The sequence below is a fragment of the Mytilus galloprovincialis genome, chromosome 14 (assembly GCF_965363235.1).
Source record: "Mytilus galloprovincialis chromosome 14, xbMytGall1.hap1.1, whole genome shotgun sequence".
Classification (NCBI taxonomy): domain Eukaryota; kingdom Metazoa; phylum Mollusca; class Bivalvia; order Mytilida; family Mytilidae; genus Mytilus; species Mytilus galloprovincialis.
In genome coordinates, this window is record NC_134851.1 from 43,159,502 (window position 1) to 43,231,590 (window position 72,089).

Sequence of the window (72,089 nt, forward strand, 5' to 3'; positions counted from 1 at the left end):
GATGCTGTGTTTGATTATTTTTTGTCGTTGGGTTGCTCTCTCAGAAGACGTTAAACATATTTGGAAAATCAAAATGATTTGAAAAAGCCAACTTGATGATGAATGTTATACGTTTGTATAATTTCCTTATAGAGCCAATTTAAAGGAGAGGCAGAACATACAAAAATAATAGTTTCATGACACTTATCATTTATATATTATCACCTCACCTGCGCCCCGCCCAACCTTCATGTTTCAGAAGAAAAATAATAGCAATTTGCTGATCTTATACAATTTATGTTTATCCTTTCGTAATTTTCTTTTTGTCTGAGCCAAACATAGCTGAAAATACACATAATGTTATGCAACTATCCTGAGATGGTATGCCCCAATAAGTAAATCAATAATCTTCGACCAGTCCATCTATAGACGGTGTTTAGGGATAAACTTTTCTATGGAAGAGTCCAGTTATGATCATTGATCCGGTTAAAATATCAAAGCACTATATTTGATTTCTCAAAGTATATAATACGATAGAGTCGCTGATTTTGCTTAAACTTAAGACGGAAGTTACAAAAGATGCATTTGTCGTTATTATATAACGTTTTTATATACTAAAGTACTGGTTTTCTGCCCTTGAACTAAAAGTAAGTTTTATGGGAAAAGGGGGACACATGGATAGTTGCAAATGGTACTACGACCTTATTGATTTCCTTCATTTTTAATAAATTTATAAACTATGTTATTCATCCCTTGTCATACAATCAGATGTTTTATATAGATATAGGAAGATGTGGTGTGAGTGTCAATGATACAACTCACCGTCCAAATAACAATTTAAAAAAAAAAAGTAAACCATTATAGGTCAATGTACGGCCTTCAACACGGAGCCTTGGCTCATACCGAACAACAAGCTATACAGGGCCCCAAAATTACTAGTGTAAAACCATTCAAACGGGAAACCAACGGTCTAATCTATATATATAAAAAAATATGCACAGATATGTAAATACATATAATTCAGCTGATCTGTTAAAATTTCATCTTCCTGCTTTATATATCATGTACTGTGTTAGGATGCTAGATAAAAACTGACGAGGAAAGGTAACACCCGGCCACCGAAAACTTTATTATTGTAGAGCCTAAGTGGTCGAGTGGAATAGCGCGTCATGATATAGGGCAATATCTCAGTAGCATGAGTTCGAATTCCGACGGGGAATCATCCTTATCACACACATCTTTAAACAGAATGTCCTTATGAACATAAAAAAGCAAACTCCTCTTCATCAAGTGAAAAAAACCCATTGGTAATAACAAGCGATTACGAAGTGTAAAAGTAAAAAGATCTCACGTCGATAATGTTTTACTATAACCTGGATTAGGACACAGTCATGTATTTATCAAAGTTGAGCATACAGGTGTTTTTTTAATTTATGTTATCAATCACTTTGAGTGTATGTCTTTATAGTGGTCATCTATTGGCGTTTATATTAAATAAACAGGTTTTTGTTTTAATTATATGATATTTCTGATTGCTCAATATTTCTCACATTGCGTTGATATTTTGAGTATGATATTTTGTAAATAAAAAGGTTATTTTGAAGCGGGAATAGTTTTCTTGTTAAAAAAAGTTAAGAAATGTTGTCATTTGAAGCTCGTTTACAGTTCAGTGGAGATGACGAGGTTCTTCCCCTCCCCAGATGAATGTTTGTATTTTTGTAATGTTTGTACGCAAAAATATATATTTTGTACAGGTATGACATTGTTTTGTTGATCTTATAGATCTTTATATATGTATATGTTACAGGCATTTTTAAATTTAGGCATTTTGTAAAAAGGACTGAATTTTTTAGACATTTTTTAAAATGCCTAAAGTTGACATGCATTATATAAAATGCCTAAGTAAACATAGTTATTTTATTCAATGACTGAAATTTTTTGTGAAATTTCCAAAATTCCCTGGTCTGTTTCAGGCAAATTGTGTATATATGAAATACATGAAATAGAAGAAAAAAATATATTGTAAAGCTACAAAAAAGGGTTGAGTAATTTTAAACTTAAAAAAAGTAGCCTTCAGGTTAAGTTTTTATGTTTTACTAGTTTTGATGTCCATACTTAGAAACTCCATAGAGCAACAACTTTGAGTAAGTACTCACTTTGTATTTCATTAATGATCTTCTTTTCATTACGAACGAAATATGGTCACTTGGTCTTCTACCGATCGGCAGTAAAACGCTTTCCGAAATAGGGCGTCCGTTAGGCTGTGCGGGATGTATCAAATTCGAAGTCACGTCCGGTCAGAATTGGAACGTTAATTCCGATGCTTCGTATAAAGAGGATGCCACGCTCTTTGTACGTTAAGAACCCGTGCAACAACTCTTTAAGGGGTCTGTAGGCGGCGTGTTGTTTGGCAAAATTTCTGTCCCTATCCAACATACCCTTTTTTTCCAGTGGCAGTCCAAATTTCCCCGACCATCATACCAAATGACCTCAATTATGACAAGAACTACCTATTGTATTTATTGTTAACTTGTTCTCATCCTGATGTATGCAATATTTGCCACTGGACGTTAAGAAACCAACAATCAATCAATATTTTCATTATGGCAATAGGGCATGTTGTTCTTAAACCAGAACAAAGTTTTACAAACCAATTATTTGAAAATGCTGATTCTAATCAGAAAAGTGTTATATGGAACCGAGAAAAATAAGAAACTATTTAAACTAAGATTCTTTGTGTGATGGTCAGGGTTACACAACATGTGGCTGTAGTGCTAGTTGTAAACTAGATTAAACACTTGACGTTGTCTTTGCAAAAAGTAAGGACAAATGTGTAACAGTCACGAACATTGCATGTAGCAAACAAATAATTGTCATCTTGGGTGTTAATGTAAATGATTCAATAACAATTATAAAACTGTAACTGTTTGAATTGCATTCCATATTTAATGATAACATACAATTATCTATTTGATCTTTCCAATCGTTTAATTTTAAGTACATTCCATTCAGTAAAATGACTTACATTTTTTTAGGCGTTTTATAAATTGCCTGAAAAAAAATTGTTCAATTTGTAAAATGCCTAAATCCTGAAAGCATTTTAGAAATTTTCAGTCATTTTACAATATGCCTTAATTTAGAAAATGCATGTAGCATATATATATATATATACAATATATATAAAACGTCTGAATAATAGTCAACGATTTTCCTACGTTGGTGCTTGATCGTTACGAGTAACGATATACATGTACACAATAAATAAATTATGCGAAAGCCCCAAAAGTGTACAAAACAACACTAATAACATGTATATATTTTTTATATGATTTCTCACTTTGATTTTCTTTGTTTTGTACTATGCTGTATGAAGCGGTGTTGACGTATCATGATAGCATCAGGACTTATTTATTTTGTTCAAACAGAATGATCAAAGTACATGTAAACTGCACATGATGGCGAGCTATTCCTATGAAACAAATGTTTGTTTTTATTATATAAATACTTTTTATTCGTTTGAGGTAAAATGTTAGAATATAAACAGGATCAATAAAATACTAAAAGGAAGAAATGAACATGAGTGGTGAACACAATTGCATTGAAACACGCAAAATTTTAAAGATATCATGAATATTAATCAATGTATGAAAGTTATCAACAACTCAAATAATTTCTTTTGACATATTTACAAAAATATGTTTATCTTACGGATCAATATGGTTGTTGACAATCTATAACCATTCAAATATAATTGAACAGGCAGAGTTTAACAAACAGTGTATGTTAAATACTCTTCAATAGAGAAAATAAAAAGATCAAACTACCAATTTAAAGGTTATGATTCTAATTGAAAGTTTATTATACTTGATACAAGGGAACCTTGATAATTGCACGATTTTTAAAATAAAGAATAGTAGCCCTTATTTTGGAACATTCAACGACAATTCGATGAATATCATTGCAATAATACTATTCTTTAACTTTGTTTCCAGTTGTCTCTCATTTTCCAACTGCATTCCTTGAAAGAATAGCAGTATATACATATAATACTAAGAATAGCGTTAGGCCCATGTAACTCAATATTGGAATCGTTTGAAGTCAATATTTATCTTGAGATATCGTAAAGTTATCTGTAAATCAAAAACGTATCATTAGTATGAAATATTAAAAATCAATAACCTGACCATACCCTCTTTTTTATTTACATACTCATTTATTAAGTGTCACAAAACTATAGAATTTTTCGTGTTGGTGGTGGTGGTTGAGGAGCATGGGATAACAAAATTCTTGTCTGGTCTATAACATGAAACAAATAAACATACTTACTAGCAACAAATAACAATTAATAACAAAGCCACAGAAGAACCCCATCCACTGTTACATTTGTATTAATTGGTCGTCCACTAGTGATCTTATAGCGAAATTCAGTAACTTCCAGAATTATTCCACTCATATAATATCAAAAACACCAAAAACATAGATAAAAACCAAATACAGATTAAAATAAATCGTGGATCAGTCTGGAATTCACAAGAGTTGCGCTTTTCAAAGGGTTAAAGTAATCAGACAACACAATACATATATATATACTATATATTATATCACATGCCATGCCTATTGTGACAGTTTAAGTCAGTCTTGATTTTTCTGCATGGCAGACCGTGTCAATACAGCAGTGTACCCTGTGTTACCTCCAATATTTTACATCGCATTTCCACATTATCTGTTTGGAGTATACCTTGTTTTGGCTGTTGAATCAGAGTGGATTAATAGAAGAACACTATTTTAGACTTACACAACCCAATGAAACCATCTTTTTATTCACACGCGTAGGGTAACTACAGTCCGAATATGAATTATTATGTATAATGTGTTAAGACTGATTTAAGTCTTATTATTATATCAACTGGGGCAAACGAATGGGTGCAACTAGTAAAGCAGAAACTGACTACTCCAGCTATTTGAAAATCGTCATTAGGTCAGCCTCGGTTTTTGATACGGTTTGTGTTGCTCAGTGTTAAGTTCACTAGAGTGATGATTGGTAAATCGTTATCTAGGGAACCATTTTGATAGCTTTGTTACACACATATGCTGGCCAAAATGTTTGATTGAATATAAACATGAATCATGACACTTCCAGTAAATATAATAAAACAAAAGTTATCTCTAACACTTTGATAAATCTGACTGCAGATCTAATCTCTAGTCCTGTTCTTTAAACTGGGAACTACGGAACTGTTCATCATTTTCTTTTCTTGTTGATAACATCGGACGCTATCTTAAGTTGATTGACCGTTATGGAATAATCGTTTCACAAATGATATCGGATATGTTCCTTACGTCGTACTACAATCCCCTTCTCTTTCCTGAATGTAACCTACCGGATTTACCGGATTTGATATCACGTTTTAAAGCAACACGACAGGTGCCACATGAGGAGCAGGATCTGTTTATCTTTCCGGAGCGCCTGAAATCACCCCTAATTTTCGGTGGGGTTCGTGTTGTTTATTCTGTAGCTTTCTATGTTGTGTCATGTGTACTATTGTTTGTCTGTTTGCCTTTTTCATTTTAAGCCATGGCATTGTCAGTTTATTTTAGATTTATGAGTTTGACTGTCCCTTTGGTATTTTTCGTCCCTCTTTTTTTTTATATATATCTTTCGGCAATGCATGTTGTAGTCCTAAGAACGCCTTTGATTTCAAGATTCGCATTTTTGTTTAACTCTTCTTCCAAGTTTCACAAAAGAAAATTTAAACAAATATAATACAAATAGCTAATTTTGTCTTTTCGTAGATTTGGATTTCTCAGTTTAGCTCAATAAAAAATATACAAAATCTCATGACAAAAGGGTCGATTTTTCAATTTCTTACCTTAAATGTCTTTATTAAAGGGGGATGAACTCTTCTTACAGGTGTGTATATTTTACAATGTATGCTTCATGCAACTGTCTATAGTGTCATTTTAGATGTTTATGCACGCTTTTTTGTAAACTGATTTTGTCTTGAGTTTCGTTGTACCATGGTTGACCAAATATGCTTTTACTAAATATTAAGAAAATGAATATTGCAAAAAAAATAAATGAAAAAATATACGCACCGTTGAAGAAATTTATAACCACATAAACAATAGAGATAATTGAAAAATAAAAACAGGGTTATAAATTAATAATTAAATAATATTCCATGATAAGATATGAATGAAATCATTATACTTTCCAGTATAGTATAAACAACTATTATTTTAGACAATCTAGTGAGTAATGGCTAAAATATATTTTCTTTTCTCTATTTTGTTTTTCATGAACACAATAGAAACCAATGCTTACAAAAAATGGCACTCTATCTAACTCATATAAAAAAAGAAGATTTGATATAGTTGCCAATGAGGCAACTCTCCACAAGCGATCAAAATGACACAGAAATTAACAACTATTGGTCACCGCACGGCCTGTAACAATGAGCAAGGCCCATACCGCATAGTCAGCTAATAAAGGCCCCAAAATAACAATGGAAAACAATTCAAACGAGAAAATTAACAGCCTGATTGTAAAAATAGATAAAATGTCAAGTTTTTAAAAGTACAAGTAAGCATAATTTAAGGTGCGCCACAAAAAAGATTAAACATTTTACTGCTTGACAATTATTAACAAATTAAAAAAAAACCAACATTATATGACAACAAGCCAACACTCCTATAAACATTGAAGTTATGGAGTAAGTTATCAGACATCTGCCATCAGTTATAATGTTCACCTATAGAATAAGGGAGTAAACATCTTAAAGATGTTCCTTAATAAATGGCTTAAGCATTTGACAATGTTTAACTTTTATTTTTTGTTTTCGGGTAAGAGAATTACAATTATGACAAGGGTTAGCTTTTATAACTGTGTTTAAATAAATTCTTGTCATCGCACAGTATATATAACTATAAGGTTAAAGTATTGATAAACTTTGATATCGTATGTTTCTTTCTTTTTCTTTGGAAACCATCTGTTGACAGGAAGAATGTTTACAATAGTAAAATGTCAATTTTGTAATACAAAGTTTCACTTTAACCGTTTTAACAAAGTAAAGAATTATAACATCAAAATATCGATGATGAGTTTATTTGCTTACGTAATTAAAACTTAGAAAGAGGATTATAAAAATGTAAAAATATAATTTCGACAGCATCAGCAGCAGATGGAAGATACATGAAAATTCCCAGATTATAAAATAAAAAAAACCCCCATAATTGATGAACAATAAGATTTTTTCCCTGAAAATAGTTCCCTTTGATATCTTCCTGCTCTCTTATAACTATATACATAAATAAAAACAAATTCTTTATCCCGAAAAAAAAAGGAAGTTAAATAATTGGGCTCTTCCAAAAAAAAAATCACGAAACCCAAAGGCATTGAATCATTGAACATACAATTGAAAACTTTTTTAACTGTGTATCTTTTTGAAAGTTTCATTCATTTCTACAGGTTCAGACAAGATTTCCTTATTTAAGACATTTAAAACATGTAAAAACTCAACAGTAATCGCCCACAAAATAGTTTATCGAATATTTTTTTTTATAAGAAATAAGTGTTAAATACGTATTAGCATAACACTCTAAAATGGAAAGCTTTTTGATCAAATTAAAAAAGAACTATGTAGTATACATAAAAAGAATGTACACTGAGATGTTATGATGATATGTGACAAATAATAAAAAAATAAGTCATAAATGATATTATACAATTATAATCTTTGTAGGATAAAACATTGTATTGACCTCAATCAAGACTTTATCATCAATAAACAACTTTTGCACGAATAATGAAAATTGTGAAATTTCTAGAGTGTATATTTGGTAACATTCTGTATGTTCTTTTCAATATGTTCTTTTTGTACTGCAAAAACCTAACGACAGCAAGGCTTGAAACTGAATCAATACAAATGTACATGTGACCAAGCTGAAACGGATGGCATACCCTTAAATATATTATGCATTATCAAAAAAGGAAATAATTATACCTAATATTGGTTATATCTTTCGCTTAATATTGCAATTTTATAGAATACTTGACACATTTCCGATATCCTCTTAACATAATTTATTTATAAATGCTTTATTTGTCTGAATTGAAACAGACCATCAACAATTATGAAACTAATTACATCCTTGATATTAATTGTAAAATGGTTAGAAAATACCGGTAAGACTTACTAGTAATATGAAATTTTGTTATTCGACTTAAAGTCTTCACGTATACTATATAAAATGTATTTATATAACGCGTTCAAGAGACAAAATTTCGTTTTTAGTTGCTATGATTGGTTATTTTATTTTTGACAGATTCAAGATCAGTTTCAAAGTATACTGCAGTTGTAGGAGATGCAGTAACGCTTAATTGCCCAGAAAATTCAAAGAATTCAGTTACATGGCATGGGCCTGAAGACTACTTTCCATATAGTGAAGATGACAAGATTAACCCTGTACTTATCAGCAAAAATATTGATATAGTTGGGAATCATAGCAAGGGAGAATTTTATTTAGAAATTCTCAATGTATCGTACGAAAATCAAGGGAATTACCGATGTAGAGTATTAAACAACAGAGCAGTTGAATATGAGATATCGCTGGTTGTCAAAGGTAGTACTAACATTCAAGTCGTCCTTTAAGTCTTTATTTATACGAGTTGTCATCAAAATGGAATCTGATTTAAGGGGTAGTTTTTCAGTTAAGGTCAAACATAAAATAATTGATACCGTTAAAGGTGTGACCAAAATCTTTGTATTGTCTTCATAAATGTTAAAAAGCAACAATATATAGATTGTTCTAAAATATTGTTTAGGCTTCATAATATAAAAATGTATAGAAGCTCACTACTATAAGATGTGCGTTATTAAAGATTTTGTCATTATATCTAAATGCAAGATAAGTTGATTAATACCTTTTTCTTTGCATTTTCCTCAATACTATGGAAAACGGATTGATTAACATATGTGTACTGTTTACTTGACATCTGGCTTTAGATACGTAACATACATTAGAATGTTGAAAAATAAAAAGGAAAGATCACCTTCGTTAATTGAAAACAGCTTTGCTACCACACTATCTAGATAGGCGATATTTTTTATTTTTTATTATTAAAAACCATCTTGGTTGCAGCCATCAAAGTCAAAGTGCTGATATTTGCAAAAATTAAAGAGGTATCATATAATATAGGATAATGTCTCTAACATGTCTAATGACGATGCAAAAGTTGCTAATTCTGCATATACCAACGCATTTTAAAGATATCTGTGATGACTCTGATACCGAGGTGTTTTACCCACCTCCATTATTGAACTGTCACTGTTAACCATCTAATGTTTATGATTTGTCATTTTTTAGAGTAACTTTTTTGTCAAGTGAAAATACTAACTTCCGGCTCTGATCTATATGTTTTTTCAATAATGAACAAAAAAATCAAATAAATCCTTCGTTGCATAATCCATCTCTATTTTTCGTAAATGCTGCATTGTCATATACATGAAATATTTATTAAAAAGTGTGACTAGAACAATTATAAAACCTTTTATGTACTATACTTTGTTACAAATTCCGGAGACATATCAGTTTGCTTATATATCTAAGAATATTTTATTTCCACTAAAAATACTAGTACTTATTTGGAACGTCTGTTACTATTCGATGGTAATGGTGGAATTATTTGACCTACGAGATAATGACGAGAAACGTTCTTGGTTGTCTCATGTTTTAAATGATTGTTTAGTATTAAGCAATATTGTCCTGACCAAATAAGCTCTTATTACAATAATAATTATTTAACAATTTAGTACTCTGTTTTAAAGATTCAACCAGTAAAAAAACATGCACCTATAGTTGTTAATGTTTGTGTCATTTTAGTCTTTTGTGGATAGTTGTCTCATTGGCAATCATACCACATCTTCTTTTTATATAACACACGTTTTAATCTATTGACTGGCACTTCTTATCTCATAGTTTTGAATCTGCCAAAAAATATTATGTATTTACCATCTTTATTAAATTTGAAAGATGCCTATATAACGTCTTAAGCATTTAAAGGACAGGAGATAACATCGAGCAATTTTAGTAAAGTTAAAACTTACAAGATCATGACAAACAAAATTAACAAAAAAAGGACTGGCAAGCACAAAACTGAACGAGAGATTTCATATTGCTTACAATCTTTAATATATGTCACAGAAACGTTACGTTTATATTCTTTGTTGTCATTGACATATCTGGTGGTATGAGATCAAATAACAATTACAAATATATATTTTTACACTTATCGATTCTATTTTCCGTTTCATATAAGCCTTGTGTAGGCAAATATTAGATTAGAAAACATTAAACAGATTTATTTACGATAAGTTATGACTTCTGTAATAGATAAACCATCAACAGATAAAGAACTAATGGCCAATGATGAACCAACAGGAACACATGAGGTAACCAACTATCCTGACAATCCCCTCCAAAATACCAAAGCTCAGACTGACTACAGTTTCAACAATTTAAACGTCAGCATTCAAAATAAAGGTAAGCTAATGCGTTTTAAATTATCGTTTTAAGTGTAAAAAATGAAATAATGAGGAGTTTTCAAATGACATATTAATATTGATTTCTTTTGGAATTCAATCACGTTTATTAAATTGCTAGATTACGTCCTTATAAAAAGAAATTTGAAATGGTCTTGCATATCAAAAATGTTGTGTGCACTTTGTATTTGAAATGAGTTCATGCATCGAAAAAGAGAGGCGAAAGATACCAAAGGGACATTCAAACGCATAAGTAAAAATCAACTAATAGAGAGATGACAATGCAAAATGAAAAAGATCAAATAAAAAGAAAACAGTATACATAAAACAATGAAAACGGAAGACTGAGAAACCACGAACCTCGTAAAAACTGGGTTAATTTCAGGTGGTAAGGATCCTGCTCTACACGAGTCACGCGTCATACTGCTTATATATGTATGTACAAATCTAATGATAAGTCTGACTCAGTTGGTCACCTTAGGGGGATCAGGAGGAAGGCATAGTGGTTATGATAATTGGAACGTATCCATCTATTAAAGGGGTTTCCATAACAGTGATTTAAACCCAATCACTTGGAGCTCTTGGTTAAATAGATTTGAATGATCGAAGTGTTTTATTTGACTAGGTTATAATTTGAATTTTTCATTTTTACTGAATCATCACAATTACAGTAACTGGTTTCGTGACACTTTATTATTTGATTCGTCCAGAAAATTATTGGTCAAGAATGTCGATTTTTTTTTATATCATTTAACAGAGACTTCATCATGTTCATTATGATCAAATCTTTTATAATTAGGATTTTATGTTCTTTTTTAAAGGTTTTATACTTTGTATATCTATCATGTCTATATTAATTTTTTCAGATCTGTAATTAAATGCATTCAAGATAATAATGTTGTTTTGTATCTTATTTTAATGGATATTATTCTTATCTCATTAATAACTTTTTTCTATTTTACTTCAGGCTGTACAAACGAATTTCAATTCATTATCGTATGCATAGCCTCTTCAGTTGCAGTTGTGATTGTCATCGTTACTTTACTTGGTATTGTATTATCACAATATTACAAGATAAAATACAGAAAACAAGATCTTCCAGAAATCGAAATTACGAATGATTACGAAGAAATCGATAGCACGAATAGTGACGTAACACACGACGCACACATCATTATCAACCCAAGACAGGAGAGTCATATCTCAACAATCAGAATAGAAGAAATAAACAGGCCATCAGATGCCATAGTTATTGACAAAAATGCTTCAAAATGTCTAACACAATCTACGGATGAATATAGTGTTGATTCAACCCATTGGCAAAGTGCGATAGATTACGAAAACGATACTTTTACTTGCTATACTGATGAAAAGAATCAAGACGATTACCTTCATCCGTATGTCGGACTAGGACCACAGGACTACTTAAGTCCATATCAGCCACTGCAGTTACAACAAAGTTATACAGATAAATAAGATCAGTGCTAATATATTTGGTACACATGTACCCGGATAGCATAATCACTTAATAAATATCTATATATATCTATATTATGAATAAGTATATTTCATCTACTATGATTCGTTCAGGAATAGTCAAATATTAAACTGTATGTTCAAAGGTCGAATAAAAACGGCGGATAGAAAAGTGACATTCCACGGTTATTTTTAGAATATATAAAAACCGATATACTATATGACGTCATCTTATTTCTTTCCTGATATTGTTAAAAAACAATTTAAAGGGTTTATCTATGGAAAAAAATATTTAAATTCATAAAAGATGTACACAAACATATGAAAATAACTGAAATAACAACTTATAGGTTTGTTATTGTCAAAGAGACAATATCGAATCTATAAAATTCCAACAAAATCAAATGATCGAAAATTAAGCATAATATTATAAACTAACGATTTTGCTACAAATCATATAGAAAATTCATAATATGACAATTACAGCCCTTGTTGTATAAGGTCAATACAGGATATATCGACTCAAAGAAGAATATCGACCCCGGAATCGACCTCAGTCCAAACACTTCTTTCTTGTCAATATGTCCTTGTATCGACCACATACAAGTTAAATAAAACAATAAAAGAAGGGATACCGAAGTACAAGTTTCATAATTGACTACACTTGGCCTAATTTGGTTCCCCATTGATTTTTAGATTTATGCTCCCTTAAATTATAGATAATTCTTGTTTTAAAAATGATTACTGAGATGTACCTTAAATATTTAAACGTAAATGAGGGACATATGCCAATGACAATACAAACGTTTACAATGCTGATACTAGTAGTTATTTTTTACTTATTCTAACCATGAATATTTGAAAAAAATGAAATGATATTATAAGTATTACTACATTCTTTACAAAAATGTCTTTAAGAATGTGATTTCTCAGATAATTGTAATTGACAAAGTTATGGCATTTTACAAGCCATATTAATCTTTCTGGTCTTTAAAAGACGTATGTGATGTAAATGTTGAAATGAAACTTCGGATTTTATTTAAATTTGATGGTTTATTGCATTGCAAAATTTTTCTGCAAGGTATTACGTGTATAATAATGAATTATTTTAGAGCAATTTTTTTTTATCAAATATATTCAATCAAATGAGATGTAGCTTTTGTTTTCTGAGTGGTCATTGGTCGGTGTTGACACCTAACGTCATCAATGTTAATTTTTATTGGTCAATGCGACCTATAGTTTTGTAAACACTATTTATTTCAGTGTTTTAGAAAAGACCCTATGTCTGCTCCTTGTGTTGCAAGTGTTATATATTGATTGATCATTTTTAATTTGGTCGTAGTGAGTGTTTTTTTCTTATTGATGCTTGTGTTAAATGTGCTATACTTTGTGTTATGTATATACTTTGTTCCTAAGCCAATATATTGTTTGACGTTTTACATGTTATTTGTAGTTTTTATGTTTTCTTTCGTTAATATCTTACTGTTTACATATAGTTTTCAATGTGAACAGTCTGTTCTGTAAATAGATACAAATGTTATACATGATATAATAAGCTTTTATGTTTTCGTTCTAAGTATTTATATGTATGCAATTATCTTAGATTTCAATAATATGCATTTGTAAATCTCCCGGAGATATGTTTCAGTTGAAGAAGGAAAGAATAAAGATAACGACACTTTGCAGATACAGTTGAGTCCAAGGTGTCCGCTAGGCAATGATGTCGTGATTAGCTGCTTTCGTCATATCCGCAATTTAACAAAAAAAGGAACGTTCTTGTTATTGTTTTAGTATTCTGAAGGGAAAGAAATGAAAAAAAAATAATGAGTTAAGGGGTTCCTTTATAATCAAAATCCCATGATTTTTCATATATATAGCCAATTTACATTAATCAATTACACCGTCAGGTAAAATTTGTTTCATTTAAGTCAAATTTAGATAATCTTGAAATAAATTTTTCTCTGCATCCTTGGAAGTATGTTAGGTTCAAATTCAACCACATATTTTATTAAAACTTTTGTAAAATTCTTCCTAAAATACAGAGATTTAATTAGTAAAAGGAAGTTTGGCTCTACCTGTAGAGTTCTTATTCAAAACGCGATGATATCACATCATAAAATGTACATTGATAATTTTTATAATCAATAAAATTAGATTTATCCGTTTACATTCACTGATCATTAGAGTAAAGTTGATCCAGAGGTGATCAATGTAACACCGCAGTGAATTTTGAGTTGTTATTATTGGTTCCAATATAAATTTTGTTTTTGCTGAATTAAAACATAACTTAACTTTTATATTGCTAAATTTGTACAGTTACTCACGATCATACATCCTGCTGATACTTGTTTTGTATATTTTTGCATTTCACAAGGTCAGACGGTTTATAGCGTCACTAGAATAAATTCGTTGGATGTGTGTTAACTGATACTTCAATAAGGAAAAGGACCGATTAATTCATTAGTTGTAATAGGCTTAATGTCAGTACACAGATTTTGCTGTTGTTACATGTATGAACACTGTTTAATTTGTGCTTCGTACAAATTTGTTTGTGTTAAGCAGTTGGTACTTGATTTTTACAGCTGGTCTTATGTTGTGCTGCAACAACACTGTTGGTGTTTGTCGTTTGTTTCTCTCCGTCATTAGAATATAATAATAAGTTGGCCGGTAGTTTTCTCGTTTGGCTTGTGTAATATTTCATATCGAAGCCTTTTCATGCTTTTATAACTGATTTTACGGTATTGGTTCTTCTCATTGTCAAAGAATTTTGGCTACGCAGAGTATCATAGACTCAGTATAAATGCGTCGGTACAAACATGATTCTAAACATATAATTATTAAAAAATTCTCGTTCGTAGTGACGAAACGAAGTATTACCGCAAATAAAGATAAAAGGAGCTCTCCTTTTATCTTTATTTGCGATAATACTTCGTGTTATAGTTATATAGTGTAGTTGTTAGCGCAATTGATTACAAGCATACTGGTTCCTTGTTCAATCCCCATTCCGGGTAGAAAATTTCAGGGACCTAATTTTCGGTTCTCCCTTGACACCAATTGCGAGTATAGTCTTGAAAACGATGATAGTCCGTCGGAAGGAGACGATAAAAAAAAAAGAACCCGATAGCATTATCTCTTGCACGTAAAAGATACCATTATGTGTTTCGATATAGAGCAGACAAATTGAGGAGTAATGTTTCTACAAGGCAGCACTAGCACCCACAAAGTAAATGTGGATTAATATAAGTTCTAATAACTTGCTTCCCGATCCACTTTAAAAAAAAAAATGTTTTAACTAAAGGTAAATAGATAAAGAGGAAGACAATACAAACTTTCAACACAAATGTAAGGCTATACAAACCGACGATTCTTACCGACATTTTTGATTTATTTCTTACTTGGCAAAGGCGTTTTCCAGAAGAAAATGTTGGGTTTAACTTAGCATGCTTAGCCTCCCATGCCAGTTGTTTAAAGTTCCTTTATATTGACATTTTTTTTTGGATAAGCATGCTAAATAGAAATATCAGATTAATATAAAAGAAATCGGAATCCATCCTCCAAACTGTGTAAACATTTATCACAGACAAAGGCGCACGAGTACAGATTTTTGATATTTTTTTTTATTATTTGCACAGAATTTACAACCTTCTATTTTATTCAACATATTAAACACTACTATGCTAAGATTGCCTTAATTTATTTTGGATAAATTTATCTACTCTGCAAATATCTTTCATTCAATTATCCGTAATTAAAATCAACAAAGCACATTTCTCGATGCATAAATAGTTGGTTTGTATTACAAAAAACTGCCTATAGTTACTGCAATAATAGTCATTGATTATAAATATAACTAGACATCATTGAGATGGAATCCATCTCTTAGGATCCCGCTGTGAATAATGTGTGATAACAAAATTGTGTTTTTACTATTGGACATGGGTTGTCAACTTTAAACAAAAGTTTCTGACCTTGATCTTTAACCTGGGAAGTGGCACACACATTATGACAAAATTATTTTTTACAATAACTAATGAATAACTTGATTCAATTGTAGGTTTTTCCATGAGACATAAGACATATTTTGAGTAATTATGCCTTATAGACAAATTTATATCATACGTGAACATCTGGATTCAGACAAAAAAAGATTTTTATTTGGTGTTAGGGTTGTTGTGACATGTGTTCTGATGATATACACATGTATTATTTTATTTCATCCTTAACTTATATCACATGTATTTATAACAGGAGAAACAAAAATAATGACAAAATCCAGAAAAAGTCATAAGGCATGTAAGTGTCTGGTTCTGAATTTGTTTTGAGAAATTCAATATCATTCTTCAAAAAAAAAAATAAAATAAAAAAAAAACAAAAAAAAAATAAACTTCATCATTTGAATCATATTGCAAAAACGGTAATCTAAACATGTCACAACAACCTTAACACCAACAAGTTTAATCCCACCGCATTTTTGAGCCTGTCCCAAGTCAGAAGCCTCTGGCCTTTGTTAGGCTTGTATCATTTTTAATTTTAGTTTCTTGTGTATGATTTGTAGTTTAGTATGGCGTTCATTATCACTGAACTAGTATATATATATTTGTTGAGGGGTCAGCTGAAGAACGCCTCCAGGTGCGGGTATTTCTCGTTGCATTTCCGACCTATTGGTGACCTTCTGCTGTTGTCTGCTCTATGGTCGGGTTGTTGTCTCTTTGACACATTCCCATTCCCATTCTCAATTTTATTTTATCAGTCGAAAATTGAAATTCATAGTAATCAAATTTAATAAACATGCATAATAAACTAAAAAAAAAAACCAACAACAAAATACCCTGCAATGACCGATTCCTATAATATAAAAACTATTAGAATTTTATCAATATAGATATCCACTTTCTAAAGTATATAAACTGATATAAAATTCTAATGGGAATATCAGACAGTTATACAACAAACCTCTTAAGAAACCATTGAAATATTTTTGACTAAAAACATTTTAATACATTATATTATAGGTCAATATTGGATACGACTTGTATATACAATACGGAACATTTTCAATTTCTTGAATCATATTTTGCTGCAAAGTAACTCCAGGAGACGATGTAGTTAAGATATCAATAATACCAAACCCAGTTTATAATGTCATCTATCCATTTAAAAAGAATCACGATACCATGTTTAAAAATCGTGTATCTTATGTTTGATCATCGATTCTACTATCGTCAGTTTATAAAATGGACAATCTTGATAACCTTTACAAATATCTAAAGGGAATGTTATTATTAAATTATCCTTGGGTTTGGTCATGAGGTGATATATTTCTAGTAAGTTTAGTTTCATTTGAAAAGTAGCTGCAAATCAAAGATATGAATATACTAGTAGTAGAGATAAATATTCGATACATACGGTATTTAGAAAAAGATATTTTTCTAAATAACTGTTTTTGCTTAAAAAATAAATAAAACAGCAACTTGAAATCAAATAAGTTTCAGATATTTTTATCAATAAACGAGTAACACTGCTTTTACATTCTTATCGTCACTTATTTTCTGTAAAATGATTGTGTGTTTTATTGTTTATTGCTTAACGTCAAGGGTCAAATACTTGCTGCATGTTCAGAATATTTAATATTAGATATGCCAAATGATAAAAGCATCATTAATGGACAAAATTATGTGATCTACTTTAAACTCAGTTCAATTAGGAAATCTGTTCCGACATAAAATTTGACTCTTATTTCTGTATGAATCACTGCAAACTAAGCTACACCAATCAATATAGTCAGTGTGAAGATGTATTCATGATCATCTCTGTCTTATCAAAAACACTGACGTTTTCTTTTTCTTCATGTATGCACTGCGGCTAAACATAAACTAATCTATAAAAGGAAAAGGATAATAGGAGAACAGTCAAACTCATATATTGAAAATAAACTGACATGGCTTAAAATGAAAAAAAAGTATACTATTCAAGATTCTTTTGTTTTTTGTTTTTAATAAATTAGGCCCTGAATATGATTGCTATTGGCTATCATATTAATGCAATTGATTGTTGGTCAAGTGAAGAGTCACGTTTTCCGTTTTAGTTTATTTCAATTTAACAATATAAAAAAAGCAATCAGATATTTCCTGTTACTCATCATATCGTTTGTTAACTTTGATAATTGGTTAAACAGTTTGTAAAAATGGCTCAAGCTGACACAGGAGAAAAAAATCAACCGAGATGAAAACATGCCAACGACAAAGTTATCGATTTATTAGTATTCATCAACTTTATTGCCTTTAAAAGTACGTTGAGAGACATTTGATAAAGTAAACGAAAATGTTAAAATTAGAAAGCAAGAATTCTTAAGTTAATAAAACAGTTCTTATGCTATATGAACATAAATCGAATATAAGTTATCTAACTTTGATTTATTACAGGAAATCATTCTCATAACATCTTTAAAAAAAATAAAAAGAGATCCATCACATAAACAGGTCAAGTGACACAAAGTCTTGAATTCAAGCGATGTTTTCAGGTTATGCAAATAAATAAAAACATCACAGATACTAGGAATAAAAATTTGTGCACCAAAGTACGATCCTGAAATACATTTTTTTTCTGTTTCTGTAATGAATTTCAAATAAAGAATGACGAATGAAATACAATAAATAGTTCAATTAACTGATATGCTTGTATGCGATGAGGGCGGAGTTTTATCGCGCCTACATCCATCCAGGTAACATTTTTGTAAATACAGATAATGCAATTTCCCATTTGAACTCACTTGCAGCTGAAAGATATTAACAATCAAAACCAAGGCGTAATCAAAGACTAACCAAAGGACATTTACATCAACAGTTATAAATAATAAATATGAAACAACACGAACTCCACTAAAAACCGGTAGTGAAATCAGGTACTCCGGAAGGGTACTGTGTCACTTTTACTATGAAGTTTCATAAAAAAAATACACCCTATTATGGAAAGCTGAGATGTACTTCTATTTTATTCAAAGGTCAAAACATATACTTGTGTGGCATATTTTTCAATATTTGACATGCCCTGAACTTGTTAGAGTTACTTATACTAAAATTCATTCACTTTTTCCCAACTTCAAAATTCAATTTTCATCGCAACAGTATGTGTTACTACTGCTAACAGTTCCAGGTTATGTCTCATATAGAGTTCAAATCCCTGAACCAGCACGTAATCGAATCAAGTAAACTATGAATAGTATATATCTACCCAAAGAGACTTGGTTTGAGAGACAGCTGCATACACATAGTTCAACCTAAACTAACATTTATTCATATTTCATATACTGAGACCCCAACACACACAATTATAGCTTAAAAGAAATCACTGCATATACACTAAGTATTCTTTTACAGTACACTTGATATTCCTTTCTAACAGACTTTGATTATTCATGTTTATTTCCAGCTTATATATACCCTTTGTGTATGTTATATGGCATGAAATGTCTAGAATCTGTTTGAAACTGATCTGATAACAAATTGAAAGCATTTCAGAATACTATTAATGTTTATTATTAATTATTTCAACATTCAAAATTGCATAAAACAATCAGTGCCGCCTCTGTCTCAAGTCCACATCATACTGTATGACTTTTAAATGTTTACACTTTCTGCCTCAAATAGTCAGTTTAGAAATCTTACCATATATTTAACATAAGTGAGTTAATACATGAATTAGAAGTGTTTTATGTCGCATATAATCTTGACCTTCCTATGACATTGCTCCCAACATGAAAGTCCTGGATGTTCCGGATTTTTCTTTAAAATTAGAATTTCGGAACTGTGCGTTGAAAATGGATACACGTTTCACACTTAACTCCGAAATAAATAAATGAAACAACATGGGGAAAAAATAAAATAAAAAAAATATAATTAATTACAACCCTAACAAAGGTTCCAGAACTTGCAGCATGGTTAAACATGTGAGTGAGATCTCTGCTATCCCCACACCTCTAGCCACTACAGAATAAATACGCACAATTCAACTCGGTTTGAGAGAACTTCCGAGTCATGAAATCAGAAAAGATAACTGATGAAACTAAGAAAAATGACAATGATCCACAGATTTACAAAGGACTTCTGGCAGTAACTGATATACAAGCCTCGGATCTTAAGTAAACTGATTGAAAGATTATGTCTGCATCATATGAAAATCAAGCACAACCCTCCCATTATGTGTTTATTATCATACCATCCTAATAGATGTAGGAAGAACACAACCCGTAGCATGCAAACAATTGGTTTTAGAATAAATGTTGTTATTTCCGATGAAAAAACCCTATGAGTGAATCAATATTAATTCCAAAAGATGTTATTTAACAAGAGTTTCATATATATGATTTGAAAGTTGTTAACCAGTCTGATTATGTGAATGAAGATGTACTTTTAGGTGATATTGATTTTACTGAGGCAAAACTGGAGAACTGGAGAAAGTACAACCTACTTGTCACAATGAAGACCTTTTTATATATTATAATGATCACAGTTAACAATTCAGTAGTAAACTCGAAAGGGCTTTTAATTTTTTTTTAAATAAGTAAGGGTCATTTACGGTCAAATAGTGTAAGAATGAGTATATCGAGCTGGCACGACTAAGGGTCTTGGAAGAAGTAATAAGGTGGGAACAAAGAAATATATTAGGATAAATCTTGGACACAAGTTTAAAGGAGTCGTCATCATTGGATTTGCCAACCGTGATTACGATTTAAAGATTTTGACTCTTATCATTAAACTGTTAATTGCTCCGAATTTGATTTTTATCCAATGTTCGTGTGTAGCTTATAGTTTAACTGAATTGTAACTGATATGGAAATGTTGCAATTCTAGGCTACAAGGCTCTATTGAAAAAAGTTATGATATAAACTTCTTTATGAATGTATAGAGATAGGGGGATGTTCGAGGTTTTTTCTTGTACAACCCAAGCAGAATTTTCATAATTTTTCACTATGTTTTGTAGAGGTGAGAAAACAAGTCAGATCAGTGGGTAGCTGAATAGCGTCAAAGGAGTCTGCATGAAGGTTAATGGGGGATTATTGCAGTCAGCCCGTGTTATTAGCCTGAGTAGTTTCATTTGCAAGTTAAGATAATTCGCTTGGTAACTATGGCATCTCCTCCATTTCAGTTTATAGTGGAGAGGCATACACCTCACAACAGTTAGGGCACTTTGAAATTGAACATCGGTCATACGAGTTGTTTTCCTTGTCACACCTCGTGGTAGTATGTGGTGATTTACTACCAAGGATGATATCACATGTCAACACAGGTCAGCTGCATTGGCAGATCCAGAAAGTTCATAAGAGGTGGCCCACTGATTGCCTAAGAAGAGGCCCGCTCCGGTCATGCTTCAGTGATTCCCTGTATAATCAACATTTTTTATCAAATCTAAAGTCAAACTAGTGCCACCCAGAAATTTAATCACATTCAAGCAACAATCCAGGATTTAACAAATCAGAGCACACAATTAACCTTTATTTGTTGTTCTTCATATTATGAAACTCAATGTATATTGATGCATGGTGCATTGAGTATTTCATTATTTTGTTTGAAGTTTATTAAATCTTTATGAACATTGCAAAATATGTTCAATTAAGAAACATTTATACGACTTTTACTGTTATCTTGGTCTTTAGATTTAGGTCCAGTTAACTAAGTGTTATGTCTAATAAACTTTTCCTCGTGCATCTAGTTTGTTGAATCGTTAACATCAATTGTCCATAAATTGATTGTATGCATCTCACTTTATGTTCAATGAATTAGAGTTCAACTTTATATTTTATCTTTGACAATATCATAGATTTTTGTTCTGATTTAAAAGACAATTTAATAATCAGAGGGAAGTAAGAGATATAAGGATAAACAATTGCTTTCATTCAATTTATTTTTCTGAAAGTAAAAGTATATTCGTAAAACTGTATTTCAGAGTCTGATTTATTTCTTTGTTTTATTCCTGTCGCCTCTACGTGAAGATCATACATCAACATCTATCATATGATCTTATATACTTATTGTACTTTGTCCACACCAGTAGTAAAACAAAAGCATGACTATGTAATACGGAGTATAAATACCAGCACCAGCACAATTCACACACAATACTAAGCAACAAAATAAATTATAACATAAGTAAAAAGAAAACAGTAAACACATGCCCGTCTATCAATAAAAATGCCCAAATGCCTTATTGTTAACTATTGAACATCTTTAAATTAAATAAAGGAATTTTTTTTCTTGGTAAAAAAAATCATTTTACAAATTTGATTGTCCTGTGTTATAAAAACATGAATTGGCAAATACATATATATAATTATGTGAAAAAAGTCATCAACTTTAGATGTATGTTTCAATATATTATTGTTCTGCTGTTTTTACAAAAATTCTGGTGTTTAAAATTACTTTTCTTAATTTTCAGAAATTAATCGGACATTTTGGATATAATTATAAATGTCACACATAATAAGACGCAAAAAGCGAATATGGTAATAAACAAAGCATGTCCAAATTTCCCAGCGGTTTGATTCTTTCTAAATCTATGTATAGTGTCTGAAAAAAAAAGAAATAAATGTTTATGCTGTTGGTAATAGAACATTGTAATAACATAACGGTTACAATATTTCTGCATCAGATGCGCATTTCGACAATCAATGTCTCTTCAGTGAAGATTGAGCTAAAAATATTTGAAAATCCGAAGCTTATTAAAAGGACGAAAAGCTACATGTATAAACCAAAAAGGACAAACATGTTTAGCAAAAGCCGGGGAAGGAATGTAGAGCTTTGCATGAGGAAAATACATTTCTTGATAAAAAAAATTGTAACAGTAAAGTTTAATAACACAAAATCCGTATTTTCATGCCAAAGTACCAAATTATTGGCTTCTGGGATGTACGATGATTATTATGTTTAACGTTTACGACATTAAGTCTATATAGTTAATGAGCATTTTTCAAAAATATTAGTATAATCGCCTTATGGTTAAATTTCCCAGTCAAATGCGACTTTCAACATCATTACACTTACAAGACGCCAATTTCTGTCACTAAAGGTACGTAAACAGAAGTTTCGTGTTCGGTTTAATAGAAGAACGTACACTATCTATTATTCTTATCAGCTTAAATCAACCTATTTCTACATGTATTGATGTATTCGTGTTGACCGTTATTTAGTTTTTCTGTGAACTGTTTATCCTTCTTTGTTTTTCTTATGAGTCATGGTATTGTTCATTTATCTTCGATTTACTCATAATAAGGTTGTAATGCACCCTTGGTGTGTTTTTAAAAAAAATAATTAACCTACCACTAACAACTGTATCTTGCATTTCTATATAAGTATCTTTCGATATACAAAAATTAGTGTTGATGTTTTCTGTTCCAATATGACAGTCAAAAATAACAGGCTGTTGATTGATGATCATAGATGTTGTATGGAACAGCAAGCTGATATTAACCTTATACAATAAACCATTGTGTACATAGGTGATGTTTAGAATGTTTGTAACGTTTTTTTCCTGTAAATGAAATGAAAAGAAATTAAATTTTGAATAATTGTCGATGATCTCATTCCAAAATTCATTAATTACCTATTAAAATGAAACACATAAAGTTGTTAACGTCTGTGTCATTTTGGTATTTTGTGGATAGTTGTCTCATTGGCAATCATACAACATCTTCTTTTTCATACAATTAAAATTGTCTATTTTACATTTCTCGACTTCTAGTTGTGTTAAGTACATGACTATATTGTGCAGGTCCAGCTAATAATGTAAATAATTTGTTCTGGTTTTAAGTCGTTCGTAGTTTCTACTGATCGTATGCGTGAATTTTACGGACGCCATCACGAGTTGGTTGACAGTTATGGAATAACCGTTTCACAAATAAAATCGGATATGTTCCTTACGTCGTAACTACAATCCCCTTCACTTTCATGAATGTGACCTACCGAAATAGACTATTTACCGGATTTGTTATCACATAAGCAACACGACGGGTGCCACATGTGGAGCAGGATTTGCTTACCCTTCCGGAGCACCTTAGATAAACCCTAGTTTTTGGTGGGGTTTGTGTTGTTTATTCTTTAGTTTTCTATGTTGTGTCATGTGTACTATTGTTTGTCTGTCTTTTTCATTTTTAGCCATGGCGTTGTCAGTTTGTTTTAGATTTATAAGTTTGACTGTCCCTTTGGTATCTTTCGTCCCTCTTTTACGTCTCTGTATATTGTTAAAAAGTATTTGGGATGTAAAATTCTTGTTTATAATTTTTTTTGACTGCTAAATTTTTATACATGTATACCCAAATACTTTTTAACTTATCCAATAGTATATCCGAATGAGCCTCTCGTTCATCGTATTTCGTGTCTTTTTTTACCACTAAGAATATACTAGTATATAGTTACCTTGACCAAAATACTCAATTAGTCAGTCTTACCTTCAATGAATGATAATTGGTCAATCAACGAAAGCTCAAGTAAAAAATACAATCGAAGAATATACAAAAAGGGGTGCATTGGAACAAATATTTAGTGACCAGTACACAAGGTGATTTTGAAATTAATAAATCTGACAACACGTATACTACTAAACGTAATATTTTCAACCTAATACCGTAGTCCCACTAGGCCACGATCGCACTACGATCTGTGAAAAAAATGCGATTTTCATGATCTTAGTACGATCATGTAGATCGCAGTAAGGTCTTATTATTGTTACGAAATTATTACGACCTCACTACGACCATAACGTTCTCAGCGCGACCAAACTACTCTTCCACTATGACTATACCATGCTGTTCACGACCATAGTACGATTCTAGCACGCCCTTGCCGTCCTCATCACACTATTCTTACGACCTGACTACGTTCATACTACGACCATTATTCTCATTGTCATTTTCACATAAAATATGTTAATTCTCTCCAGGTTTTGTTTGTCTGCATGTAATTGGGAATTCTTGTCCATTTTCTCTAAATGCTCAATCATGCTCTTGTTTTCATATAGATCGCTGGTTTTCCCGTTTGAATGGCATTACATTTAGTATTTTTGGGGGCCTTTTATATCTTGCTGTTCGATGTAAGCCAAGGCTCCGTGTTGAAGGCTGTATCTTGGCCTATAATGGTTAACTTTTAATAATTTTTACTTGGATTGAGAGTTGTCTCATTGCCATCATACCACATCTTCTCATATCTATTGACACATCGGTGTCATATCTGCTATCGTTCAGTGGCATGACTGTATTTTGTTTTTTTTTAGAAATCTACGTATTAATCAGAAATAGAACTGAAGGAATGATACTGTATTGATATGGAACACGATGTTGACGTTATTGTTGAGAGCGTAGTAAGATCGCGGTATGAACGTAGTATAATCGTGGTAAGAACGTGCTATAATCGCAGTAGAAACGTTGTAAGATAGTGTTGCAATCGGATAACTCGTGGTATTGTCGTAGTAAGAACGTGATGAGCGTAGAAAAATCGATAAGCATAGTAAGGTCGCAGAATAAGCGCGGTGAGAACGTGTTATAATCGTAACGGGATCGTTGTAGAAACGTAATGAGGACATAGTAGCATCGTGAAAGCAACGAAAATTTACATTTTCATGCCGCTCATACCGCGATTTCACCACGATCTGAATTTAATTTAGATCGCAATTAGCGTAGTGCGATCGTGGTCTAGTGGGACTGGGGCTTTTTAAAAGCACGATACTAACAATATTTTTTACATTGATTAAAACCGGCATATTAAACAAATTATGTTCAAAACTTTGCATTTTTCGAAGAACTAAGGAATTTCTTATCCCAAAAATAGATTACCTTAATTAGCCGTTTTTTGCACATCTTTTTGAAATTTTGGGTCCTCAGTGCTCTATTACTTTGTTCTTGTTTGACTTGATGACTTTTTTTATCTGATGATCACTGCAGACAAAACACGCGTCTGACGTGTTAAATTATGATCCTGATAACTATGGTATTAATCCAGGAATTTCTACAGAATTATATAGCATTAATTAAATAAACCTACCCCATATGACGCTTGACAAATAGGAACTGGAAAAACTTTGTCATAATAAACCAATATTAGCGCATTGTCATCGTCATGGTTCACGGATGAAATATTGCTAGTAGGTTGGTCTACAATAATAAAAAAAGATTGAAAATTAAATAAAATACCCAATACCCGATACATACTTTTTGATATACAATTCGAATTTATGTCAATGTCTTATATAACAGTCAACTGGTATTTTGTGTTAAAATGAGCCTGTTGTATTAATTTGGATTTATGTCATTTGAGTGAAAACAAACATTCGTTTGATTTATTTTTCACTCGTGGATATTCATATTACACGGACGTTGTTCAGAGAAAGCCTCCCCACATATCTACTTCATAATAAGAAGGAAAAAAAAAACACGATTGGGAATTGTAGACTCTGATATTCCTCTTACAGTTTTCAATGAAAACAATCTATTTGATGACTCTAAATATATGTTGAGAGATAAAGAAAAAAGAGAAAAAAGAATTAAGATGATTAATTCATCCTAAATTTTACTGGATATTTACAATTCACATAAAGTTAAAAAACGTGAAACCTGTACTGAAACTGGAAATAAGTATTCTGTTGCATGAATCAACAACTATAGGTATCCCAACCTGTAAAAATGTGACGATTGGGAACAGGACACAATTGGTAAATCCAAAGGGCAGATGACCTTTGTTGTAACGAATGAGACAAAGCCCTGCAAGTATGTATTTAGTGTGGTGAAAGATATTCAGGATCGGTCATGCTATTTGTAAACTTGTTCGAATTTCCTTTGTAATGACTGATACAGAAAAGTTTAATCATTAATATTAAAATCAACTCAGGTGAAAATTATCAACACAAGTGATATGATATTCGTTTGATTGATTAATACAACGTCAATACCCAAAAAACGAAGCTTAATATTCATCAACTAAGGTTGCCAATGAACTCCCTACAGTTTAATTCTGATTAGTTCCATTTTGATCATGAGTATTCACAAATATACATAAAAAGAATATTTATTTAACTTTTATCTACAGACAATATTCTTGTCAAGAGTCCTGATTTTTTATCCAATTAATATTATATTATGTTGCCAAATATTCGACGACTTTGAGCGTTCCTGATGAAGGTAAATCGAGAACAGTGTTCGATAGCATGTATTTTACAAAGTGTTCTTTTCCTTTTTTACAGCACTACGTCGATACAAATGCTGGTTAATTATCATGCCCCGCGGTAATCATCAGTCAATAGTCAGTACTACATGATTTATAACATACATATAGACAAAATATAGTTTAAAGGTATTGAATGATACCAACATTTAAACATCGAAAGGCTTCATATGTAGATTTAAATAGCTCAGATTTTACTTAATCAGCAATCATTGATTATATAAAATCTGTCACATCCATTGTTTTGACATATTTCATTAAAATATAGACATTACACCAAGACAACCTTGAACTACCACTAAAATGGTAGTTACCTGTTTGAAGGATTCAAATTGTGCAAGATTTAATAAAAAGATTAAGGAAAATGAAGAAAAAATGATAGTAAGGTCATTACATATAAAAATAAATCTGTAAAGATTTTGGATAGAAAAAACACATCAGGTGTTTTTCTTTTTAAAGTCATACGAAAAAAAGTTGCATTTTTGTATACACAAAATGAATAAGTTTTACGATAAAACATGTGTTCATCTACTTTCTTTTATCCCCCAGAAATGTATTGACATTGAACTAATGTTTTCCTGTTCTAAAATTGCACTAATATTTACTAGAAGGACTTTGCTAGAATTTCGGGATCTGAAAAATGCTAGAACATGAAAAAAGACAAAGTTAATGAACAGAATAACACATAAAAAAATGTTTTATATGAATTAAATATTTATCAATTTTGACAAACATTTACATTTTTTGATTCCAATTATATAAAAGTATTCTCTAATATGCAAATCATATAAGAAGTATGATAATATAATATTAATTTACAATACATATATATATCCATGTCAATGAGAATGTGGATTAAACTTGCAAAGGTGTTTAGTCTCAAAAATAAATATGGGGCAGATTCAGTTTCCAAGGGACTCACTGAAACGTTTGTCCAATTTCATGAAAACTGCAATCTTTAAAAAACATATTCATTAAAACTTCATATAAAACAATTGTTTTGCCCTAAGATCAGATTGCTACAACAAATCTTTTAAAAAAATGTGGAAAAAGGGTGCGGTAGTAATGGGGCAAGATGGTAAAGCATTGGAACTGATACATTACAATATTGTTACTTTTATACAACCTTATGAGTCCCCCTCATGTCTGATTTATGGCCTAGCCTAATGCTTATTATGTTGGTTTATGTAGATAAATTAAAGTTATCTCCCCTTTATTAAGATTCAGTTGACTTATATTGTTACAACAGCACCTACTTTTGTATAAAAGTTCATAAAAATCTGTTGAAAAATTTGTCAATCAAAATAAAAATCTATATGAGAAATAATCCTTCAGGCTTCAGGAAGTTATCCACCAATATTGACGAAAATGGAAAATACTATACTTGTTGTGTATCAATTTTTTTCACTCTGTCGAGGCAAACTTGATTTACAGACAGAGTAATTATTAAACGATGCTGCAATTTTATAACAAATCCCTAATTCTTATATATATTTTAAGTGTAAGTACTCTTTGGTTACTCAAAATTTAGTAAAAACTTCAATTTATTCATTATCAACTATTATCAAGGATTGTTTCAAAGGATTAGATTTTTAGATAGGCATAACCAGTTTTTCTACAGAATTATAGCATATAAATATGAAATTTTCTCAGTCTTTAACCACATTTACAGACTATTCCTCTTTTTCAGAAAAAAACTTCTTGAACACATTTGCCGTTTTCCCTTTCAAACCATGTTCCTGCATGATGGATTTTACGCCATCGTCATTGTTTCTTTTGTAAGCAAGTTCCAGGTGATGAAGGCTGAGACCTGTGCAGGAAAGTTTCCTTGCAGTGTCTTTAGAAATAACCTTTTTAACAATGACACCAGAAAAACCCTCTAAAATTGACAAATAATTAAATGGAAATAAATCCTTTCCAGAACATGTCTGTTTCAGCTTCAGATGGAACAGTTTGTATAAACTTCTAACATCCTCCTCAGAATTATGAGCATCATAAACAATCTCCAGAAACTTTTGAACTAATGTTTGCTGCTTGTAATTTTGAACATCAGCTTTAAGTATTTCACGTTTTGCAATTTTCAAAGTGTCAATGCATCCATAAATTAGGTTATCAAAAGAACTCAGCAGATTAAACTCGCGCAACAAATTTCTTAGTACAGGGACATCATATGAATGGATGTTATGACCAACAAGCACAGGACGAGATTTTTTCTGTATCATTTCAATTAGTTGAAGTAAGGCTGTTCTTATACAAACACTTTCAACTGGAACACCATGGCAATACATTTGGTTTCTCTCAAAAGAGAAAGTAATACCGGTAACATCACTGGCCTTTGATGAAATAGATTGTCGTGGAGACACATAAAGATTTAGCATGTTCATCCCATCATATGCTGATATTTGTGTTATATCAGAGGTTCTTGATAACCCAGTTGTTTCTAAATCAAACACAACATAATTGTCTATGCCTTCCAAAGAATATTTAGTTGGAATTGTTTCAATGTCTCTTACCGACACATTTTCTTCAATTTGTGGTTGATATGTTTCTCCTTCTAGAACTGCTGCTTTAACTTGTTGAAAGGTTTTCTTATGCTAGAAAAAGACAAAAAGAAAATATTAAGAAAAATCTTTTGTTTATACCTGGTTGTATTGTTACATGTACTTTGTAAAATGAATGGAATATAACTCTTAATAACCATATCACTCTTTTGAAATGTCATCATCTTGTTTTCTATTTTTTGGTCAAGTTGCAATTTATATTGTCTTTGGCAATTTATATTATAGTTTACCCATTTTACAAGTTAACAAAATTCATGTAAGTTTCACCATGTCCCTGTGCTTATATTTTTAAAGTTATGGTGTTATTATTATTGAGATAACTTCTCTTATATATGCCACATCATGCTTTCAATTGTATGACAGTTGATATAATAAATTTTAAATAAGACGCACACCACCTATTCTTTATCACTTCAAAACATTTCGTGGAAGCCAGATCAATATACCTGTATTCATACACAGAGGGTACTGCACTGATAAATAAAAATTTTGATAACCTAATAAGGCACTTCACATCTAAGAAACAGGCTAAATATGTCTCAAATTTTAGAATTCAATCATATATTTATGTATTATTAAAAATTATCAATAAATTGCAGTGAGCTGTTCCTTTGCTTTTTGTGGGTCTTTTGTTGTAAATGTATTTGATACCCCATATCCTTTGTTTTTTATTTATATGGCTGTCATTAATTTGACTTTTTATTTATATTGGTGTCATTAATTTGACTAATTATATGCCATGAAGTTTTACCTTTCTTTTAAATCTGTCACGTTTGAAAAGAACTGAGGAGCTATTCTTCTTTTGCCAGAGTCTCTTTCTATCAATCCTCTGTCCAACTCTAACAGAAATTGTGCCTGGTGACAGCAATGCTTTCTTGTTAACCTAAAACAAGGTAAAATAGTGAGAAATGTTTAAGATGACAAAAAACATAACCATCCCTTTAAATTCTATATTTGACCTTTAGATCGGGTCACATGAAGGTCAACCACACACTGCTTTATATTTAAACATCATTTATGTGTGGACAAGCATTGCTGAGATAAAATTGATTAAAAAAATACAATAAATTCCAATTTGAACTTGATCACCTTTGTAAGGTCATTCACCTTTGTATCAAATTTGGCTAAAATCACTGTATCAGTTTTCAAATTATTGTTGAGAAACCTAAATTGACAGGTCACAAACATTATACTATGTTTATGTTTCATGGGGTAAAATGAAAGAGGAAATACACAGTATTTATGATGTATAAGCTGTAACACAATACCTTGTTAACCCAGGTATAACCTTCATTCTTCTGAAGAACTGCAGCTGAAACTCTTGCTTTTAATGAGCTGGTTCCACCATATGATCTACAAAAAGAAATTTCACAAATTTCAGTCATTTTACAGTTAATATTGTAAAGCAGCTGTCAGAAGATTAAACTAGCTAAAACAAGTGAAACTCTGAACTACTGCTCACTGATGATACCCCCGTTGAAGTGGATAATTTAAATAGTGTAAAAATATGCAAGTGTTTGGTAAACAGGAAGTTGTTAAGTGATGAATCTTAAAACGCATCACACAGTATAGGAGACTTATATAAAACCTAAAACTAAATTTCAGAAATCCTTGTATTGTAGTTCCTAAGAAAAATGTAACGAAAAATATTCATGGGTCTGACAGACGGACGAACGGCAGACGGATGGACAGACAGAGGTAAAACAGTATACCCCCCTTTTTTCAAAGCGGTGGAGGGTATAATAACTATTATAAAACCGTTTCAGGGGGAATGACTCTTCAAATATTTTTGAATTGTATACTTTTGTTTCATAAGATCTCATATTAGTTTTTAAATTTTTAAATTATATCTTTCAAGGTTTTGGAGTTTGCCACCTGGCATCCCCTGTTCCCCTCATATCTCAATTTAATTTAATTAAATGAAACTTAAGTTTCTATTTAACTGTTTGCACTGTTGGTTATTTTTTGTTTATACAATGATATCAAAATGAAGGATTGTTTTTTTTAAGAATATGCCAATGATCATATTTTAAAAAAATAGAATTCTGCTAAGTCAGTTTTCAGATAAAAAAAAATCTTAAATAGTCAATTTTCATTTGACGGACAAACAGCAATCATCTCCCTTCAAAAATGAAAGACCTCTATTTTTTATTGTTATGTTTGTTTGGGTTGATGTTACTGAAAGGTTATAATCAATGTTTTTAGTTACTGACCTATTTTTTGGAGCCTTGCTTGCCACTATATTGTTGAAATTTTCATTGCTCTGTGTTGAGCCTAAATCTACAAGTTGGCTTGATCTTTTCTTGTAATTTTCTGTCACTGTCTCTAAGTGTTTACGCAGGTTTTCATTTGACAATGGTTCACCTTTTGGGAGATGTTTATATCTGAAATGATATAAAAGAAAATACATGTAGTTGAAATGTCATACATTTACATGTATGTTGATTTATGGCAATGTTTCAAATAGATCTAAACTGTACAATTTTATTTACCACTTAGTTACATAGTTGAATATTCCTTAAGCTGCTGAACTCTGTGTAATTCATTATGTATTGTAATGTATTTTTTTATACCAAGGATTTTGATTGGACAACATCACATATCTTCAGGGGGTAAAAATGAAGAACCTGTCGGATGAAGTTTTTTAAAAATTAATATTAAATGTGCATAACAAAAACTGTGTTGTATTTGAATATTTGCTCTTACATTTTTATGTTACCCGAAAACTCATTTTGTTATTATAATATCTCAGATAGAATAGTCCATTAGCAAGTAACTAAGTTTAATTTTGTACCCTTTGGGCCCCTTATTTCTAAACTGTTGGGACCAAAACTCCCAAAATCAACCCCAACCTTCCATTTATGGTCATAAAGCTTGTGTTTAAATTTCATAGATTTCTATACACTTATACTAAAGTTATGGTGCGAAAAACAAGAAAAATGCTTATTTGGGCCCCTTTTTTGCCCCTAATTTCTAAACAGTTGTGATCTCAACTCCCAAAATCAATCCCAACCTTCCTTTTGTGTTGATAAATCTTGTGTTTAAATTTCAATGATTTCTATTTACTTATACTAAAGTTATTGTGCAAAAACCAAGAATAATGCTTATTTGGGCCCTTTTTTGGCCCCTAATTCCTGAACAGTTGGAACCAAAACACCCAAAATCAATCCCAACCTTCCTTTTGTGGTCATAAACTTTGTATTAAAATATCATTGATTTCTATTTACTGAAACTAAAGTTATAGTGCGAAAACCTAGAAAATGCTTATTTTGGCCCTTTTTAGCCCCTAATTCCTAAACTGTTGAGACCAAAACTTCCAAAATCAATTCCAACCTTCCTTTTATGGTCATAAACCTTGTGTTTAAATTTCATACATTTCTATTTACTTAAAAACTAAAGTTATAGTGCGAAAACCAAAAGTATTCGGACTAAGACAACGTGATACCAATATACGACCAAAAATTTTTCGATTTTTGCGGTCGTATAAAAACATTAAAAACACTTTCTTTTATATGTATAACATCCTTCAAATTTAAAAAAATTAAAACCTGTAAGTTTCTGGTTGCTTGGAATATGTGCACCAATCCCCAGAACAGCCTGAATGGTCTCCAAATAGGTGAGGAACTATACTGTCTAATCTTTCACAAAGTTCATCCTCCTTTGATTGTTTTGAACTTATAGCATACATGTAACATCTAAGTATGTAAGCAATAACTCCTTTCCCCTTCAGCTCTTTGTACTTATTTGCTGCTGCATACAGTTGTTTCGACAGATTTTTCTTGACATGGTTTTTGTCGTCTCTTTTTTTTATGTTTGCAAACTTTTGCTTCAGTCTTGAGGTTGTTGTGGAGTCATTGTCTGCGTGAATGATCCCAACTGTGCACCCTCTGTTGTCCATCCTAGTAACCATTGATAAAGCCATGTCAGGCTCCATGCCTTTACTTGACCCTGTAACAAAAAAGGACACTGTAAATACTACAATTTCTTACATGAGAACTATTTAAGATGACTGAAACTTATTTCATCTCCCTTTTTATACAAGTAAGGCCAGGATTTTTTAATTTGTTGGTTTACGGATCTGCCGACCCGATTTTGCCGATTTCCAGAATAAAAATAAAATTGATTTTCATGCTTTTTTATTTCCACCGACCCTAGCAAATACATTATCCCTGAAAAATAATTAAAATCTTCTTTTTATGAAATGAAATGCATTATAATCACTAACAAAATTGATAACACTTTCTGTTGTGAAAAATAAAACTTCCAGTTTACGTTTCTAAAAATAGACAAATCAATTATAACTGACCTTGGCTTGAAATGTTGTTTGCGCAAATAATTTTTCGGAACAAAAATCGGTGTTTAAAACCAATTTCACAATAAGTTCGTTTCCCTTATTTGTCATCAGTCCGTAAGATGCATAATCTCATAGAAATAGACTTGTCCAAATGTGGACAGGTGGAAGGCACCGAGTAAAAGTTCTGCATATCAACATATCATTTAGAATTTTCTTGTTTCATAGACAATATAAAAAAATATCGTCCATTTGGATAAAAAAAACAGGAATGCATGACACCAGATTAACCCGATATTCTCGTTTTTCCAGTGGAGGAGTCTATTACGTTTTTGACACGTGTGTTGAAACTTGTTTTCGTATGATGTTTTCTTTATCAGTTTTGAATTTGTGCTTGAAGATCATTACTCACCAAGTTTTCTGAAATTGATTGAGAGCTACGCGAATTTGTTTTTCTTGTTTGTGAAATGACGATTTAATTTCGTCTTTGTCTGTGCACACGCCCCTTTTTTACAGGAAATTATTAGACAATGTCATGCGATATTTATTACAGCTGAGCAAGAATATTTCATCGAACTAAAATTTAAGAAATGATGACAAAATAGCATGACAAACATATTGTCAGAAAGGTGAAATATATATTTATTTTGCATATTTTTTCTGTCTTGAAAGATATTTTTTTTCTTTTTTTTTTCCCAACCGACCGACCCAACTTTTTCATGGGGAAAATCCGTAAACCAACAAATTAAAAAACTGTGGCCTAACTTAAAAAATCATATAGTTATTTGACATTGGGACAGTGGCGGATCCAGGTGGAGGGTTCCAGGGGGTTGGAACCCCACCTTTTTTTTTTTGACGATCAATGCATTTGAATGGGAACATATAGTTCTGAAACCAATGTATGAAATCATAATGATTCTCTAGATATATAGGGGGCACAACTTGTTACAGGCGGACAGACTATAGGGCACAGAAATCTGGATTAACCTGAAATCATCGCTATTGGATTTTGCTTGAAAAAGACGTTTAAAAAAAATGTTGTTTGTGTACCTTGCCAATTACTGTTGCATGGATGATTTGGAACTGTTTCCTTTCTTCCCAAATGATGCTGGCATATACTGCATAGTTTACTTCTTACATCATAGTCTAGAACTTTTCCAGTCTTTACACCAACTAGACTGGAATGTCCTGAAAAATACAAAGTCCATGTCAATTTTAGTCACATAAGAAAAGGTTGAAAACAGTTTCTAATAATTATATTCAAAATAGAAAATACATGAATAATGTTTGAAATTCTAATATGACGTCCTTCAAAAGTTTTGAGTACACACCCGTGGTGAAATATGAATATATTGATTGGGCTGTTCTGATCATACTTCCACGTCATATGCTTTTTAATGAATGAGGTAATCAACTTCATAGAACAATGACATTAGAATAGATGCATTTACGGGAAAATACACGCTTGTGAAACCTAAAATCGTCACAAACAAGAAAACGTAAACAGTCGATGCTAAAATGTGTAATATAAGCAATTTTTGTGAACTTACAACATGTATAAGGCATATAAGTACAATTGTCATTTAAATTCATTCAAACCTATCATAATATTTTATTGAAAATAGTGTACTGTGTCACTTATTCAGTTTGCTCTGTTCTTTTACGTCAATTTAATAATGTGTTTATTTATGGAAACGGCAAATAATGCCTTCACATAGAGCACCTCGAACCAAAACAATTGCCATATCTGTCCTATTAGAATAGAAATAATTCATGGGGCTTGAATATATCTTGATTTTACCACAGGTTGTCCCTTTATGCTGACATATTACCCCTCGCTATTGCTCAGGGTAAAATATTTGTCATAAAGGGCCAACCTGTGGTAAAATCACGATACATTCAAGCCCCCATGAATTATTTCTTAAATACATGACACAGATGTAAATATGAGTTTTGCTTAGCTTTTTTTGCTGTTGAGTCGAAAGTTGCAAAAAAACCTAAAAATTACAAAATAGCAGGTACATCTCATCTGTATCTATTAGAATATCAAAATCTAACTTATTACCAAATTTCATTGAAATAAAATAGTAGCTGAGAATTGGACCTTAAATTAGGCTGTTAGTTTTCTGGTTTGAATTGTTTTACACTGTCATTTCTTGGCCTTTTATAGCGGACTATGCGGTATGGAATTTGCTCATTGTTGAAGGCTGTACAGTGACCTATAGTTGTAAATTTCTTTGTGATTTGTCTCTTGTGGAGAGGTGTCTCAATTACAATCATACCACATCTTCTTTTTAATACTTAACACATTACTGTAGGATAGAATGGCCTATATTTTATTGAACCCAAATGTACAGTTCTACTAGTTATTCCTAGGGAAAATCTTTTGACCAAGTATATTGGTCTACCATGTAAAGTAGGCTGAATATGGCCCTAAACATAAAAAATTTAACCATGATCGGTAGGAAAGGACAGATATATACATCGAGGGACAGTGGTAAACCTATATGTACCTATTATTTTCATAGTTGAAACCTAAATAGTTATTTTGGACAAGTTTATTGATGTGTAAAGGTGACAGAATTAAATAACACACATGTTTTACATCATTTCCTTCTGACTTGATTCAGTTTATAAGCAACTCGGTAGCATTTACACATCAATAAACTCCTCCACTGCTATTTTTACATGTATAATATTGCTGATGTTGACTTGATACCTGTGTTACTGTTATATTGCCAACCAGAGCCTCTTGTTTGCCAACCAGCGTCAAAACTGCATTCCAATTCATCAGATGGGGAAATAGCTTTTTCTTCTGCACTAGCAGTTTTGCAGGAATCAGATGCCTCATCCATAAGTGACAATGCTATAGATTTCTCCTTTTTTTAGTGTCTTGGGATCAGGTGGGGGTATGTTACATGTGCTGAGAAAATTCACAACGTGATCAGGACCCATTCCAGAGTGCATCATTGCTGAAATTATTATGATTAACTATGATTATTAATTTTTACTATCTACATGTACATACTGCGTATAGATATCTTTATCAATCAAATCAATTACAATTCAATAAAAGAGCGGGTGACAATTGATAGCGCTATAACCTACATGTATTGAGCAGATAAAACTCAATGTCATAATTCATTTTGACCTTTTTAATGTTCAAGCAGAAATACATGGAAAATACAACTTCCTTACTTAAAATCAATTTAAGCCCATACATTGGTTTGCTGTTTACTAAGTAGTGAGGTTATGATGATAGGATTTTCTTTTCTGGAAGATGCCAAAAATCCTTTGAATTAAAAATAGTGTTTTAAAAATAGAATAAAAAATGTTGTCCTGGAAATGATGAAATATTTTTCTTAGTTTAACATTTGGCAAGAACAATATATCATATACATGTATACAGCCACTGCAGTGATTTGTAATAGCTACACTGTAAGCTTTATTCAATTCAATTCAATATTTTATTGGAAATAGCACAATAGAGGCGTGATCCAAATACAGAGAATTATAAATGAAATAAAGATGCATGTACAAATGTAACAACAAGTCATAAGCCAATGCTTTATAGACATGTTAGAAATCCTTGGTGTAAGTAAGGGACGACATCAAAAGATCAATGTAAGATAAACAACTTAATTCAAATAGTTTGGGGGTGGGGGTGAACTGCTGCAAGATGTGGTTATCCGACATTGATTTTTACATATATCTATATGGGTCAATCAATTTTTCCCAAATTAAGTTAAGAGGGGGGTGGGGAGAGGGTTGGGGTGGGTGGGGGGGGGGGGGGGTGTCAGAGAAAAAACTATGTGAATTAAAGTTTTTAATCCTTCATTGAACTTTTGATGTCGTCCCTAACAATTAATAATAAATAAGACTACACAGTACCCAAATTTCAACACCTCATACCCTTGTCATGGGTTTGAAAGAAACTACTTTAAAAACATTTACATGTCAGAATGATAAATGAAATACAAAATATTAAAGCTTTTTGCACTTACCAAGAGCGACTTTTGAGTTAATATCAAATGCTCCTTTCTCATTCCGCTTGCCTGTAGATATCAGTTTCATACCCGAACATATCTGACATACCACCTCCAAAAGACTACCTAAGCCGTACCTGTAAGATAAAAATTTAATATAGTTATTATAATGAACGGTAGCTCATATCATTTTCTTTTATCAGGAGGCCAAACTTAAAATATAGGTTGTTTCTCCTTTCAGACAAAAATTATATTTACTGGGACTGGGTATGTACTGGGTAGGTACATACATGTATAAAAAAATGTACCTGAAGGTTATGTAGGAAAAATATCTTATTTTGTATTCATGAAGGAAAATTTACCAAAATGTCAAGAAATTTACATTTTTATTATCTATCATTGTCTATCAATAGACTTGAAAGAAAACAACTATTTCTATTCAAAATGTCAAAACAACATTTTTTGAGTAGGGTTCTGTAGGGACATTTTCTTCGGTAGCTATATACATGTATATATAGGTTGCATTATATAAGGGAAGGGGAAAGAAACAAAATTTTATTTATATAAGATGTGGTATGATTTCCAATAAAACAACCATCTACACAAATCTCAACAAGACACCAAACGACACAGAATTTAACAACTTTAGGTCAGCCTGCAGGGCCTACAAAAAATGAGTAAAACCCTGTAGCATAGTAAAATTACCTACAATGTATAAAAGGCTAAGAAACAATGTTGTCAAACAATTCAAATGAGAAAAGTAACAGCCTGATTTATACATGTACAAAATAATAAACAAAAAACAAATATAATATATATAGCAACTAACAACTGATCCACTGAATTACAGGCTTCTGACTTGGTACAGACACATACAAAATGTAGCGAGGTTAAACGTTAATCCAACTTGTGTCAAAAATATAAGAAGGCTATATATAATCTTATATGTGTGTGTTTTTTTCATAAAAAAAATATTCTGACCCCTAATTTTTTGGAACCAATTATTGTGGTCCAGAAAATGATTTCTTTTTATTTTGAATCCAGATTTCCTTATAAATACATGTACATATAGTGTTGAATTTTGAAGAAAAGAAACAACTTAGATTGATGGTCTTAAAACTAAAATTTAAAAAATCTAGAAAAAAACAGAGTCCAAACCTTTTGAAAATTTGGACAGCACCCCTCCTAGCAAATGCCTTTTAAAACTTCAACCCCCCACCCATGTACATCCCAGACCGAAGATGTGTTGAAAGAAAAAGAAGAGAGGTTATTGGGACAGGTTACATTTATAGAATATGAACCATATATACACTCTCTGTGTTACTATTAAATAGGTGATTCTTACCTTCTTTTTTTTTAGAATTTTAAAAATTCTATCTTTCTAACCTCAAGACTATCATTAAAGTTAACCTTTAAGTCATTGCGCATACACCTCAGTGCTGAAAATGCCAAATTTATTTCTTGTCCCTTTTTACAAATGTATGTAGAGGTTTCATTTTGATGCAGTGCAGTGACAAGTATATAGTGTCAGAAAGTGAGAAACTAAACATGTATGTATCACAGCTATGTATATTTTTCATAGACAGTCCATTCTATAAACTTGATAACATGTCAGGAACTGAGGAATGTTTCATATCTAACTTCATTTTTCATAGCTTGCCTTAGTCCAAATAATTAATAAATTATGTATTTCCTACAACATTTTGTACAAGGGTTTAGATTGAGAGAGAAATTGTAACGATTTCTGACAGCAGGACATATTTGAAGGTGAATTGCAATCATATTCCTACAAACTTCACATGGTTTAGGCTACATAGTTTGTAAAAAATGAACATGCAGATGAAGGGGTGCTGAAAATTATTGTTTACCTCATTTCACCAACTATATCCTTCAGATGAAGTGGGGTGTTGCATTTGTTGCAAAAGAGTTGTTCCGCTAGAACTTCCAACTCAACAACCCTCCTGCCTTCATTCCATGAGATGTTTTCACTCGTTTTATCAGTTGAAACCGTAACATTCGAGGCAATGTTTTCAACTAATATCGGTGTCTCTTCTTTTGTCGGTTCCGATGGCAATTCTCCCCTCGAACCGTAATCATGGTCTCCCCATTGAATCGATTTACCACTCTCATTCAAAGAGTCCATCCTTGTGGATTTTTTGAACCTATCTTTCTTTATAAACCGACCGCGAACACGAAGGCGGTCGCAGTCGTCTGCCATTTTTGTTGTTTACCTTGTCTACCGATTGCGTAAAAAAAGAATCGGAACCGATTTTAATTACGCAAAATGCACGTGCTAAGTAGGTCATGTGATACCCGTCCGTCTCTACCTTAATCTAACACAGTTTTCAGGAACACAACTTTTATTACAATTTGAAGCTGTATCTCTCAGATAGAAATAGTTAGATTTTCTTGAAATACGTATTTGATTTTATATAAAAGAAAATGACTTATCATTCAGTGCTATTTATAAGTAGAAAACTTACATTCAAAATTTTCCTTGGTAAGACTTAAAAGGTGCTTATATTTCATGAAACCATGTTGGCACGTATATATCATATCAACATCATTGGTGTCCAGTAACTTAACTGTCAATATTGAAATACGTCTATCTTCATCTAACTCCTCTTTATACTTTGAACTATTCACGGAAGTGCCATTGTTAACTAAAAGTCCATCATTAAGCCCTCTGCTCCATTGACGTATTCTATGTAATGATGTATTGCCATCAAGTTGGCATTTCAATTTCATATCTTTACCGAACACTGTTGGTCTAGTAGCCAACGACCATGATATAGAACCTGTAATAGAATATTTTGATTTTTTATTTGGCCTTTCAACATTTTTAATTGGAATGTCACTGTTGAGGGGTATTTGTAGATGACTCGACTTAAGTTCAACAATACAAGTAATTATTGTGTGGTATTTGTTTCTCTTTCTATATTGCCATTTTTTTTTTATCTTATCTATTTTTCAAAATCAATCCTATAACTATTAAAATGAACTGAATATTTTTTTTTAAGAACTTCCGTTGAGTTCTTATTATCAGGGAAAAAAATGTGTTCGTTATAAATTATCTATTTTCAATTGTTTTACCTAGGACTAATGAATTTTAATCAATAGAAACACATATCTAAACTACTGAAGTTTTGCACACAAACTCACCATATGTTAAGTCTATAACGTTCACTACTATAAGATATATCTAGATAAATAAAATTACATTTGATTAGTATTGAAGTTAAAGTTATTTTAATAATAAATACAGTACAAAATATTTACCAAACATGGCAAACATAAGGTAATCTTTTTACTGGTTATAATACATATAGCAATTAGTAATAACTTTATAAAACACCGTCAAAATACAATAACGCAAGCATTTTGTTTTAGCATAGAATAGCATGAATAAGTAAATTTGTTAACCTGCAAGTAAATGATTTTTAAATTATAGTATAAAGCTGACATATTGCAATGTCTTACCTGATTTTTGCTAGTGACTGGAATTCAATGTATCTAATTTAATTTAAACGAGAAAACTAATGGCCTAATTTATGTACAAAAATTTATCGAAAAACACATATGTTACACATAAACAAACGACAACCACTGAATTACATGCTCCTGACTTGGGACAGGTAAATACATGCAGGATGAGGCGGGGTTTAACATTTTAGCGAAATTCCAACCCCCTTACCTTGAACAATGGTATACTAGTACAATATAAAAACGAACTATAAAAATCAGTTGAAAAAGGCTTAACTCATCAGATGGACAAACAAACACAAGTGGACGTGGACGGGTACGGATACTGCATGTTATCCTCACAAAATTAAATAACAATAATTTAGGTTGATAGGGGATGTTTTAAATATACATAGAAACTTGTTTAGAAATGTCAGATTCAAATAAAAAAGAATCTGCATAGTAGAACTACTAAAATTATAATTGTATCAATTCTCGTTAATGAAAAGGTCTTTGGTTTTTTGAATTACTTACGATATCTTAATTCATATTTTATTGACATGTTCCTGGCAAAGGTTGGTAGTATTGAATATGACCGGTCATGCATGGATAGCAGAAAATACTTACCTGTAGACTGGCTTTGCCCTTTTTGGAGTTCAAACGAAAAAGCCAATTTTCGTGTTTTTTCCCCAGCTTTATATATAACCTTTTTAACGTACTTTTTTTAGAATTTAAAAAGCCATTTAAAGTTCATAATATCCTCTAAACATCCTTTACATACATAATGTTTCATAGGGTTTAATTGTTCTATATGTGCAAATGTTGATTAGTATTTTGTATACGAATATAGACAATGCCCATTTGTAGTTTCCAAATTGATTATGGGATTACTCTAAAACGGTAAATAAAGGCAACAGAAGTATACTGCTTTCAATAGTCATAAATCGACAAAGCTAAACTTAAGGATTAATTTTTTTATGTAGCCGTAATACCATATGATACGAATGATATAAGGGATACTGTTCTGAAAAAACACCTAGTAAGAATAATGACAACCAATGGTAGCTGTTAAAAAATAAAACATTATCGGAATTTGCTTTTTAAGTTATAGTCGACTCGTCAGAATAGAAATTTCAAATCACAACTAGCTAACAAAAATGTTTCCGTAATGCGACATTTTAAAATAAATGAATTACCTTCAAATATCACCCCTTGAGGACCTCCTCATAGAACACTCTACATATAAAACAATGCTTAAATTTGTAAAAACTTACCAACCAAAAACCTTTCACAATACTTTTTTCCATGTTTGCAAATTCTAACACACCCGTTTATCATACACCTAAAGATAAGAAACACACATTAAATATTCAATCCATAAACTATAAATATTGTAACACTGTATTTATTATCTGACTAAATATAGATATAATCATTCTTAACACTAGTAGATTTAAAAATAATACGAAAAACCCTGGCATTTTATTTGATGTTTTATTTTTATCCGTATTGAGAACAAAGGGGAAAGGATGAAGGTGATGTAAGTAACGTTTTAAAACAAGATCAGTTGTGGTAAAATTCATGCCAGTAGTTCATGACATAATTTAAAAAAATAACAAACTATGACGACAGAGTTCGAACGCGAAGTGATGATAATATCTCATACTACCCATGTGAGTAGATTAGCTAAAAAGCTAAAAATCGAAAATAAAAAAATGTTGTAAATTGTATGTTTTAATATTCATTAAAACGCTTTCTAGTAGATTTTTTTAAAAATTTTCCCATATCAGTTTACTTAGCTCTAATTAATTTTATTGATTATTACATATATATTAAAAACGTGATATTATGCTTTGATTAATACAAAACGTTCATATTAAGGTTTTCGTTTCACAACCCTAGACAAAATCAATTTTTTGAAATTCTCAGTATTTCATTTTAATCCCATGTAACATTCTGGTTTAATAGGACAACCGAAATTGTATTATTTTCTAGGAAGTTTCACATTACAAACATGTATCAAAATTTAAAAAGAAAATAAGACAAAACTCACATTCAGGAATATATCATCCCATACACATATTATTGTAAAGTTAAAAGGCATTGAGAATCAAAAAATTAGAAGGGTTCAAATACGGAAAGGTTAGAGTATATTTTATCTTTGCTAACCAAGGGTTACGATCCACTCGTCTCCTCCCCAACCTTGGCGGAATAAAGGAGAATTTAGGAGTCACTAGGTAATGAATTGTACTGGTTGCAGTCTTAACTGACTGCATCCAATCAAAAGAGCCTATAACATGATCAAATGTAATTGCAGAAAATTGAAGTAAACAACTGCCACGTGCTGACTTTGCAACAAGTCGTTACCCTCTAAAACATACGACGATATTGAATGACAATTTTTAAATGTTCTTAATCAACTAATAGAAGTCATTGCGTATGTTTCTTGCACACATATTGGAATATCAACATATATTTTCTTTTCCTACTTCATAAAGTCAGTAGACTCTAGACCCTACCGCGTTTTCACACTCACACTGAAGTTACCATTGATAAAGAATAGTGTGTTCGGATTGTTCGTGAATTTAATTAACCGATAGATGTAGGAACATTGTTATCATAAATGTGGGCTCAATCTGCCAAGGGTCGAAAGAAGGGGAGTTCATCGTAACCATTGGCTTGCAAAGATGAGCATATGGCCATTTATTGGTGATTGGTTGAAAGGGGAATATTTGACATCAAGCTGAAAATATTGATTGCCCTTTCAGAACAATAAAATTGCAAATGGAAACAGGGAATTTGTCAACGAGACAACCACCCGACCAAAAAGCAGAACACAGCCAAAAGCCACCAATGAGTCTTTGACTCAGCACCGGCGGCTTGATTCAAATGGCTACTTAACAAAATTAAACATAAACTGTGAAAGTACTTTTATTCGTGGGGTATCAAATTTTGTGGGTTTCGTAGATGACTTTATCAACGAAATAAAACAACCATTGTCCAATGAAGACATGAAAAGATTCCCATCCGTCGGTTTGACTATTGATATTATCTACAGAATATATTGAATAACGCCAAATCTGAGAATACTTTGATAGCAGTCACAAAGCAACAAGCATGCAGGATATACCCATTTAATCTTAAATAACCTAAACTGTACAACTTTTGATATTTTAATTCTCATGATTTTTTTTTTTAATCGATGAATGTCAGATTTCCGGTATTGATATGCAAGTATGATAAAGTGTTCATTTTATATCCTCATAGTTCTCGTACATATGGGAAATAATAATTTCAGGTGGTCTTGATTTTTCATTATAATTATTTGACAATTCAAGATACGTTTATAGCATTTGTTTATGCTACTGTTTTCTTTAGGTGACATGTTAATGGCGTATATTAACACCTTTGATGGTCTTTAATCTGTTGATCACTGTATCATGGGTTAATTAGTGTTATCACTACGATTTACACAGGTCAATGTTTACTTTGCAATTTTATTCAATACAGACTATTTGTAACCTCCGATTCTAAAGGCTTTAATTTTTAATTGTTTTTTTATAAAACTAAAAATCCACAAATTAAAAAACCCACGAACATGTAAATATTGCTCAAACCACGAAAACTGGTACCCACGAATTAAGTGCTTTTACAGTAAATGATCCAAAATGAAAAAGGATACAAGACTATCAAAGGCTAGAGGCTCATGACTTGGAGCAGGCGGTATTAAACATGTTTATAATACCAATAATGTGGATCACTTTATAAATTTCCTGTTTACAAAACTTTTTTTTTCGGAAAACTAAGGATTTTTTTAACCCAGGCATTGATTACCTTAGCCGTTTTTGGCACAACGTTTTAGCAATTTTGGATCCTCAATGCTCTTCAACTTTGTACTTGTTTGGCTTTATAACATGTTTTAATATGAGTGCCACTGGTGAGTCTTATGTAGACGAAGCGCGTGTCTGGCGTACTAAATTATAATCCTTTGCTAACTATTTTGTGAGATCTGAACCCTCCCCCTGTACCTCTAACCAACTTAGAAAATTATTAAGCTCACAGCTAAACCTTAATTTAAAACTCAGTTGAAAAGAAGTCCGAGTCCGATGTTAGAAAAAAAACTCCAAAAGAAACCAATCAAAATTACAATGATACATATACTTTAACACAAAACTTCTAGCATCTAGCTGACATCCCAGCTCCGGATCCCAATTAAACTGATTTAAAGGTTATGTTTTTATCGTATGAATGTCAAGCACAATCCCTACCACTAGGGATTTGGTATTATGACAGCATGAAATACTAGTATACGAGAAGAAAATTACCCGAGTCATGCAAACAACTGGTTTTAGAATGAATGTATCTATCATTGTCTATTTCCGATGTAAAGTCTCTATAAGTGCATCATTATTTAAGCCAAAAATGCAATTTTTAATGTTATCACAACAATATTGAACCTATACCCCTTCTTTATAAGTCTGTTAAAATGTTTGGTTAGCTTTTGGGAAAGATGCCAACATGTTTGTGCTTTGTAAAGAATATTGCCATAAAAGATGTGAAATACATAAACGTATAAGATGTCTGCATGTTGATTTATATATCCGAATGATATACTTATACTGATAACAAAATTTAGTAATGCTTTAGACTAGTTTGTGATATCGTTAACCCTGATGTAAATAAAGGCAACAGTAGTATAGTGCTGTTCGAAAGTCATAAATCGGTTAAGACAAAAACATATCCGTATAGCAGAACCGAGGGAAACACATCAACTCTAAGAGGAACAAAAGATGTGAAAAGAACCTAACAAAAATGCAACACACACAGCAACAAATTATACGAGAACAACTTCCATTTTTGTCTGACTTGGTAGAGGATATTTTAAGAAAAAATAAATGCAAAAGCATTCAGGAAAGAGAAATACAAAAATAACCAATAAAATAGTACATTTCGAACGCTAACTGCAGCATAAAAACGAATACGTAAAATAACATAGGACAGTACACAAAACAACACATCAGAACCACGGACTGTCCTCACACGACTGTGTAAACGCCACAAAAGTGACGTCACAGTTAAAAAAAAATGCTACTGTTCAAAATCAGGTTGGTAACCATGTAATATGATGTATTACATTGTATATAACAATTACAAAAATATCAATATGGAAAATTCAGTTGTATTATCTACATGTAGCTATAATAATTATTCCATTATACATAGATTTCTATTTTTAAAAACTAAAACGTTGGTACATACACAAGCGAATCGAACAAATTGGGATATATAAACACCATAAGATGGCGAAAAAAAAAGTCACCATCTAAAAATGGATTATAAACAATAGGAAATAAACAAATCTCTTAAATCAGAAGTATTGAGACAATGTTAATACTGACAATACATGTGTCAAGATTAAGTTTTATAGATAAATTCATACTTTGCTAGGAATTCTTCAAAATAATAATAAAGAAAGAAAGTCGAGTGCTATTTCAGAAAAAAAAAATGTTCTTTTCAGACTTTTTGACTTTTTTAGTTCTTTTACCCAAAACGGACAGAAACAGCACAATACAAAGATTTTATAACTCCAACTCCCAAGTTTTAAACTGCTGTAGCTTTCTTAATAATGCTTGAAAATTTATAAAAGGGGTAGTTTTGGATAGCTAACAACAAATGAACAAATTAGTCTTTCAAATATATGCAATGTTAGTATTATTCAACACTTATGTTACCAATTAGTAGGTTAACTGTGTCTGAAATAATTTTCCCCAAATTTCCACTTTCAAATGAAATTAGCTTCTGCATAGGTATCACCAGAGGGTTGAATTTATTATATATTGTTCCTATGGCAATTATCTACAAAAGGGTGTCTCAGATTTCAGATAGAATGTATAGAACCAATTTTACACCTAATTAAACATTATCTTCTTTTGAAGTTTACACTACTTAGAGATTTATGAGAAAATGGAATACCATAGAGACAATCTGGGACACCCTTTTGAAGCCCATGATGTGTTGATTAAGATTTCTTTAACATTTTCTGTATATTTAAAGAGATGATAGAGCTAAATTCATTCAAGTGAACTTACCCAGATTTTGCCACTAATTACATAATAATTGATTATATAATGGTTGCATAATAACAACATTGCATTCATCTAAAAGATTAATCTTTTATCTATCTATATATACTTCTTTTGTTATTTTCTATACATTCATAAGAAAGTTACAGCATTTCAAAGATTAGTGATTGGAAGTAAAAATATCTTTGTATTGTGCTACCTTAGAGATAAAGAGCTATAATCCAAAAGGTCCAAAAAGTATAGCCAAATCCATGAAAAGAATCAGAGCTTTGCATGAGGGAGTTACATTACTTAATTTATAACAATGAGCTGGTGATACTCTCGAGGACTAACAGTCGACATATCTAAGAAATCCTGATTATAGTTTATCTGGATTGACAGTATAAACCGTGAAAAATCTAGTGAATCTAAAAATTACTTTTTTGTTTAATTTTTATCTAAATAAACAAATTGAGCAAAACAATAACAAGTCTAACAAATTAGGAACAAAACCAAAAGTTGAATAAATTCAACAGTCAAAGACATTTAAAAAACAAAAAAGCGTTTATTAGAGAAACGTAAGCATAAATTACATCCCTCCTCCCCTCAAACTCCAAACCCCTCCAAAAATAGTAAAAACTCAAGGAAGAACTCATTTCAAATAGTTGATTGCAAAGTAGCAAGTTTACAAGACGAATATTACATATGAATGAATTTCCCGTTTTTATTTAGCTATATATAGGGAAATACAACAAACATGATGCATCCTTATTTTCAAACTTTGGTTTATTCTTACTTAATAAATAATCAATTTTTAGGAAGATAAAAATAAAACAAGATGCCTAAATGATATAATGGTTCTAACTCAAAAAGAACCGCTTTTGTACTTACATTTATCTACTGAGCGTCCAAACAGAATAATCATGTAGCGATTAAATCATGTATATCAAACTAAAAGAAGACATATTATACATTGCCTTGTTTAAGATATTCACCTGAGGTATGAATCTTGAAATAACAACGTCTGGTATTTCATATTATTGTTTTTTTCATTAAATCGTCTTGAATTCTCTAAACATGTATACAAATTAACTTATTCTGATTAAATTATGTAACTAACTAAAGATTGACATCGACCTTATACCCTGTACAAGATAGAAAAAAACATCGGTTTATATAATTATGCGATAATCAATCGGTCTGATGTAGAGCAAATACAGTAAATAACACCATGTTTATCGTTTCTGTAGTTTTATTCTTGAATGCTAAAAACATAATGTTCATGCAGCATAACCAATGAAATTATAATTCGATTTCCAGCCAAAAGTAACAATAGTGATACCTTACCTTTCAACTAAGTGAATATTTATTCAAACAATGAACAGATCAAAGCGTTGATTATATCAATGGATGTTCTTGTTTTACTGACACAATCAGACTATTTTTTCACGAGTAAACAAAAGGATTGAAATGATCCGTACGTCATTTAAAATATTAAATGTATTCTATTAATTTATCAGTCAAGTGTGACCTGTTTTAGATAAAAAGATACCATCGTGTGAAGAAAGGCATTGTAACGATTCATTCACAAGAATTAATTAGTAACATAGTAACACTTACTTTTTGAAGTATGAATAAACTTACAAACTGTTGCTGATTTTTATCAAAAAGACGGCACGTTTTCAAATACAGTATTGTATGTTCGTCTATTGTGCGATTTTGTTTATAAATGCTGTATCACCAATCTGACTTGAAAAATTTGCGTGTCTCATACAAAAAAGTAGACACAAATTTAAATGATGGAAATATTCAACTTTTTAAGGATTTTTTTGATACCATTGTTTATAGGGAATTGGCCAAAATATATATAATAATGCAAAAAGAGTTAGACGTAGACACTAAAAATTTGTACAATGTCGGTGTCTTTTTTCATGGGGTGATCAGCTTACATTTAAAAATGTTAAAAAAAAACCCAATTTGAATGAGAATTTGAACCTGTCTCGATAAATCAACACTGACAACTGACTTATCTTCCGGCTGATCGACCCAGACAGTTTGTAGATGTTGCTTATAAGTGTTTTTCGTTCCTTTTTATAAAGATTAGATCGTAGGTTTTCCGATGGGAATTGATTTATACTATTCATTTTGGGGCCCTTTATAGCTTGATTTCGGTGTGGGTCAAAGCTGAGTATTGAAGGCTGTACATTGACCTACAGTTCTTTACTTTTACAAATTACGCATTTGATGGATAGTGGTACTATCGGCACTCAAACCACATTTTTTTGTATATAATTCTATATTAAAGAGCATTACGACTTTGAAATAAAAAAGAACGTTATCTAATCAGGTTTCCCATACAAAGTTTGAAGTGCTTCTATGTACTTATAAATTTATGTTAATTAGATATTGATAATGTTTTCAGTTTAAATTAATTTGCCGGTGGTCCCCTATAAGGTATTAACTTACACAACCATTGTATTTTACTGAGCATTATCTATGATCAGAATCGCTTTTTTTGTCACACTAGTGGCTTTTGGGGGTATATCAATCAAAATGAATTGATATCGTATGACCACTGACAAGCTATATAAATAAAATTTATGTAAAAGAGATAGACTGCTTGGTTCTAGATAAAAAAAAATTTCAAATATGAATATAGTTCTATTTAGAGCTTTTCAGTGCTGCCAGTAGAAAAAAACATGTTGGAGTCATGGAGGGAATATTAGACAATTAATGTTGCTTATATTAATGTTGGTGGTTACATGTATACATGGTTTATCAGTTCTTTTTAGGAGAATGTTTAAATTTGAATTCGTTTTAAAAGAAAGCACATGATACTTTATTCAAACTACATAATTAAGAAAGCTCTAATTTGTGTAAAACATCGTGTTTTCAGGGTATACGACTATATTTCTAAAAATCACTACAAGATAAATGGTTAAAATCCATATTGAAAAATAGCATTATGCAATTTGTAAACTTCGGAGATCATTAACAGTTGATGATTATCCATGAAATCGGAACATGTCATTAGTAGCGTAATTACACCAAGGTTAATACGATATAATTTCTCCCGCCAGATATGATTGTTGATGCTTTCTTATTCGCCAAAACCTTATTCATATATGAACAAAACCTAATTTACACGGGTCATTTGTGAATTATCCTGAAGTTAATGAGATTCAAGTAGGAACATCTTCATTTATTTAATTGTGAAACACACTCAAACTTATTGGAAACAAATCAAAGTAGCAAAAATGCCGAGCACCGAGGAAAATTCAAAATAGAAAGTTTGTAATTAGATAGCAAAAGATATGAAATGAGCTCCTAAATGGTTGTTCTTATTTGCCTGATTAGCGCACAAATTGTTTTAAAAAAAACGTGTGTCAGATTTTCTTAAAACACTGTAAAATGTTGTTTTTTTATGTAACAAAGACGCTTATTTCATTCCAATATAAACAAAAGGGCGATACATTACAATAAAGCAACTTATTGCATAAAAAACAATTATTAAATAAAGAAAACATAACCATTTGAAAGATTGATCTTTCTTATTTTTCTGGTTCCTCATTTATAAATTATGAAAAAAAGTCGATCAGTTTAGATTTTTCTTGTTCAACCATAACAAGTATACGACAGGTAAAAAAAATAGCAATAATATATTAGTGAATATAAAATGTAACAAAACCATACTTGACTGAGACTTTGTTATATTCAGTAGTGTTTTATTGCCAATTGATTTCTGTATCTTAAAAAGGATAAAAATTGATGTAATCTTCATGATTATAGTACTTCACACCGAATCAGTTTTAGTTGTATTGTTTGAAATAATCGTCTTGGAGAAAATGATGTATTTTTTTAATATTCAATAGAATTTTACTTATAAAAAAGAAGGTGTGGTATGATTGCCAATGAGACAACTGTCCACAAAAGACCAAAATGACATAGACATTAACAACTATAGGTCACCGTACGGCCTTCAACAATGAGCAAAGCCCATATTGCACAGTCAGTTTTAACAGGCCCCGATATGACAATGTAATTGTATTTGAATGTTTATCAAATAGTTGTGATGGAAAGTGCTAGAAATTAATTACATTGAAATCAAAACTTAAGTATGTTTACTTTGGATCAGTTCTACATTTGAATCACTTGGCTGCCTAGGCAAACGAATGTTATAACATATCGAAATTAAGTATTATCTTATTTGATTTCCCATAAAAAATAAGAAGCAAACATTATGTAACTAAGAAATCTCACAACAGACACTGATATTTATTTTGAAGTCATCACTTTTTAAACTAAACTAAGACCCCTTACCACTAAGCGAAAATGCAATACAAAACTCGTGATGACATCTCGAAATTGAAATAAACTGAAAAGTGATAAAGGCTTTTAACGATAAAAACGTTGAAGCTGGAATATGTCAGGTACATACTTTTGTGGGTGTTTTCCTTTTAGGAATTTTCCCACACAGCCTTTTCTTCCTTTTAAGTGTTTTAAGAAATAACTTTGTTGACATCCTTACGTTATATCGTTTTTGAACTATAGAGGAAATACCACCATTGAGTTTCCCGTATGAGTCTCTATAAATTTACAATTTTCAAAACATTGTCCAGAATTTATCTTTGGTTTGAAAAAAAACTTGGCACCAGTAAAGTCTTATTATGTCTAGTACCATTGACAAAATTAAAATATCATTTCATTACATATAAGAAAATAACTGTCACTGGAAGTTATCCATTTAAATATTCATTTCTTTTTTAAATGTGTACACGCTTGAGTAACCCTGTAAATTCAAGTTTCCAAAAATATTCTACAGAAACAACGAATAAAAAAATGTTTATTAACAAGATTTTTTTACTTGAAAAAAAAGTAGAAACAATTTCCTGCAACTGTCAAATTCAAGGATATTTTTTTTAACCTTGTTCGTATGCAACTGGATGTGAAGCACTATGATTTGGTTGTATTACATCTAAAGAAGACTCTTTTGTTGAATAAACTTAATGTGCTTTTTTCCTTTGTAATACTGTTTTTTCAAACAATTCTATAGAGTTTTGTCATGATCAGTTCAATCCTTGTAGTATAATAAAGTCGACATCTACACATCTACACATTTTTGTTCATAGATTCGGTCGAAAACTCTTCGAAAAATCCAAATCAAGCCACTTCGTGATAAAATGTAAATAGTATAGACCACGCATCTAATACTGTCTACTAACAGTTGAATATGATACAAAAGATGACTTTTGGATGATAACTACTACTTATGGGCATCTGTGATTTCAAAATAATGTTTCGTTTGGTCGATTTTTATTCATTATTTCCTAAAAACTTTATTTTTTAGTTAATTAATTAAAAAAATATGGGTTAAATGTCACTCTTTAAAGACACGGTGATGACAGCTGTACCACTATTTTGCAATTTTATCAAATTGAATTAAGTCTGTTTTGTCCACGCATCGTTGTCGATATAATGGAATTTGATGCGACTTGCAGTGAGAGGCTTAGCGCTATAAAATCACGGTGAATCCACCATTTTTTGTATAACAATTGCCTGTACCAAGTAAGGAATATGACAGATGTTGTCCATTCGCTTGACGTGTTTTGTCATTTGACTTTGCCATTTGATTAGGGACTTTCCGTTTTGAATTTTCTTCAAAGTTCAGTATTGTTGTGAATTTACTTTTAATGATACAAATGATATAATGAATGTGTAATTTATATATTCAAGCTGAACAAAATATACATATACAAGTTTACTCCCTTATAGGGGTTTCAATGAGTACTTATGCAAAACTTACATTTACGCCGCGTTTCAGAGAGGAACATAAAAAACTTTCCGTTTTGTGAATAATATTTTGTTACTGCTTCAAAAATTATGTCATTTTCTTATAGCTATATATTTTTTAAAATATTACTTAGGAAAAAGTTTTCTATTGAAGCAGAATATCGGGAACAAGGTAAAATAAGTCCAAAAAGCTAAACAAAACACAGAGTTTGGCTTGCCTTGTCTACTTATATTCATGGTTAAGTACTATAATAATTTCAAGGTATTTTTCTCTTAGAATGTGTTTTGAGAACCAATCCACTCATTTTTTCAAATTATTTTTGAAATATTTCACTTAATGATTGTATGTATACAGATAAGAGTACTCACAAGGTCAAAGGTGCATGTGCATCTTCCCATAAAGATAAAATACCACCATCGAGTTTTCCCTTTTAGTGTTTGATGAATTGTACTTTTCTCTTCTTTAAATAATATTTAATTTCTTACAACTCTCAAATTCAAGGGAATATTTTTTCGACTTTATTTGTAATCAACCGGATGTCACTTATTATGATTTTGTGGTAACAGGTATGCAAAAACGATTATCAAAATCAAAGGATGAAAATTGTTTTGATTATGACAATTAGTTGACGAATTTTAGCAAAGTTCAGTAAGAATTCCACAAATAATTGCGTTGTCAAAACATAAGCAACTGTGACGAAAACTTTACTTTAATAGATATAAGAGAAAGCCAGTTAACAGACAGTAATTGTTCATCATGTAAAATATATAAAGGTATCAAGGTACAGTATCATTAAAAGAGAGTAATTTTGAAGGTCACAAATTTATTAAAATAAATATCTTTTCAAGTATGAAACTGCCCGATAACAGGATGAGACTGTTTTCTATGAGACTTCAACTTCATTTATATACCAATGTTGAGTTCTTTTCTCACAGAACGACAGTTCTTTCTTTTGAAGACCCAACCCAGAATATACAAAGTTTTAGTGCAATTGGCATATGATAATAACTTGTGTCAGGTCATTATTTTCCTTGATTGAAATACAAACTATAATTAACCTTTGCATTTAAGGGACACCAGGACTATTTGACTGCGTATACGCATGAATTACCATGTACACGAACAGTGTTTTGATATTCTGATAAAAATTTCAACACGTCTATTTTCCCTATCATTTCATTGAAAAACGGTTCCTTTTATATACCTGTTAGAAGTAAAAGTTTGACCTTCATCAGTCCGTGACCCCCTTATTTTTTCAACCATTTTGATTCATTCTCTGTAAAGATTAAAATAACAAAAAATACGGCACGTCTGACAGAAACCTTGAATAGGCTTGAGCCACCTTAATTTGTTAATAGTTATCGTGTGCTGTAGATTAAGACATAAAAAATCCTGTCCTTCTTTTTATAAGACTAAATGTTAAAAAAATGTTCACATTAAAAATTTTAGAAAAAAACACTAATTCTGTTTAACTACGTGTGGTTAAAAACCGCTGAAAAATATTTCTTTGTTTCCATTCATTTGTGTCTCGCTTCATTAGGTTACAGGGTGATCTAGTACAAAGAATGTAATAAAACAGCCTTTTTCATTCACTAACTGCTAATTGGTATTATCAATGTCATAAATCACTGAATCATTTTACAATGTAAACAGTTGTCTTTTTTAACAATTCATAGCGTCAATCTAAATAACTATCCTTCAACTTAAACTTGTATATGTCTTATTAACTAAATCATTCCGTTCAAACAAATGACAACTGTTCAGTAATCGATAGCAGAGGTTTATTCTCAAATTTAGAAATAAAATATGATTAAATATGTCTTCATTATGTGCATTAGATAAACATATGGAAAGAGAAATGCATTTGTAATCGATCCTTTTAAGGATTCTATATGGAAACACTTACTCTTTTGGATTGTAAAACAGCTGCACCAGGAGAGCAAAATCCGCTCGATTGTTGCATAGAACGATTGTTTTAAAAATGAAATGGAGAATCTTTTAGGTTTTGGTATCAAAAGAAAAACAAATTATGCCTAAACCCAAACTCTCCTTACTATGGAATGACATACATATTCCGCCTATATACTTGTTAGATTTGCATTGAACTAATCTATAGCAAATTTGGTTTTCACATTGAAAAAAGAATATTAAAGTAATCAGTTACACCAGTTTCATGTTAGGCTATATCAAATTAAATTTGGCAAACATTTACATGATCTATGTGATTTAAATTTAGAGAAATGTTAGTTATGATGGACGGATGGGATGATAGCCTTTTGAAAATATCACAACCCAAGTATGTATGCCCTACATAGTACTTGCATTTAATCATATCTGGATGCAATGGTTCATGTTTGGAGACTATTTCAATAGCAAAGGCATTCTTGATATACAGTACATGTGTATATGAAAAAATGTTGTGTCGCCTTGGTATGATAAACTTCCATCAGAAATTATTTGTTCATGTCCTTTATATTATAACAATCTTAAAAATACTTTATAAACGTACAAAAACAAAAATAATTACCATATATATATATACATATATAAGCATACATTTGAAAAGTTACCAAAGAATAGATGCCACTGTTTTCGGATTATTGCCTTCCATGTACTATAAATTATGGTTTGTGTAATTAAATGATTTTGGTACGAATGGCATTAAAAAAAACACACACACACTTTGGCTGTTATTTTTTTTACATCACAAACAACATATTTTTAATGAAATAACAGTTCTTGGATCATACCTTTACGCAATAGTGTGACATAATATTGACACTAATGATTGATGTTGAATCAATTCTAATTGTATAACTGAAAGGTTTGACAAATCAGTCGAGATTTTAACTTGCTAACAAATAATGTAACAAATTTAAACTTCAAATAAATAAAAATTGTAAATAATATTGTGGTATACTGTGGTTGAGAAAAAAATCTTTTCATGAATATTGAATTACGATATTTTGTCAAACGTAGATAACTACAAAATATGTACTTCGTTGAACCTTCAATACTAAGCTTACCTATGCCCATGAAATTCACGCAAATTTGTTTGGAACGAATAGAAATTAACTTAGAAGTTGGAATGATTTGGACAGTAACAGTTTTGTTCTCCTATTAAGTTTCTTCGAAATAGATTTTTTTTTATTTAGCATGAGTCCATGATTACAATTTATTGGAAATTAATGATTTGAAAGTTCATTTCTTATACTTAATCATATAATACCCTGAACGTAAAAATGATCTGTTCTCGAGTTTAAAATGTATAACAATTATTTTATCTTTAATCAAGTGTTAAATTTCAGACTTATTATTTACAGGGTATATTGAAGTCATGAACAATAAAAAGTATCGTCTTGTAATCAAAAATATTACCAGAAAAAAAAAATGCTTCATTGAAAGTGTTTGTGCAAGTATTTTAATCGACGACAATTAATTGTAATCTGTTAACTGTAAATAAAGATAGTAATTTTGTATAAGCTCGTATGGCAAATGACCCGAGGGTGTTAAACACCCATAGAAAAGGGAAATAGTGTAGTGAACGTATGTATCAATTTCAAAATTTGATGTCTTTTATACAATACATTTAAAGTTTTAAAAATTGGCAAGTAAGTCGTTTGGACTGCACAAGTCTTTATTTCATTCCTCCGACATCTTTGTATTAGTAAAATAAGTTTCCACCTACAAAAAGAAGATCATCAGTTGGGCTGTCGTTAAACTTCACTAACTGCAATTTCAATGTTATCATGAAGAAGGGATTGTCAATTACCCTTCAAACAAAATTTAATTTGCGTGACCACTTTGTTAAGGAATGAAAATAGCTTACTGAAAAGCAAAATTTATATACCCCTTATTGGTGCAAAAAAGTCAAACGATAAGTCAGGTGCATATCCAAGCAAGGTAAATGATTTCTCGTCTTATACTTTAAAAGTTAAGCTAAAACAAAACTTACCTTTTCTTTAGTTAATAGTTCCTACTAGTGAATCCGATGAATTCACAATGAGCACTCTCTCAGGTGAAATTATCTTTTAAACTACCCACCTTATAGTATATGCAGTAAAGTAACCAATCACATGTGGTAAATGAAAGGCGTGTACATCATGTGTTTTAATCATCAGCACCTCATATTTCTGACTTTGGATGTTAGGCCTTTTTTGGGTGTCATAAACCATAAACTGATAGGGAAGTTAAATGTTGCTACCTGATGTACCAATCAACAGGTGGTCAAACAGGTGTGTAATTTAAATGCCACAGGTTGAAATTTTTTGTTTATATTTTGTACATGCAGAGGCTCACCTTTGTTTTACAGGTGAACTTTGGATAGGCAAAATCAATAAAATCAGGAAAAAAACAAAACAACAAACCTTTTATATAATTAAGGAATGATGTTAATTAAAACATTATATGAAGTAAATCATATACATTCTATGTTATTACATTCAAACTGATCCAAAGAATTCTCAATTAAAGGGGCACTAGGTGCAAAATTCATGTTCACCGATTTGACTCAAATTCTCATATTTTATTTATAACAATGTAAATCATTTTTTCAAAATATCAAAAATATAAAATATACAATTTACAGGACATGGTCTCAATAAGATGTGGCTTTGTTTCGTTTAAGTTTTAGCCAAGACGACATCTGATTTGCTTCCAAGTTGACCTTCTATGACCACATAAGCGATGTAAACATAAACATATATATATAATTTATAGATTACATAGGTCTATTAAATTTTGTATTATAGATTAAAAATTTATGTTTATCGTCGGTTTTACCTTTAAAAGAATAATGTTGTGTGGTTCGAATCATTTAATCAAATTATTTACCTTTGTTTCACTTTCAATTTAACATTTTTTTTCCTTTAAATACCCATACACGGTCTATGCATGTGTTATTTTTCTCTCTTTCTACGGGGTTAAATTGGAGTTGGCATGAATACGGATTTAATGAGGTCACATTATTCACTTGCGAGTGAATAATTCATTTTCAATGTTTATAAGCTTAATTTGACAAAATTCAACCATTTTAGCTGATAAAAGCAAATTATTATTTCACTATTTCACTTTTATTAATGATTGAACAAAAAAAATCATACTTTTTTTTTGTATCTCGTATCTAGTGCCCCTTAAACATGAATACATTATTTCAGTATATATATTTATATATATATTATATATAAAGAAGGTTATAGAGTATCATAAAATTAGGTAATTGTAATAAAATTATATAAATCATAAGTAAAAATAACATTGCTGACACTTGCATTTTCTTCTATCCCTTTTAAATCACATAGCAAATAACAACAATGTCTAGTCATGTTTCAGTATTTTATCTTTTATTTTTCTTCACGGATTTCAGATAATACTTTTCAACAAAAGAAGGACTGAAAGTCACAAAGACAAACTGACAGCTCAGTTTTGAGATAAAAATATCTTTAATAAACAAAACAAGTATGTTTCAGACAATATTTTGTTTTTCTTCTTGAATGATAAAGCATGAACTTTGTAAACAAAATTTAAAGTACGAAATATTCATCAACATATAATTGTCAGAAAACAAACTGTCGACCTGTTAAAATACTGGCTTCTTACTAATTAATTTAAATATGATATACCTAGCTATAGTAAATGAACAATTTTCTTCGATGCATTTTTTTGTCATAAAAAGAAAATATTTCAAGGATGTTCTATTTATTGTCCTATAAATCCTTAATAAAAACTATGATTAAATGAAATGATGAACTCTTGACATAAGAAAAAAATACTCAGCAAAATAATAGGATGGCGATGCTTACAATTACAAAAAATAAATATTGTTTGCATGCTATTTAGACATTACTTTTTTTAAACCAGAGATTTAAAAGGTGTTCAAATTGAAATTAGATTTTTTTCACGTTCAATGATTATGAATTAAACATGCATATTATAATTTGGGTGATTAAAGAGGCATTAGTTGTCAAATTCGGGTTCATCGATTTGACTCACATACTCATGTTGTACTTTTAGCCAATGAATATTAAAACACATCTCAATTATAATTTTATTCCCAGTGTATAGATCTGCTTTTGGAAAAATTATAGCAAAAATATAGCAAACTCAATCGGCTTTAACTGAAAATAATGACAATTGTATATTTTGCTTTTATTTTTATTCATTTGACAGCCTCAGACATACTAATTTAAAATTTTTTTTTTTCTCATACAAAATAAGAAGCACAACATATGTTAACTAGAAATCTTACACAAGACATTGATACGTATCTTGCAGACGACACTTTGTTGTATCTAAACTAAGTCCCCTTACCACTGAGCCAAATACAATAAGGAACATGTAATGATATTTAGAAATTGAAATATACGGAAACGTGATACAGGCTGTTAAACGATAAGATGTTTGAAGTTTTAAAATGTTATTTACACATTGTTGTGGTCTTTTCCTACACAGCTTTTTTTGTGAATACTACGCTTAGCATTAAGTAGCATTAAGTAGATACTTCAAATAAAAAAAAAAGAGATGAGTGTGATTGAAGTTTATGCTACTTCAGTCGATACATAATTTTTTATTTAGAGTGTCTTCACAATGGCATGTCTATATTTTAATGTTTTGAAAACTATCTAAATTATAGAATCAATCATGAATATATTTGTCTTATTATTAATCGGTTTTGAGACTTGTATGGTAATACTGTAATTTAAAAAAAACTGATAGCGAACCCATAATTGACATCCCTACCTTAAATCCTTCTTGGACTAAACAGAAACGCTATCGTGTTAAATATACAATGATATCAGGGTGCTTTATACCAGATTTAATCCACCATTTTCTACAGAAGGAAATGCCTGTACCAAGTAAGGAATTTGACAGCTGTTATCTTTACGTTTGATGTGCTTGAGTGTGATTTTGTCATTTTCCTCGGAGTTCAGTACTTTTGAGAGTTTACTTTTCATCATATAAAAGGAGTCATTATAACGTCAAATTTGTATTCAATAATTGCAATCACCTTTTGAAGTATGCAATTACCGAATAAATGAATTTGATTGTTATCTTTCGAGGCTTTAACTTCATAGATAGATAACGCTGTCTTGTTTATGAAGCTATACAAATTAGCTGATTAGAAGAAAAAAATATGTCCTTAAAAACGGTAATGAGTTTCAATCAAATGATTTCACTTAATCACAAATTTATATTTTTTAGTCTACAACATTTACAATGAGAACGTTGAAATGGTTAGTTGTGGAATAGACAAAATATGAAAACTTTAAACACTTATTTTAAAGGGTTGTTGAAAAGAATTTAATTGTGATATTTTTTTAACCTGTCTCGATCATCTCCAATCACTTTTATCACAATCCTGATATCTACGATGAGTTTACTTAGCAAAATAACTACGAGAGAATATTATGACATTGTGAAAATTAAATTTTAAAAACGTGATCTAGACAGGTTTCCCATAAGAAGTTTGAGACTAAGTTACAATTTAGTTGAGATAATGTTGTAGGTGTTCTATTGTAAAGAATTTAATTACCCAGCCTTTGTCATTTATTACTGCTAATACGTACTATCGATGTCATACATCACTGAATCGCTTTCTTTCGCATTGTAAACAGCAGATTAGGAAACAGGTCGTTGCGTGTATTTAAATGGTTATCATCCTAATAAAGAATATTTATTTCTTATTTACAAAACATTGCATTCAAGAAAACGGAAACTGTTCCATTGTCAATAGCAGAAGTTTCTATTTAAGTTATGAAATAAAAATTATTAAAGCTTTCGACAAACATATGAAGAGAGATACACATTTGTATTCCATCTTCTAAAGGATATTTGATGTGAGCAACCTAACAATTTTTGAGTTATTTACAGCTGCACCAGGAGAGCAAAATACACCAGTCAGCTGCAAAAAAAAAGAATAATCCCAAGTCAGGAGTCTGTTATTCAGTGGTTGTCGTTTGTTTATGTGTGACATATATGTTGTTCGTTCATTTTTTTCATATAAATAAATAAGGCCGTTAATTTTCTCTTTTGAATTGTCATATCGGGGCCTTTTATAGATGACTATTTGGTATGGGCTTTGCACATTGTTGAAGGCCGTACGATGACCTATAGTTGTTAATGTCTGTGTCATTTTTGTCTCTTGCGGACAGTTGTCTCATTGGAAGTCATACCACACCAAAATTTAAAGTTTAAAGTCCAATCATTCTGGAATAAAATTTGAAATAATTAAGTCAATCGAAATAAACCCTATCCTTACTGATAACAAAAACTGTAAAACGTTTCAAATTAATATATCCAAACATGTTCAAGTTAGTGCACATTATATAAAAAAATGTATAAATCCACAACTAAAGTCCAATAACTCTGTAGTGAAAAATATATATCCCCTACGTAGTTGCTAAATTTGCATTCAATTATTCTCTAACAAACTTGCAAGAATTGATATTCATATTGAAAAAGAATTTAAAAGACATTATGTTCATCAGTTTTATGATATGAAATAAAATTGGGAAAGGAAATGCGGAATGTGTCAATGGTATGATATGTAGTCAAACTAAATTTGACGAACATCTATGTGATTTTTGATTTAGAAAAGCTTTGTTAGGTTTGATGCATATGAAAATCTCACAACCCTAGCATGTATGCACTACAAAATACGTGCATTTAGTAATATCTTAATGCAATGCTCCATGATTGGAGAATATTTCAATACCAAAGGCGTGTTTGATATCGTTTGATACAGTATATGAAAAACGTTATGTCACCTGCTTGGAACTTGCAACGATAAATGTCCGTCTGAAAAGTTTGTTCAGGTACGTTTCGTTATGATAATCTTAAAAATACTATACAAAACAATGATTTACCAAAATACGCGTGACAAACATACAAATGTAAGCAAAAGTTAGCATAACATAGATAGGGTTGATTATCACTTTTCCATAACGTATCGTTTGTGTGATTAATGTGGTATTTTGCGACTTGGATCGTAAAAAACAGAGAACCTAAGGTCCAGATGTTCTATAAAGTTAGCAAAATTTGATGCAGCAACACAGATATCTGTATTTTTAATAATTGTTGATTATTTTTTGGTTGTTTTTAAATGTTTTAAAATTGTTATTTTAAGGGGAGGTAACCCTAAAAAAGTTCATTTTCTGAAGGAATAAAAATGGAATTTTCCTATTTTGTGTTTTAGCCGGAAAAAACGTTCGGTGAACTTATTTTTTATTTTGATATTCAAAAGGATTGTCGGAAAGCTATCTTTTACTAAATTATTTTACAATTCTATCATTTTGTTTTGTTTTTAATAACAAAATGGTGTTTTTTCCTGTATAATCCATACAAATGTGTCAATCTGTCCCAACCTGTAGCTTGAGAAAATGCGCGGTGACCTACTAGTATCATTTTTATTATATGTTTGACCATATATTAATAGATACTACGTTTTGGAAAAGTATGAACAAATTCTATCATTTTAATTTTAGACTCCCATACCACCTTAACAGAATTTAGGTAAGGCATTTAAAAAAAACCCACTCTGATTGATTTTAATTATGCTTTAAATCATAAGACACACATTTTGAGTTGTTTAGAATGCGGAATAACGATTCTTTTCGAGAAGTATCAAATAATTTTTTTCATAAGCCTTATATAAATAATTAGAAAACACCAACAATTCACACTACTAATGTTTGTGTTGTTTTTTAATATTATATCACCATTTAATTTACATTGGTACAATATAACAAGTTTTCACTCGTACGACATATAAATCTGGTATTTGTCAATTATGATACGATGTTCTAAAATGTATGTCTTAATGATTAATTGAGGTTCACCTCACAATATTGGCTCTTTTCTTAATCTAACTAATGTCAAAGGTGCATTTAAACTCACCTTGAATGTGACCGTATTCAAATTTCGAATCAAACCAATATTGCTGTACGCATCGTTTTACTTTATACTAAAAACTTAAGGTAGCCTATTTGGTTGTTAGGATCATTTTTGTTCAATAAGCAATTATTATTACATTAACAAGCTTTTTAAAAAAGCTTTTATCACGTCAAATATCTATGTTTCAGAATGCGATAACTATTTGTTTTAACAAAAATGCAATGCCTTAGGAATGCAACGGACGCCTACACCAATTCAAACGGAAGTTGAAAAATTAGTCTAACTGTCTGACGTCTTGACTTAAATTCAGATTAGTATTGTCATGTTATTCTCATAGGATTTTGTCTAATGCTTAGTCCGTTTCTGTGTGTGTTCCATTTTAATGTTGTGTCGTTGTTTTCCTCTTATATTTAATGCGTTTCCCTAAGTTTTAGTTTGTTACTCCGATTTTGTTTTTTGTCCATGGATTTATGAGTTTTGAACAGCGGTATACTACTGTTGCCTTTATTCATACAAATATAACTTTGAAACATTGTTTCCTTTCTTATACAAATGTTATGTATTGAATATATAATCCATGGTTCACCTTTACCAACGAAATCCATCAAAATTGGTATGCAACGAATAATAATTATCCCAGGCACTATCAGTTTAGTTTCTTGGTTTGAGAAAATAATTGTTTCCAGGAATATGTGATTTTTAGCTATTGTCAAAGTCCATTTAGACATATTTACTGCGTTGAATACTTAAGATTTGGCTCACCTTCACCAACAAAATCCACACAAATTTGTAGGCAACGAATAGTAATAAGCCCAGAATGACGACAAGTTAGGGCGATATTAGTCATGTTAATCTTGTTCTCCGGTTTATCCTCTCTAAAATAAAAATCCAATTTTGCATGTCTTGTACAGCTTTCTAGAATTTCGAAGACGATTTTAGAAAGTGTTAAAACGTACTCTTTGTGAATAAAGCAAATAAATTATAATCGTTATTTGCTAAACTTTGATGTTTCCAACACCGATTCCGAGACATACATGTAGGACACCTAAAACATTTAATGCAACATATCTATTTTAAAATAGAGAAAGTAAAATTTGGAGTTCAAACATTGGTCATGCAGCAAAAGATCAGAATTTAATATGTTCCTGTTGTTTGTTCACAAGTTTAATGTCATGATTAAAATATTAAAAAGTAAATGGGAGTGAAATTAGAATACGGAATTATATATTTATTTAACTTGAAAAAACATATGGTATGAGTGCCAGTAAGACAACTATCCAAAAAGAGACCAAGTGAAACAGAAATTAACAAATATAGGTCACCTTCATCAATAGGCAGAGCCATGTCAACATAGTCAGCTACAAAAGGCCCCGAAATAACAAATGTAAAACAATTCAAACGAAGAAACTAACGGCTTATTTATGTACAAAAAAAGAAATGAAAAACAAATATTTAACTTATCAACAAACGACAACCAATGAATTACAGACTCCTCACTTGAGACAGGCACATACATACAGAATATGGCGGTCTTAAAGATGTTAGCGGGACCCCCACCCCCTATCTTGGGAAAGTAGTATAACAGTCCAACATTAGAACAAACTATACAATATCAGTTGAAAAAGGCTCCTTAGGTGGATACAAATACAAATACATCTTTGGACAGATTGGACATGGCCGAGTACATGTATATCCAAACAACAAAAAGACACTAAGTACTCATCTTAGAGTACTCGCAGTTACTGACAGCTGTTCAAAGCCAATAACAACTTAAAAAAAATAGCATGCATCTAAGACCATCTTCCAACTTAAAGACATAACAGTCTTTTCTTAACCTTCAAAATTTCATTGATATATTAACTGTTTAATGTTTAAAAATATTTGAAAGATGATCTTTAAGTTAAACAAAAACAAAAATCTAGAAGCATCAAATTTCAGACTAACTATTTACAGGAGTTTATGAAGTCATATGACATATATAAAGTAGTGCCTTATTGTCAAAATATCGACCACAACAATATTACCTTCATTGAATGCAGGTGCGTGTTGTGCAAGTACAAATGTATTTAATGTATTTAAAATGTGAAAATACATATAATCTACTGACTTTAAATACAAATATTCTGTATGAACTCATTTAGTAAATGTACCAAGAGGATTTTAAATCCAAAGGGGGGACAATGTAGTGTACATTTGTGTTATAGTCAAACTATTATATTTGTGTTTGATTCGACATTTTAACAGTTGTAAACATTGCATCTTTTTTTAAATTAGAAATGTCATCATTTCAATATTGTCCGTCATCTCTTCATAAGTTTGCCACCTTAATTCTCAATTACCTTTTCAAACTTCACTGATACATCTTCCAAATTAAATTTACGTGACCAAATTAGTAAAACATAGAATAAGCATACTTCAGTGTAAAATTTGTGTTCCCCTTTAAACCAAACAATATCCAACGACCCAATATTTAAACGTATTTTACTTCTAATTCGAACAATAAGCGGCTGTAATTTCGTGTAATGTTGAGAATATAGTATGTCTTTAACACTATTTCCTTACATTAGGAAATGGTTGTACCACATCATGCACATGACAATGTTTTGCTGTTTGTTTAATGTGTATGAGCTGTTAAGTGTGCAATTGATAAGGGACTTTTCGTTTTGAATTTCTCTTGGAGTTCGGTATTGTTTTTTTTATCTAACTTCGTACCTAGCTGTATTTTACAAAACCTCTCTCGGAATTCGGGGTTGCTCTGCAACTTGGTTCTATAATTGGCCCTAATCACCCTTTTATTTAAAGATTTAGTTATGAACCAAAAACAGAGTTAATAGTACATGATTTGAATCATCCTCTCTATGATGTGTTTATTATTATCAATTACAGTCTATCATAAAACTAAGGTTTAACAAAAAAAAAAGTAATATAAAAATTTTCTCGATTCAAATACGAAATACCTCAATATTTCAACCTGTCTTGGAAAACGAAAGCAATGCAAATTATAAAAATATTTGATCCCCCTCTGCATTGTCAGATTAACAATTTATTTTTATCTTTCATTTTTCGTATCCACAAGTATAGTCAGTAATTTAAAGTATTCGTTCCATGCTGAAATTTTTGACGAGTTGTTTATACTGGGAGAAACGTGTGTTCGAATAACAAGATCAAAAGTCATTAATATAATTGATTATTACACGGAGATTTCAGGTATTCGTTTACAAGGCAGTAACAAATTAAAACAACAGCGAAAAACTATATTACCTATTACAGTATTAGACAAACTTTCATTCAGATAGAAAAAAAACGAAGGATATTTCGATTTTGGGTTTGATAAAAAAAGGAAACACTTAGCCAAAATGAGTCAAATTTATATTTGGCCCACTAAGATTTTCTCGCTTCTTACGACATTAATATTGATAACATGATATTTGTTCTTCCGTTTTGCCTAAAAAGTAATTTAAATCGAGAAAGAGTATGTACTTATTGATTTGTCAGTGCATTTTGGAGCAACTATACGGTAAGTGTTTTTGTTATTGTTGAAGGCCTTATGGTTGTCTATAACTTTCAACACCTTGAACCTAGGTGAATAGTTGTTACATTGACAATCATACACTAAGTTTTTATTTTTGTATGCAAAAAGATTGGTTTTCATTAACATGTTTATTTTCAAAAGAGATTCATCATATTAAATGTAGAATACTGTGTAACATATTCTTATTCATAATTGTTTATAATTTGACATGTATAGAACAGGTAAAAATAGATATAGGAAGATGTGATGTGAGTGCCAATGAGACAACTCTCCATCCAAGTAACAATTTTAAAAAAGTAAACCATTCTAGGTCAATGTACGGCCTTTAACACGGAGCCTTGGCTCATACCGAACAAAAAGCTATAAAGGGCCCCAAAATTACTAGTGTAAAACCATTCAAACGGGAAAACCAACGGTCTAATCTAGTCTAAACGAGAAACACGTAAAAATTACATAAACAAACGACAACTACAGTACTGTACAACAGATTCCTGACTTAGGACAGGTGCAAAAATTTGCAGCGGAATTAAACGTTTTGATGGATCCAAACCTTCTCCCTTTTTCTGAAACAATAGCATAACATCACAACATAGAAAAAAACACGGTTAAATATCAATTGGCAGGCTTAACTCAATCAAAAAAACGTACATTAATACACTATAAACGAATAAATTTGAACTGCGATATCTGAATGCAAATGCACAGTTAATAAAATATTAGGGACAAACATTAAAGGCCTAAAAGCAAGACACCACTGAGAAATATTTAACCCTTCGAAAATATTCGCTTTGGATAAAAAAAAAACGGTTTTAAAAAAATACAGGTAAATCTTGAAGTTTATACAAATGTAGTAAGAAGAAGTGATATTCCAAATAATCAAAGCTGGTATATAGACAAGATCCATATAAATATAAAATAATAATAAAGCATTATAAACATTATCACCAAGTCGAATTAACAAGAAAATACGATTTGAGAGTACCCGCAGTTACTGACATCTAGTTAAAAGCCAAAAACAATTAAAAATAAAAAAAATCATGCATCAGAGACTAAAATCAACTAAAACACATCCCAGGGATATACTATTTTAACGTCATGAACAGTCAGAGAAGACATGACTTGTGCAATGCCAAAAATAAATGTATCGACAGGTAGTAAGATAGTGAGGAGCGACTTCTATAGAGATAAAAATTAAAGTGTCTGTGTCTCTATACATCCCGCCTCAAAAGAAGATACAATTTAGTTATGTTTTAATTTGCTAACGACAAAATCGATATTAGTGCCAGTTTAAACTATATTAAGAGATATAATTACAATATTGGTTCGATAACTCTTGCTTATAAGTTTGTTTAAAGGTTAGATGAGTTTACACGGATCAACTAGTGATTTCCTCGCTTTAAGTATAATATTACCATAAAATTAAGGATGTGAAATACCATTTTTAATAAGTTTTCTACAGGTATAGCCAAATTTACTAATCAAATATTTGTATCTATGAGAGAATTTAGTAAAAGTTTCAAGTAATTTATGGTATCGAAATCCCTTACACAGCAATTTCCCAGTGATTCATTGATTACGTTCGTTAAAAGCTATGACATCCGAACACACACGGGCAAACCGAACGAGTTGGAATATATAAACACCGTATGATGGAGCCAAAGGCACATCGCCGTCTTAAATAGGAAAATTAACAATAGGAAATGAAAAAATCGTCTCTTTTGTCGTAAATATTAGTATGAAGTTTCCCATTTGAAATTGAAATGTCTAAATCGAGAAAAAGACAACTGCTGCTGTTTATGTTAGATTTAGTTAAAGTAAGTTCTTTTGGGTAAATTTTTGAAGTATATTTAGAGAACTCTGGATTATTCAACTACAAAATATCATCCAGATAACGGTAGGTATTTTTGAATATATCAACCAAATATAACAATGATGGGTCTTTACTGAGTTTAGTCATAAACTCGGATTCATAGCAATATAGAAATAAATCTGCTATTAAAGGGGCACAGTTGGTGCCAATAGAAATACCTACTACCTGGCGATACACTTTATCGCCGAAACGTACATAAATGTTATTTAGAAGAAAATTTAAAGCTTCAATCATATCCTCACATTTCCAGTAAGTGTATCTAGCATACTTTCCTTTTCGTTACAGACAAAGGCTTAAAACGATTTACAGCAAATCAAAATACAATGAGTTTTTTTGAAAAACCATTTTATCAAATACAAAATGTTTGATTGATTGTCTGTGTAGTGTACAGAGTAGAAAAATCATAACTGTCAACAGAATTATAAGGACCACCAAAAGCATGTATTTTATCTAAAACCTCTAAAGAATTTTTAACACCCCAAAAATAATTATACCATTATTTTCATAAGCTTTATTACAAAAGTTAATAACCAGTTATTTGATAGTAGTAAGGGAGGTAGTTAGAAGCACTAATAGTAGAACACTTACTCGTAGCGGAGATGAAACGTAATTTAAATGTTTTTTTGTGTAATATCGGTAACCAATACAGGGTAGGGACTTTCAAATGTTTGGAAGATGCTTTAAGCTGGGTAGTAGCAGTGGAATGCTTGCTAACGATATGACTCTCTGTAGTGCGCACTGACCTGAATGTAAAGGAATTGATAATTTTGTTTTGAAGAACTTCCGTGCAGTATATGCGTCACACCACCACTAAATTATTGGCTGCCTTGTCTGCCGTTAGGAACACAAACCACTCTGCGAAAACCTTGAGTTTGTTTTTTTATTCTAGAAATGGGAATATCATGGTTACTATTATTAATTTCAGAATTGTTTTCTAAATGAGATATTCGAATATTAACAGTATTCATAATTTTTTTTAAATAACTGTCTAAAGATTTTTTATCAGATTTTTCACGTTTGCACCAATTTTTACAGTAGGCAGACAGAGCGTCTTTAATGACCTGACGACACTGTTTCTAATCTATTGTAGATGGAGGACGGTATGTCGGTCCTTTCTTTAGAAAAGTTATGACCTCACGGTCTTCGACGATGTTGGGTTCTCCTGTCATTACATGGCCCTAGGGAACATATTTGAAAATAGATGTTTCGCAATCTGAAGTGAAAGGAACATTATGTTCTATATTGACGTCTGTTGTAATTGACGTATAATTAAAAATCAAATTTCTGTTGTTTTATTTTTATAAGAATACGAAACAATGGGTTGTTCTATATTATCAAAAAAAAAGGCTATATCATCTATCAAATTACATCAAAACTGCTCAAGACATGTGCTAATCCTTGTCTGACAAAGTAAACAAATCATTTATTTTATGATTTTTTTTATTACATATTTCAGGGTTTTTTTCAAATTTAAACTCTTTCCCTTTTTCTGAAGATATTGAGGCGATATTCTCCTCAATCAATTAAAGCTGTTGTACATTAGTTTTATATTCGTCTTTGCGAGGTTAGTTTGTAGATATTTGAAATTTTGATATTTTGAACTGAGTCGGCTATTTGCCAATCTTAATCAAATCATTTATGAAGCAACTATGTTTATGTGTGATAAAGACGTGATTTTTTTAATATAATTATTGAAAATTGACGCGTATGATCTTAACTTATCATAATTCTCTCAGTAATTGTTAACTGTATACATGGTATATAGTTAGCCGTTGTTTTTCCGCTTGAATTGTCTTACACTAGTCTTGTTGGTCTATCAATCATGTATTAAGCATTCATTTCAGCGTTGCAGGCTATCTTGTAACCTATGATTGCTTAATTAACTAGATTTTTCTTGAATGAAGACATGTGCTTTTACAAGGCGAAAACAAATATTGAATCTTGAAGCAATTTAACAATACTTTCTTGTTCTCTTACCATGCACATTGATGTTTACGTTATATATTTTGCGTTAAACACAATTATGGAACAAAACAATATTTTATTAGTCCAATACAATATTTTACTTGAAAGTTTACCCTCTGTTTCCACGTGTTTATAAGTGATATCAAACTCGTAGTAGCCCACAATGCATTGCAGTTCAGTGTGTCGATTGGTCAGTTTTACAAGGCCATGTTTACCTTTCTTTTGGAAAATTACCAAGCAAATATATTCTGACGTCAGAACATCTAGAATTCCCGACTTCTTTCACCAACATTTGGTCAAAATGATGGGACTATATTATACATTTACTGTAATAAAATATATAAATATAACTATAGATATTAGCTTAATTTATTTCCCACTTCTATTTAAGTCCGCAATTTAATTTCATTCACTCAAAGAGAGATAACACAAAAATAAATAAGAATGTAAAAATAATATCAATATATACAACCGAATTGAATATTGCGAAATCAATATCTTTTTTTTGTTATAATGATCTACCACGATACATGTATAATATTCTAATGGTGTGACTTTGCAAATACAAAATATTCGGTAATTGCAAATTGAATTGATTTTAATGTTTCCCCGCCTGCGTTTGATTTGATTTTCTCCTTGAACCTTCACTACCTACCATTAGTGGTGCCATATTTACACAATATGTTGTTGTTACATATTGTTCATTTCCGCAAGATTCCTGATATTCAAATTGAATTGTCAGTTAATTCGGGTCGATATATGTCACGTTATATTTCCTGTGTCACAAATGTCTCTTCAAGTGACATATCATAACGGCATCACTACCATCTGTCAAGTGAAAGCCACATAAATTGTTTTCAAACCGGCGAACAATTCTGTAAGGTGTTTGGTGCCAATTGTCTTGCAGTTTGTTTCGTCCCTGTACATGACTTTTCATGATATATTTCAACCAATTTATATAATTTTTTCATCTCTACCTTTATTTGCCATATCTTGTCTCTTGCTTTTTTTCATGTGAATTTTCATTGACTATTTTGGAAGACATGGCCTTACGCTTTTTGTGATTAGCCAAAATTATGAATAATTGTCTTAATTTGTGACTATATCTGTCATTTCATAAAACAAATTGAAATAGACTTCTAATGTTTACGAACCATTTCTACGAACATAGCATACGGAGTGCTACCCTCACAAATGATATTTGGATTGAAGTTTAATATGTGCTCTTACGTCTTCTGTTTGATTAAGTGAAATTCGTCTATGAGGAATCTCAATTGGTCTTTCGTCTGTTGTTAGAATTCCGTGATGTATAATTCATGTAAACCCTTAACCTAAATTGTTTAAAATATATCAGTATTTTTGATTAAAAAGTCTGCAACTCTCTCTATTTGTTCATGTGTAGGTTCTATTTCTGTAAATATACACAATGTTATTTCCCATAAGAAGTCCCTTCACGGCTTAGATTGTGCCACTTTTACT

General features: G+C 30.9%; 2 protein-coding genes across 3 annotated transcripts; one reads left to right on the forward strand and one right to left on the reverse strand.

Moving 5' to 3' along the window:
- The first annotated feature begins 8,306 nt into the window (after positions 1–8,306).
- Positions 8,307–14,160, forward strand: LOC143058858 (uncharacterized). Its single transcript, XM_076232340.1, has 3 exons — positions 8,307–8,601; positions 10,372–10,521; positions 11,488–14,160. Exons 2-3 carry the CDS (start codon positions 10,398–10,400, stop codon positions 11,994–11,996), a joined length of 633 nt encoding a protein of 210 aa, XP_076088455.1. The 5' UTR covers positions 8,307–8,601; positions 10,372–10,397; the 3' UTR covers positions 11,997–14,160.
- Positions 14,161–28,577: 14,417 nt separating this feature from the next.
- On the reverse strand, positions 28,578–40,017 carry LOC143058659 (uncharacterized). 2 transcript variants are annotated; one of them, XM_076232120.1, is made up of 9 exons: positions 39,906–39,919; positions 38,056–38,174; positions 36,771–37,023; positions 35,102–35,239; positions 33,309–33,708; positions 31,974–32,144; positions 31,029–31,113; positions 30,512–30,643; positions 28,578–29,793 (listed from the first exon to the last, which is right to left on the reverse strand). In XM_076232120.1, exons 3-9 carry the CDS (start codon positions 36,904–36,906, stop codon positions 28,873–28,875), a joined length of 1,983 nt encoding a protein of 660 aa, XP_076088235.1. In that variant the 5' UTR covers positions 36,907–37,023; positions 38,056–38,174; positions 39,906–39,919; the 3' UTR covers positions 28,578–28,872. The 2 variants fall into 2 exon arrangements, with proteins under 2 accessions (XP_076088235.1, XP_076088236.1); XM_076232121.1 differs by lacking the exon at positions 36,771–37,023 and having other exon boundaries at positions 39,906–40,017.
- Positions 40,018–72,089: the final 32,072 nt, after the last annotated feature.

Coding starts and splice junctions, on each gene's coding strand:
- LOC143058858 (XM_076232340.1), top strand. CDS start 10,398: ATGGCCAATGATGAACCAACAGGAACACATGAGGTAACCAACTATCCT. Junction 10,522..11,487: donor CGTCAGCATTCAAAATAAAG/GTAAGCTAATGC, acceptor ATTTTACTTCAG/GCTGTACAAACGAATTTCAA.
- LOC143058659 (XM_076232120.1), bottom strand. CDS start 36,906: ATGGATGAGGCATCTGATTCCTGCAAAACTGCTAGTGCAGAAGAAAAA. Junction 35,240..36,770: donor GCAATATAACAGTAACACAG/GTATCAAGTCAA, acceptor TGTATTTTTCAG/GACATTCCAGTCTAGTTGGT. Junction 33,709..35,101: donor ATGCAACAGTAATTGGCAAG/GTACACAAACAA, acceptor TTTTTGTTACAG/GGTCAAGTAAAGGCATGGAG.